Below are 72,089 nucleotides of genomic sequence, written 5' to 3'. Positions count from 1 at the left end.
GAACTTGCTTTTTTTTTTAATTGAAGTATAATTGATGTACAATGTAGCAGTTTCAGGTGTACAACACAGTGATTGGATAACTCTACATTATGCTTTGTACTTCCTGCTTTGTTAATATCACCCTGTCCTCTAGTTTTCCAAGCTAGGAACCTCAGAGTCATCTGCAGTATTTTCCCTATTGTCCTGTACATTTTTAAGGGCTCTCTAAGGCATGCCACCAACTCCAAAATGCCTCTCGAATGTATCTTCCTGTTGTATTGCTTTTCCTTTGGCTCAGGCTTTATCAGTCTCACTTGGGTTACTTAGTACCCCCTAACTAGTCTCTGTGGTTTCAGGTTTGCCCCCTCAAATCCATTTTCCTTTCTTTCTTTTTTTAAGTTTATTTTTATTTATTTTGAAAGAGAGAGAGCAAGCAGGGGAAGGGCAGAGACAGGACACAGAATCCCAAGCAGGCTCTGCTGTTGGAGCAGAGCCCAAGCGGGGCTTGAACTCACAAACTGTGAGATCATGACATGAACTGAAACCAAGAGTCAGACGCTCAACCAACTGAGCCACCAAGGTGCCCCAAATCCATTTTTCACGCTTAGTTCCAGACAACTTTCTAAAACACAGATCTGATAGCAGTCTTCCTCTGAAGTGATGGTGGCACCAAACCTAAAGGCTCAAGGCTAACCTGCTTTGCATGTGAGAAGGTCCTTCTAGTCCCATAGCAGCCCATCTGTGCCCTTTCCTAATGGCCAGTTCTGTGGGTCTGACCAGGCGTTGTTCCAGGGAGATGGACAGGGCTCAGGTTTCTCATCTCAGCTGCAAAGCATGCAGCTGAGGGGCAATTGTTAGAACATCCCCAACAGACTGGGTCAGAGCCACATGGACCAAAGTTGGGTCCTCAGTTTAAACAGACAAGGAGAACAGCCAACATGTAGAGCCAGAGGAAACAGAAAAGATGAGAACTGATAAGCAAGGAGGCTGGGGTGGTGGGGGATTGAGTCTGATGGTTCCTCAGGTGGGAAGCTAGGAGTTCTATTTTTATTTCTGTTTTGTGGGGGATTTTTAAAAAAACCTCGGAGGAGCCACTTCCTTTCACATGCCTTCCGCCTTGGTGGCTGTTCCTCTCTGTGCATTGGCTCTTGCTGTTCTCTGCTGAGAGCTTCTGTCTGTCCTTCAACTTCTTGGTTCCCTATCTCCTTGGCTTCACTAACCAGTCTTCTGTATATTTATTAGCCACTGGTATTCTGAGAAACTGAGATTCTGTTTGATTCTGCCAGATTTCATACAGCCAAGACCTAATTAGAATCACTAGTCTTAGTCTGTTGGGAAATGTTGATACAAAATGAATAAAGCTTTTAGAAATTTTTGAAGAAAATGAAAAAGGGTTTTATTTGAGTCCAAGTTAGGACAGCTGCCCAGGATACACAACCTTCACAAAGAAGAGACTGCTCCAGGGAAGGAAGATTTGGTGCAGGATTATATGCTTTTTTTTTTTTTTTTAATATAAAGGGTTACACATTGTCATAGCAAAGGACATTCCAGAAAGTTATAGACTTTATCTTATGTTTATTATAGTATGTGCAAGGCTGTATCATTTAAATCTTATGGGAGCCAGGGAGGTTTTCTTCTTTTTCTTTTTTTATGTTTGGAATTCTCCTATTTGGTTATTATTATTATTTTTTAATGAAGCAAATGTACAGTGTAGGCTCAGGGCAGAAATAGAGCCCATGCTTTGAGTTTTTGGCAAGTCATTTTGACCTTGGTAAATGGTAAAGTATAACTTCCCTGAGAGCCCAGAAATAGGGCCCACAGACATGAAAAGTTGAAAATTTCCTTTACTTTATCACCTCTGCAGTCACTTTTCCCACGTTTCTTTCTCACATTCCTTTTATGTGTAACTATCTTTTACCTTGAATAATAATCACCTAACCAAGGAGTAATTAAATGTAGCAAACGTTTTCTTTAAATAAAAAATTTTTAAAAATGAGTTATGTTCAGTATCTTTGAAATACCTCTTGGCATTTTAGTGGCCGTGTCTATACACAGAGCTAAATATATATGTGAGCCGTGTACAGTTAGCATCTTTGAGCTACTGCTGGCCTCTTATTCTGGGACATTCTTCCACCTTTTGACTGGTTACCTGCTGCTCACTTTTCCTGTCTCAATTTAAATGTCCTTTTCTGAGAGACACTTGATGAGAATCTCTGCTGTTCTTTTTCAGAGAACCTATATTATTCATTATTGTGCTTCCACAATTGGAAATGCACACTTATTTGAGTGATTGTTTATTAAACATGTCTTTTACTCAAGACTGTAAACTATGAAGCTATTGTTTTCCAGGATCTCACACAGTGCTTGGCACATAGCAAGTACTCTAAACATTTATTATGTGAAGGCATTAATGAATCTTGCTCCTTTATTTTTTCTTTTAATTTTTAAAATACTTTTTTTAAGTAATCTCTACACCAGCGTGAAGCTTGAATTCACAACCCCAGGATCAAGAGTTTCATGCTCTACCAACTGAGCCTGCCAGGTGCCCCAGAATCTTACTCCTTTAAAGAAATTGTTCTGCTAGCTAACAGCTGTGGTTATATTAAAAAAGAATGGTTATTTGGCACCAGGGGAATATTTGAAAATATTTATTTGGCTCCACTGAAACCCACATAGCTCAGGGAAAATTTCCTTATTGGCCAAGAGAATGACTTTCTGAGTTTTTTTTTCCCATTTTTTCCCATTGAAAAAAATTTTTTAATTTAATTTTTTATTTTTTAAAATTTACATCCAAATTAGTTAGCATATAGTGCAACAATGATTTCAGGAGTAGATTCCTTAATGCCCCTTACCCATTTAGCCCATCCCCCATCCCACAACCCCTCCAGCAACCCTCAGTTTGTTCTCCAAACTTTTCTGTTTTGCCCCCCTCCCTGTTTTTATATTATTTTTGTTTCCCTTCCCTTATGTTCATCTGTTTTCTCTCTTAAAGTCGTCATATGAGTGAAGTCATATGGTTTTTGTCTCTCTGACTGACTAATTTCACTTAGCACAATACTCTTCAGTTCCATCCATGTAGTTTCAAATGGCAAGATTTCATTCTTTTTGATTGCCGAGTAATACTCAATTGTGTGTGTGTGTTTGTGTATATATATATATATATATATATATATATATATATACACCACATCTTATTTATCCATTCATCCATCAATGGACTCTTTCCATACTTTGGGCTCTTTCCATACTTTGGGCTCTTTCCATACTTTGGCTATTATTGACAGTGCTGCTATAAACATGGGGGTGATATATCCCTTCGAAACAGCACACCTATATCCTGTGGATAAATGCCTAGTAGTGCACTTGCTGGGTCGTAGGGTACTTCTATTTTTAGTATTTTGAGGAACTTCCATACTATTTTCCAGAGTGGCTGCAAAGCTTGCATTGCCACCAACAATGCAAAAGAGATCCTCTTTCTTCACATCCTCGCCAACATCTGTTGTTGCCTGAGTTGGTAATGTTAGCCATTCTGACAGGTGTAAGGTGGTATCTCATTGTAGTTTTGATTTGTATTTCCCTGATGGTGAGTGATGTTGAGCATTTTTTCATGTGTTGGTTGGCCATCTGGATGTCTTCCTTGGAGAAGTGTCTATTCATATCTTTTGCCCATTTCTTCACAGGATTATTTGTTTTTGGGGTGTTGAGTTTGATAAGCTCTTTATAGATTTTGGATACTAACCCTTTATCTGATATGTCATTTGCAAATAGCTTCTCCCATTCTGTCGGTTGCCTTTTAGTTTTGCTAATTGTTTCCTTCGCTGTGCAGAAGCTTTTTATTTTGATGAGGTCCCAGTAGTTCATTTTTGCTTTTGTTTCTCTTGCCTCCAGAGACGGGTTGAGTAAGAAATTGCTGTGGCCAAGATCAAAGAGGTTTTTGCCTGCTTTCTCCTCAAGGATTTTGATGGCTTCCTGTCTTACATTGAGGTCTTTCATCCAATTTGAGTTTATTTTTGTGTATGGTGTAAGAAAGTGGTCCAGGTTCATTCTTCTGCATGTCACTGTCCAGTTTTCCCAGCACCACTTGCTGAAGAGACTGTCTTTATTCCATTGGATATTCTTTCCTGCTTTGTCAAAGATTAGTTGGCCATATGTTTGTGGGTCCATTTCTGGGTTTTCTATTCTGTTCCATTGATCTGAGTGTCTGTTCTTGTGCCAGTACCATACTGTCTTGATGATTACAGCTTTGTAGTATAGCTTGAAGTCTGGGATTGTGATGCCTCCTGCTTTGGTTTTCTTTTTCAAGATTGTTTTGGCTATTTGGGGTCTTTTCTTGTTCCATACAAATTTTAGGATTATTTGCTCTAGCTCTGTGAAGAATGTTGTGGTTATTTGGATAGGTATTGCATTGAATATGTAGATTGCTTTGGGTAGTATCGACATTTTAACAATATTTGTTCTTCCTATCCAGGAGCATGGAATCTTTTTCCATTTTTTTGTGTCTTCTTCAATTTCTTTCATAAGCTTTCTATAGTTTTCAGCATATAGAATTTCCACCTCTTTGGTTAGATTTATTCCTACGTATTTTATGGTTTTTGGTGCAACTGTAAATGGGATCAATTCTTTGATTTCTCTTTCTGTCGCTTCATTGTTGGTGTATAGGAATACAACCGATTTCTGTGCATTGATTTTATATCCTGCAACTTTGCTGAATTCACGAATCAATTCTAGCAGTTTTTTGGTGGAATCTTTAGGGTTTTCCATATTGAGTATCATGTCATCTGCGAAGAGTGAAAGTTTGACCTCCTTGTGGCTGATTTGGATTCCTTTTATTTCTTTGTGTTGTCTGATTGCAGAGGCTAAGACTTCCAATACTATGTTGAATAACAGTGGCGAGAATAGACATCCCTGTCTCATTCCTGACCTTAGGGGGAAAGCTCTCAGTGTTTCCCCATTGAGGATTATGTTAGTGTTGGGTCGTTCATATATGGCTTTTATGATCTCGAGGTATGCTCCTTCTATCCCTACTTTCTTGAAGGTTTTTTATCACGACAGATGTTGTATTTTGTCAAATGCTTTCTCTGCATCTATTGAGAGGATCATATGGTTCTTGTCCTTTCTTTTATTGATGTGATGAATCACGTTAATTGTTTTGCAGATATTGAACCAGCCCTGCATCCCAGGTATAAATCCCGCTTGGTTGTGGTGAATAATTTTTTTAATGTATTGTTGGATCCGGTTGGCTAATATCTTGTTGAGGATTTTTGCATCCATGTGCATCAGGGAATTTGGTCTATAGTTCTCCTTCTTAGTGGGGTCTCTGTCTGGTTTTGGAATCAAGGTAATGCTGACCTCATAGAAAGAGTTTGAAAGTTTTCCTTCCGTTTCTCTTTTTTGGAACAGCTTCAAGAGAATAGGTGTTAACTCTTCCTTAAATGTTTGGTAGAATTCCTCCGGAAAGCCATCTGGCCCTGGACTCTTGTTTTTTGGGAGATTTTTGATTACTAATTTGATTTTCTTACTAGTTATGGGTCTGTTCAAATTTTCTATTTCTTCCTGTTTCAGTTTGGTAGTGTGTATGTTTCTAGGAATTTGTCCGTTTCTTCCAGATTACCCATTTTATTGGCATATAATTGCTCATATAATTCTCTTATTATTGTTTTTATTTCTGTTGTGTTGGTTGTGATCTTTCCACTTTCATTCTTGATTTTATTTATTTGGGTCCTTTCCTTTTTCTTTTTGATCAAACTGGCTAGTGGTTTAGCAATTTTTTTAATTCTTTCAAAGAACCAGCTTCTGGTTTCCTTGATCTGCTCTACTGTTTTTTCGGTTTCGATAGTGTTAATTTCTGCTCTAATCTTTATTATTTCCTGTCTTTTTCTCGTTTTGGGGTTAATTTGCTGTTCTTTTTCCAGCTCTTTAAGGCGTAAGGTTAGGTTGTGTATCTGAGGTCTTTCTTCCTTCTTTAGGAAGGCCTGGATTGCTGTATACTTTCCTCTTATGATTGCCTTTGCTGCATCCCAGAGGTTTTGGGTTGTGGTGTTATCATTTTCATTGACTTCCATATACTTTTTAATTTCCTCTTTAACTGCTTGGTTAGCCCATTCATTCTTTAGTAGGATATTCATTAGTCTCCAAGTATTTGTTACCTTTCCAAATTTTTTCTTGTGGTTGATTTCGAGTTTCATAGTGTTGTGGTCTGAAGATATGCACGGCATGATCTTGATCTTTTTGTACTTACTTAGGGCTGATTTGTGTCCCAGTATATGGTCTATTCTGGAGAACGTTCCAGGTGCACTGGAGAAGAATGTATACTCTGCTGCTTTAGGATGAAATGTTCTGAATATATCTGTTAAGTCCATCTGGTCCAGTGTGTCAATCAAAATCATTATTTCCTTGTTGATTTTTTGATTAGATAATCTGTTCATTGCTATGAGTGGGGTGTTGAAGTCTCCTACTATTATGGTATTACTACCGATGAGTTTCTTTATGTTTGTGATTAACTGATCTATATATTTGGGTGCTCTCACATTTGGCACATAAATGTTTACAGTTGTTAGGTGTTCTTGGTCTATAGACCCCTTGATTATGATATAATGCCCTTCTGCATCCCTTGACACAGTCTTTATTTTAAAGTGTAGATTGTCTGATATAAGTATGGCTACTCCTCTTTCTTTTGTTGACCATTAGCATAATTGATGGTTCTCCATCCCATTATTTTCAATCTTTAAGTGTCTTTAGGTCTAAAGTGGGTCTCTTGTAAACAGCGTATAGATGGATCTTGTTTCCTTATCCATTCTGTTGCCCTATGTCATTTGATTGGAGCATTGAGTTCATTGACATTTAGAGTGAGTAGTGAAAGGTATGAATTTATTGCCATTATGATGCTTGTAGAGTTGGAGTTTCTGGTGATGTTCTCTGGTCTTTTCTAATCTTTTGCTGCTTTTGGTATATATATATATATATTTCATCTTTTCTCCCCTCAAAGTCCCCCTTAAATTTCTTGCAGGGCTGATTTAGTGGTCACAAACTCCTTTAATTTTTGTTTGTCTGGGAAATTTTATATCTCTCCTTCTATTTTGAATGACAGCCTTCCTGGCTAAAAAATTTTTGGCTGCATATTTTTCTGATTCAGCACACTGAATATATCCCACCACTCCCTTCTGGCCTGCCAAGTTTCTGTGGATAGGTGTGCTGCAAACTTGGTCTGTCTTCCCTTGTATGTTAGGGACTTTTTTTCCCTGGCTGCTTTCATGGTTCTCTCCTTGCCTGAGTATTTTGTGAATTTGACTGTGATATGCCTTGTTGATGGTTGGTTTTTGTTGAATTTAATGGGGGTCCTCTGTGTTTCCTGGATTTTGACGTGCATGTCTTTCCCCAGGTTAGGAAAGTTTTCTGCTATGATTTGCTCACATGACCCTTCTACCCCTATTTCTCTCTCTTCCTCTTCTGGGACCCCTATGATTCTGATGCTGTTCCTTTTTAATGAGTCACTGATTTCTCTAATTCTTAAATTGTGCTCTTTTGCCTTAATCTCCCTCTTTTTTTCTGATTCATTATTCTCTATAAGTTTGTCCTCTAAATGGCTGATTCTCTGTTCTGCCTCGTCCATCCTTGCCGCTGCTGCATCCATCTGTGATTGCAGCTCAGTTATAGCATTTTTAATTTCATTCTGGCTATTTTTTACTTCTTTTATCTCTGCATAAATCTCTAACCTATCTCTAATCTATTTTGGACTCCAGCTAGTATTCTTATTATCGTGATTCTAAATTCTGGTTCAGACATCTTGCTTGTATCTGTGTTGGTTAAATCCCTGGCTGTCGTTTCTTCGTGCTCTTTCTTTTGGGGTGAATTCCTTCATTTTGTCATTTTGAAGGAGGAAAGTATTTAATGAGCTAGAAAAATTGAAATTAAAAAAATTAAAATTAAAAACACACACACACAAATCGAATAGATGATGCTAGATCCTAGGTGTGTTTTGGTCTGGGTGTTGAAAGTGGTTTGACAGATTAGAGAAAAAAAAAGTGGGGGGAGAGAAAAAAAAAAGGAAATCGTTTGAGAATTTGAAAAAATGAATACCCTGAAGTAGACTAAAATGAGATGATAGGGGTAAAACAGAATTTTAGAAAATATACACAAAAGTAAAGAATATAGTAGAGAAAAATTAAAGAAAAATATTTTAATAGAAATTAAAAATAAGTATGAATTTTTTTATTTTCTGTATTTAAGAAAAAGGAAAAGAAACAAAAAAGAGAAAAAAAGATGAAAAAAGAAAAGAAAGAAAGAAATCATTTGAAAATTTGAAAAAATGAATACACTGTAGTAGACTGAAATAAAATGATGGAAATAAAATAGAATTTGAAAAAATTTACATAAAAGCCAAAAATATAGTAAAAAAATTAAAGAAAAATATTATTAATAGAAATTGAAAGTAAAAATGAATTTTTCTCTTTCTTCATTCAAGAAAAAGAAAAGAAATGAAAAAGAAAAAAGAAGAAAAAGAAAGAAAAGAAAAGGAAATTGTTTGAAAATTTGAAAAGGTGAATCCACTGAAGCAGACTAAAATAAAATGATGGAAGCAAAGTAGAATTTGAAAAAATTTACACAAAAGTAAAAAATTTAGTAATAAAAATTAAAGAAAGATATTTTTAATGAATATTGAAAATAAAATGAATTTTTTCTCTTTCTGTATTCAAGAAAAAGAAAAGAATTGTAAAAGAGAAAAAGGAAAAAGAAAAAAAGAAAGAAAATTGAATAGATGAACATGCTAACAGATTGATGGAAGACTGAAATCACTTCGTTTTCCCCTAGAAGTCAGTCTATGTAGCTCTTTATAGTCCATAAATGAAGCGGACAGTGAGACTTGTGTTCTTGAAGAGCGAAGTTGGCCCAGTTGGGCAGGGCTCAGTGTAATAGCTCTGCTCTCCAGTAGATGGCGCTGCTAGCCTACTGGGGTGGATTGTTGCGGGGCTCATAGGTGCGTATGCGCATGCGCGGGATTGGTGAAAATGGCGCCAGCCAGCTACCCAGTCTGTTCTCCCGTCCTCCGTCTTCAGCTCTCATCCGCTCCCTGCTTCTTCACTCTCCGTGACCAGACCCCAGGCAGTACCTGTCTCCCAAGTTTTGTCTCGGATGTGGCTATTTTCCTCGGCCCCTTACTTCCGAAGGACTGCAGCTTTGACCGGTTCCGTGCCTCTGCAGGAGGGTCTAACCCAGGAATTGCCGAATATCGGCAGCACCCAGGTACGCCCGCTGAACTCTATTGTTGCCGGTGCCCTGAGACTGTGGCCTGGTGCCAGCCCACACCAGAAAAACTTCGTGAGAGAGTGTAGCAGCAGCATTTCAGGGATTATGGAAAATCACAACACACATCTGGCACCAGGCTTTACCCTTAACGACCTTGACCCAGTACCAGCGAATGTGGCCATTTTCTGGGGTCTGCTGGGACCAGGTGACTTCAACAGTCTCTACCAAATATCCTTCCAGAAGTGGAACCGCTTTTCCCCGTGTGGCCCGAGAACCTCCTGGATCCCACTCTGTTCCTGGGGATTCACCCTTCCCACCAGAGCACCACCAGGTATCGAGCTGTGGAGTTGCAGACTGCGCTCCCCTTGTTTACAGTCTTAATGGAATTTAAACCCTCTCCTTTCTCCTTTCTCCCTTTTTAGTTTAGTCCCTGCGGCTGTTTACAATTTTCCCGCTTTCTCTCCAGCTGCTTTTGGGAGGGGTGCTTTTCCCGTATTCTCCCCCCTCTCCCCAGTCTCTGTCCTCTCTCCGCCCTCAAAAGCGGTTCTCTACCTTTCTCGGCTTCTTGCTCCCCACGTTTGGTTCTCTGTGCTGCATACATGCTGAATCCTGTGGTTCAGGTTGTGCAGATTGTCGTGTTAATCCTCCAATCAGTTTTCTAGGTGTGTAAGATGGTTTAGTGTTGGTCTGGCTGTATTTCATGGACGCGAGACACACAGAAAGCTTCCATGCTGTTCTGCCATCTTGGCTCCTCCCTCAAGGTGTATTTAAAAATTTGACTTTCTGAGTTCTAATTATTAAGCTGTAAGTGAACGTGTCCAGACATAGGAGATTGGTGAGGAACTTGAATGTGAAAAATAAATTGATCTTATAAGGTAATAAACTGGTTGAAACTGGGATAGGAAAAAAAGGCATCTGTTATCTTGTGGATATAAGACTAATGTTTTACAAGCATAAAAAAACTGAAAGGCACATGTTGGCAAGAGGGAAATTGAAATGCAGCGCCTAATAATTGCAAACATGGTTTGCTGTTGTGGGGCTTACAGTACTCTCATTTTGGGACAATAGATAACTGAAATAATAGTTATAATAAAACAAAGAGCAATGATTGTGATATTCATAGAAATGTATGATAGTAAAAAGAGTGATTAATTCTGTACTGGAGAGTCAAGGAAGGTTGTACAGAGGAGGTGATAAAATTTCAGGTCCTGAATGATGAATAGGGCACTTGCACGCTTGCAAAAAAAGGAAGGGAATTCCAGGAAGGAGAAAGGTACACATAATGGCATGAAGGTGTTAGGGATCGCAACTTGCCTGAACATTAAAGAGACAAGGCATGTGGATGGAGTATGAGAGGTGAGTCGGGAGGTAACGCTGTGGTTGCATTGTGAAGAATTCTGTATGCAATAGTAAGTAATGTGTGAGCTATCTTTAATGAATGGCAATGGGGAAAAAAAGTTTACTTTGTGCATTTAGCATGGCAAGGGGCACCTGGGTGGCTCAGTTGGTTAAGCATCTGACTTCAGTTCAGGTCACGATCTCATGGAGTGGGTGCGAGCCCCACGGGCTCTGTGCTAACACCTCAGAGCCTGGAGCCTGCTACAGAATCTGTGTGTCCCTCTCTCTCTGCCCTTTTCCCGCTGATGCTCTGTCTCTCTCTCTCCCTCAAAAATAAAACTAGCATGGCAATTAATGACTTCCTGGAAGATACATTTCTTGGTTGGCATATCTCTGGTGGAATTTTCCCTTCTGAGGTTCTCACACTAGAAAATACAGTAAAAAAAACCATTCAGTGTAAATGTGAGTGCATTTGCTACTTTGGCAATTAAAAGTGTCTTAAAAGCAGGGCCCTCAGTGGAGTTCTTCTAGGAAGAGGCAGGTAGCAGTAGAGGATAGTGGCTCAGAGCAAAAAGTTTGGCTTCAAATTGTCTGGGTTTGAGTCCTGGCTCCACCTTGAGTAAGCTGCTAACTCCTAAAAACCTCAGTTTTTTCATCTGTGAAATGGATATAAAAATAATATTACCTACCCCATGGAGCTGCATAAGGATTAAGATAATGCTTGTGAAGCAGGGAAATAAATATTTCCTAACAAAATATCCAGCTATTCAAAATATATTCAGTACACATCAGAATCCAGTCCTTTATCCATGGAGGCTGAATTAGTCATTGTTCAGCTCCAGAGTTACCTCATTAGAAATTTACTAAAGTTAGGAATAAGTCCTGGGAAGGACTTATTAAATAGTCCTTCCCAGGGTCTACGTGAAATCCAAACGGCTGATGAACAACAGCGATTCTGCACATCTGTCACCCTGAGACCTCGAATTCATTAAGACCATGAATCTGAATACACATAGTTTTGTCTTACTTATTTTGGGGGACAATTAAGAGCTTTGAAAATAGCATTTCTGGTCACTGTGAAGCAGAAAAATTGGAGTCACTTTGGAGCCGTCATTAGTCTTGTCATCATAATACTGAAAGAATAAAATGAGCTAAGACCTACAAGTTGAGAATCATATGCAAATCCTTTTACAACGTGTCTTAGAAAATTCAAGGAAATGTTGTAGTTAGGCAAGGAAAAGGCCATGGAGAAGACAGTCCACAATAGAAGAGCTTTAAAAGAAATGGTTCGTAAGAACAGATTTTAATCTGTCTCCTCCTCCCTTGCAAGTTGTGGAGGGTGAGACAAAGTGGGGAGAAACTGGTTAAGAGGCTGGTTTAGCAGAGCCAAAGACAATGATAACTCTAGGAAAATGTTCCTAGACATTCTGAATGCTTAACAAAGGAGAGAAAACAAAACAAAATCTGCAGAAAAGATTTTTGGCAAAAAGAGTGAGAGCATTTCCTTACATTTTATCGTGAAGGAAAGAAGCTTTGTCACATAGCGCATCTCTATTCACTGCCAGAGTGAACACAGAAAATGGGAGGGAGGCAATTACGTGCGGAGTCTGCAAAGAATTGAGGAATTTCAAGAAAAAGGATGGATGCTAATTTAGAAAATCACCTGAAGCCAGAACTCTGGGGATTTTGAAAACCAGTTCTTCCCATATGTGACGATTACATGAGGAATCTGATAGGCTTGTATTTGTATTTCTTAGGTCTGTTGAGGATTGCACTGCCCCTCTACATGTTCTCCCTCTCTTTTTCTCTCTCTCAATCCTCTGTTGAATTATTTGAGTTAATATTTCAAGGGGAAAAACAAAGCCAATGAATGACGAAGCTAGCATGCATATATTTTAGCTTTTACCTAGTAGATTTTAAAGTTGATAAGGGCAAGAAATATCCTGGTGTCCTCATAACATCCTATATTTACTGGTAATGTGACCTTGGCTGTAAGCTGCCCGCGCATGATTTCATTAGCTGTGGAATATGGATAATAGTAGTTCCTACCTCATTTGGTTGTTGTGATAATATAATGAAATGATACAAATAAAGTGTATATCACAGTGTCCAACATTTGTGCTATATTTGCTAATATATTGCTCACTGTTTCTAAATGTACCACTAAACTCTTCATGCAGAGTGCTAAATCTCTCCAAATTACCATTCTACTTAAAATTTTTTTAAATGTTTGTTTGTTCATTTATTTATTCATTTATTTGAGAGAGAGAGAGAGAGAGACAGAGAGAGAGAGAGAGACAGAGAGAGAGAGAGAAAACGCAAGCTGGGGTGGGGCAGAGAGAGAGGGAGACACAGAATCCAAAGCAGGCTCCAGGCTCTGGGCTGTCAGTGCAGAGTCTGACATGGGGCTCGAACCCATGAATCTCGAGATCATGACCTGAGCTGAAGTTAGACACTCAACAGACTGAGCCACGCAGGCACCCATTTATCATTCTCCTTCTAAAGCTTGTGCAACAAAACACCACAAATTGGTGGCTTAAAACCGAGATTTATTGTGTCACAGTTCTAGAGGCTGGAAGTTCAACATCAAGGTGTTGGCAGGGTCACAATTCCTGTGAAACTCACAGAACAGAATTCTCTCTTGCCTTTTCTTAGCTTCCGGTGGTTTTCCATCAATCCTTGGCCTGTAGCTGCAGCCCCTCAATCTCTGCCTCCATCATCACCTGGTGTTCTCCTTGTGTGTCTGTCTGTCATCCTGTGACAAGGATACCAGCCTTATTGCATTAAGGGTCCACCCTATACCAGCATGAAGTCGACTCAACTAATTATATATACAGTGATCCTATTTTAAAGTAAGGTCACATTCTCAGGGGTTAGGATTTGAACATATTTTGTGGGGACACAATTCAACTCATCATACTCCTTCATTTTATGTTTATGACAACTATGACTATATAAGATCATTAGTTAGTTCACAATCAAATGAACTGTGTGAAAAGGGAGTTTGCTTAAATTGACCAAGATTATAACAAACTGGAAATCAAACTCTCTGGTTCATAGTATTCTTACTGTAATACAAACTTATCTGCAGTCACATGGCTTTAGATTAATGAATAGCAAATGAAATATCAGCTTTTTTTGTAAATGATTGCATAACTTACACGTATTTACACATACTGTGATGATTTTAATCTTGAACCAATGATGACTGCTTTCATTCCTGGTTCTGTTGTAACATTACAGAATGCAATCACAAAGCAAACAGTCTAGAAATAGGGTAAATAGTATTGTGGACACAGCCTGGTACAGATGAGGGAGATGAACATGAACTTGAAGGCTTTTGCTCTTTTGTTTGAGATTTTTTTGGTTCATTTGTTTGTTCAATCAAAAGGAAAGATAGTTTTCTAAGAAAAATACTACAGAGGGAATCCAACAGAAGAATACTTTTTGGGATTTAAAAAACTATAGATATAAATTTATTTTGAGAAGTCGGTTCATGCAATTGTGGAGGCTGGCAAATCCTAAGTCTTCAGGGCAGGCCATGGCTGGAAGCTGAGGCAAAAGTTGATGCAGTTTTGAATTGGAAGTGTGTGAGGCTGGCTGGCAGGCTGGAAGATCAGGTGGGATCTCTCTGTTACAGTCTTGAGGGAGAATTTCTTCCTTTCTGGGAAATCTCAGATTTTGCTCAAAAGGCCTTCAACTGATTGGATGAGTCCCACCCACATTGCTCCCTTTCTCTCTCTCTCTCTCTCTCTCTCTCTCTCTCTCTCATTTTTACTTTTTGGGATCTCAGTGAAGTTAGAACCAAGTTGCAATGTTGTCCAAAGTTGAAGGAGCGTGTGTATAGGAGAGTAATATAAATGTTTGAGCATAAATGAGTAAAGCAGTTCAAACATCTTACTAAGGATTAAGGAGGAGGCAGAAGTGCATGAAGTAATTTCTGAAGTTACGGGACAGGGCACACCTTGAAAGCTGGGCTCCGGACCCCTTGCCCAATTCATTGTCTGGTGCAGGTCCGGTCTCAACTACTCCAACAGCCTCTTGCTGGGCTCCCTGCCTCTACCTCCAACCACATGAAGTAGAACCTGCTTGTTCTTGGGCCTCTCAACACTCTCCCCTCAGAAAAAACATCATTGATCAACAATTTTCCCCATCACATCACCCTTGTTATATGTTTTCATCATATTTATTAAAGGATATCTAATTTTGATTGCTTATATTTTCTAAGCATGAGTTTGACTATTTGAAATTCAGTTTAAAACCTGCATAACAACAAGAAGAACTGCAGGACATCAGTTGAGCGATGTCATACATCACCGACCTCAGTCCCTTCCCCCTTCCCTTTGATCCTCAGCATTCCCAGAGGTTAGAAAACAGGGTCAGCGAGGTTGGTGCCCTGCTCACGGCCTCTCAGAGGGAACCAATTCAGTCTGAAGTGGTCTTAGGATATCCTCATTCTTAAATGTCTCTCTTCTCTTCCGGCAGCTGGCTAGGCTGAAAGCTCATGCTGATTATGCTTTCTGTATGTTTAAGCCCACAACATGGCTGTCACTCTGGAGTGTGTCTTAGATAAAATGATTTAAAACATATCTCAGGTGCAATTAGAGGGCTGATCACTTTCAGAGTCCCATACCATAGTTCTGCAAGGATGTTCCCTTGCAGGTTATAACAAACTAGAAATCAAACTCTCTGGTTCATAGTATTTTTACCCTAATACAAACTTATCTGTAGTCACATGGCTTTAGATTAATGAACAGCAAATGAAATATCAACTTTCTTGGTAAGTGAGGGTCACATTTGTAGCCAGTCAGCTCTAGAGTGCACCATGCTGGCTGTTCTAAATCTCTGCATCTTCTAGCTGCTTAATGCAGAAATGTGCCAAGGAAATGCACAAAGTGTTTTAGAAAAGCACACATGTTGCAGAAATGATGCTTTTCAGGTTTTGTGTGTGTGTGTGTGTGTGTGTGTGTGTGTGTGTGTGTGTTCCTGGCTGCAGTGCTTTGGAAGGTAATCTTTATGCTGACTGACGGTTAGCACAGAACAGCAAGGCTCTCACGGTCTCATCTCCTCCTCGAGTCAGTGTTTCTATTGAATTATAAATATGGCATACACATTCCCAAATGATTTTTGTCTTTCTGGCATTTGCCTGAAAGAGTAAGCTCCATTGCTCATTTTAATCATCTGTCTTTCTCTTTGACATACGATTATTCAGATTTTCCATTGTATGTAAAGATGAGCAGTTCTCCCGTGATGAGGTGGTCACAGCCATTTCTGAGATTGAAGGAAAATAACAGTATGTAGGAATTAAGTGTGTGAACTTGGGTCAGACAAAAGGTCAGAATCCCACTTCTGTTTCCTTATGGAAAATTTCTTCTTCTAGTCTTACTTTACTCATCAGTAAAATAAGAATGATAGTTATTATACTTAATTTTTAGGGGGTTTAGTGGCTATTAAAGGAGAACGTGCACTCAAACTGCTTAGCACAGTGCCTGGCACATAGTAAATCTAGAATAAATGTTACCTAATATTATTTTCCCAGTCATTTATTATTTACTGAGAACTTGCACACATATGGATATATCGAGAAATCATAAAATGGCTTTGTAAATTTGTCTCTAATGTGAATCAGTGCACTGATTGGTGCACTGATTGGTGGCTGTTTCTAGAACACCAGGTGCTCCACTTGGTGCTGGGAGTACAAAGGTGACTGGAATCATGAACCCTGTTCTCAGGAAGCTCACAGCTCATCGGGAGGCAGTTATAGGAACAAGTGATTGCATGGTACCTGTGCAACAGTGCAAGGACGCAGCAAGTGCAGAGAGAGCACAGAGAAGGCACCGGGAGCTCTGAGCATCCTCCCAGGAAGAGATCACACACATAGTGAGGGCGACCAGGCAAGATGCAGACTCTTCCTTCTCTCTAGAAGCATCTTGCGTTTAGATTGTCTAGAGCACGACCAGTTTCCAGTCAGTTCACCTTGTAAACATTTCTTGCCACTTCAAATCACTTCAGTGTGCTAGTTCAGTTGCTCCAACTCTGGTCTGGACTGTTGCAATGGTCCCTTGTGGTCTCCAGGCTTGTTCCTGTCCAGTCCATTGAGAAATAAAACACAAATCTGGACTCAGTAAGGAGAGACTTTATTTAAAACAATTATTACAAGGTGGGGGGTTATGAAGTGGATTATTGCAATAGGGAGAATGTTCTGATCATGAGATCTGCAAACATCACAAAGGTTTTTCTTTTAGGGGAGGAGTAAATAAGGCAAGAGAGAACTGGATATGGGCAAGTGGGACGAAAGGGAGAGGCATGATTGGACAGGATACAAGAAATCCCTCTGAGGCCCCTCGGTTCTCAGGATGGCTTGTCAAGGAGGGGCTGCAGCCTGGCTCAGGTTGCTGAGGGCCAAAGTTCACCTTTTCAAAACTTGATTGACAAGCATTTTGTTCTCATTCATCAGAGGGGACAAAATCCTTTAGCTAATAATTTACGAAGCAAAGAATGGGAATTTGGAGTGTCTGTTTCTGGACTTGTCATAGATAAGCAAGAGGAGCCTCCATGAATCTTACCTAAGGCTTTGGGGACTTCTTTGTCAGTATTTTCAGAACACAAAAGAACTTCTAAAGCTTCACCATTTTCCAGCAGTGCGGGGCTCAGGCAACATTGTCACCATTTTCTCCTCAGCTACAAGGATTTACTTTCTGAATGACAGATATGGCCAAATGGCTTCTTGCTTAACATAGTTCAATGGCTCTCATCTTGATGGCCCTGGCATACCTCTTCTGCCATATCTTCAGCTTTGGACTCCAGGAACACCAGACAGCAGTGGTTTCCAGTATGCCACATGGTTTTATTTATTTATTTATTTATTTATTTATTTATTTATTTAAGTAGGCTCTAATGCCACCATGGAGCTTGAACTCACGACCTTGAGATCAAGAGTCACATGCTCTATTGACTGAGGACTGAACCAACCAGGTGCCCCTACCACGGGGTTTCTAATCTCTATGTCTTTGTTCATACTGTTCCTGATGCCTGAAATGCCATCTCCCCACTTGATGACACCTAAACTCTTAATTATCCTCAAAGTCTCAGATGAGGGGACATCTTCAGGAGAACCTCAGCCCTGTACCATGCTGAGGTCGGGTATTTCTTTGTGTTTCTGTAACATTGTGAACTTACAGCTCTCATTGTACTTAGCACATCATGGTCACAGTTCTTTGTGTCTTTAGCATCAGGGACTGTATTTTAAACCCTATCAGTCAATGTTTGTTTAGTGTTGTCCACTTTGCTGGCAAATACTATGAGTCCACTTATTTGTGAGTCTCCATTTTTCAGATGAGAACATTGAGACTAGGAAACCAAACAGCTTACCACTTATCATGCAGAGGCTTTGAACTGAATAGAATGGACATGCTGATGTTAAGAGTATTTTAGAATTGTATCTTTAGAGTTCTCTTATCATTTGCCCTGGTAGAGACAGAATGTTTGAGCTTAGTGGAATCATGGTGTTCATCCAGCTCATTGCCACCAAATGTACAAGTTTTTAACCTTTGGGAGGTAAAAGACACACAGCTCCTGGTGCCTGAACAATATTGGCTCCTCTTAGATCCCGCTGAGGTTTGGAACGGTGAGCATATTTTCTTCAGTAGTGTAACATTGCAGTTAACTAGTGCATAGTCAACACAGCCTAGAAAGCTGATGTCTTTATTCAGAGTTCTGAGTAAATTGTTCAGAAGCTGCTTGGCTTTCAGTCCCTGAGAAAGTTTTCTGATGTGTCAGGGACTCCTCCCTCGTCGCATTCTCTGGTATCTTAACAGTAGCAAAACGTGGGCTCTGGGACCTTATTTATGATGGATAAAGACCTACCGAGAAATCCAGTGCTTGTTCATTCGTTCATTCATGCAATTCACCGTTTACTCATTCATTAGATAACTTGACCAGTATTTCTTAAACGCTTAATTTGTGTCAGGTACTATTCTATGCTTGGGATAAAGAGAAAAACAGGATGTGGTTCCTATCTTCAAGGAATTCATAGGCTTCAGATAAGCCAATAAGCAATCAGATAAGATAAGAATCAGTCAGATAAGCCAATAAGCAATACACAGATATCAATGCTGAGTCATAAATACTGCTGGGAAGAGAAAGGAAAAATGCAGCTGTGATTCCTTACAGTATTATTTATGGCAATTGTGGTCTCTCTATTTCAAGTCTTACATCACTCGAGTAATTACAAGTATTGAAGCCAAATCACCAACCAGATTCCGTCCAGAGGCAAATTGATTCCATCAAAACACTATTATGATTTTGGAGACTTGAGTCTGTGTGTATAGCTTGCACATACGGCAAAAACTTATGAGTACGCTTTGAATCAGTAACAAAATATGAGACTCTGGGTTGGACAGAGGACATGGGTGCTGACCGCTGAGCCTGAAAAATAGTAAATGTCGGAGTATCAGCAATAAAATTGCTGGTCACACTCTCTGGGTAAAAATACCGTCCATAGAAATCGAAGGGCTTTTGTTTATTTATTTGTTTGTTTTTTCCCCTGTCTCCTGTAGGTGGCTGACAGGATAAACTCTGAAAGACATTCTGAGGAGATTTTTGTTTCTCATCTTTGTTTTCTGTTCCTATCCCTACACAGTCTTGTCAGAGTGGACCAGGTGCCATCTGCCTCAGATCCGAGAGCTCACAGGAAGACTGGTCTTTTTGCTAGAAGGCCACTGGGGTATATCGACTTACAAAGGTTGTGAAACAAAAGTGCATACAAGTCCAGGAAATATCTCTTTTTCCTCATGTAATTCTTATTCAACTGAGAACAAAATATGGTAACTTATTCTGACTTCCAGTGTTGTTTGCAAGATGGCCTCATCTTCTTTGCTGAGCTGGTGAATCTCTGCAAGACTCCTTCTGAGACCCGGCTGGGGTCCCAATATCACTTAGTGGAGCCTCTTTCTTTTCTCATAAAATGAAGACAGTAGTTTTCTTCCCTTGGGGAGACAGTTAATATTTACAGAATACAGCAGAACTACAAAAGGACCAATTTTGGGAAAATGAAAAAAAAAAGATAATGTAATACACAATACAATACAATACAATGCCAACACTGTGAGTTGAAGTTTTACTTTTCTTTTTGGAAGGGCACCACAGTGGAAAATGGATGGTGTTGCGTCTACATTAAAAGAACATCTTTAACAGTTATAGGGTTAAATGTAGGTTGAGTCCAAGGACATTGCTAAACATCACTAGATGCCAATAGCATATCCCTCCCACACCCAGCTGTGACAATCAAAAATGTCTCCAGACATTGCCTGGGTGTCCATATCATCTCTGGCTGAGAACCACAGCTATAGAAAAAAGTGTTTGGATTCAAAGAAAGAAGAGTGGCTGTACTACTAATTTTAAATTTCACTTTTCTTACCTTTAGAAAGTAGGGGTTAGCAAGATGAAGGTGACTTCTACCTCTAACAAGCTATGATATGAAAGGAAGAAATAAAGATAATGAAGATTTAGGAAAACATGGAAGTGAAGGCTAGGGAAATTGGCTAAGATATGGAGTGGTCCTGTAAGTTCTGTATTTCCAACCAAAGTTGAGAGTCCATATCACCAATTAGAAAGAGTTGCTAATCTAAGCTAATTAACTAGAGAACAAAGGATCAGAAATCCAGACAAGGGATTGGGACTTCTACAGATGATTTTGAAGACGATGATGAAGAAAAGGAAGAAGAAGATGAAGAACAGAAGGAGAAGGAGAAGAAGATGGCAGTGGCAGTGGTGGTGGTGGTAATGACAGAGCAGCTAACATTAATTAAGCACTAACGATGGACAGGCTGTCAAGTGTGTGGGTGACAAAAGCTCAGCATTTAGGCTCAGGTTGGAGGTAATGGCAGGAGTCACAAAGAAAAGCTGCAAAAGCCAGACCGCTCTCAGATTTGGAGAAAAATCATAGCCAGAGGAAATTAAGCAACTTGGGAATTTAGCACACATTTTGTAGATGGAAACAATGCAACAAGATTAGCTGAGAATATATACTTGCTGATAAAAGTATTAATACTTCATTATTAAAATCCAAGTGAAGATCATTTCCAATGGAAATAGAGGAAAGGGAATAGTAAGAAGAAGGGAAATGTAAAGGTGTTAAGATACAATGAGAGTGGCCGAACAGCAAATGAGTCTCATGAATGAAAATATTTTTCTTAACTCATTCTTTTTCTCTTAGGTACTTTTTTTTTTTGTTTATTGCATTTTACTTATTTATGTTATATTAGAAGTAAATAGGTCAGGGCAGTCTCTTCCTTCCTTCCTTCCTTCCTTCCTTCCTTCTTTCCTTCCTTCCTTCCTTCCTTCCTTCCTTCTTTCCTTCCTTCTTTCCTTCCTTCCTTCCTTCCTTCCTTCCTTCCTTCCTTCCTTCCTTCCTTTGACTATTGGATTAGTCTATGGTTATTTGTCAGAGATTTAATATGCTCTTGGGGATGTGTGCACCTTTGTAAAACCACTCCAATTTCTCTTGGATGTTTGGTGTTGAGCAAATTAATTCCATTCTTAACTTTTTCCTTCATCAGATCTTCTGTTTGGCTTTTTTTTTTTTTAAAGTTTATTTATTTATTTTGAGAGAGAGAGAGAGAGCAGAAGCAGGGGAAGGCAGAGAGAGGGAGAGAGGGAGAATCTCAAGCAGGTTCCACGGGGTCAGTGTGCAGAGCCCAATGTGGGGCTCAAACTCCTGAAACCATAAGATCATGACCTGAGCCGAAATCAAGAGTTGGATACTAACCAACTAAATCACCCAGGCACCTCATCTTTGTTTGTCTTTTAAGAGGATTAGTGTGTTAAACTAGATTTGTAGTCATTTACCAAGGAGGAACATTGGGATGCCAAATTCTCAGTGCACCACAACTTGTGCTTTGGATAATGGTTCATTCTGTGCATCCTTAGCCCAATAAGTACAATAGAAGCCTAATCTAAGTAAGTAAAGGGAGGGGGAATAAAAATTCACCAGAATGAGGTAAGAGTGATTTTGGAATCAGTGATTTGGAGAGAGATTGGAATATTTCCAAGGGTAATGGCGAGGGTATGAGACAGTAACATTGTGTGGATAGGTGGGGCATTAGAAATTAGAGGTTTTAGAAAATAATTAAAGCTAAAGTGAGTTAAGGACAATAATGGTGAATATAGTTCATGGTCTTTTCCCTGAGAAGGATATTGGTGATTTTTAGTATCATGATTCTCTTATATTCTTTTATTCGATATTATCAGAATCATAGACAGGATGCCCAATGTTGAGGGGTGAGTATGACAGGGGTAATGGAGGAGATTCTCTGTTTTCTGGCTATACTGAGCCTATTATAACTCAGAAAAAATCTATCTTTCATCTATCTATCTATCTATCTATCTATCTATCTATCATCTCTCTCTCTCTCTCTCTCTCTCTCTCTATCTATCTATCTCTCCCCCCCCCCAAATCTATAGATTTTATTTCCACTTCTTAATTATGGTAACTTATTAAGCTATGTCATTTGTACCTTAAAATACAAACTAAAGGTTTTGAAATAAATTTTCTTGTCAGAAATAAGAATAGTCTTTGGATAAAATTTTGCAGCAAGGCCTCATTTCTCCATAATCCTATTAAAATAATCAGTTGACGCTCACCTGATGCATTTATAGTTCTTCCAATCATTGCACAGTAACTCGGGCAGAAAAAGGAATCTTATTATGAATTTTACACTAGGTGTGTTTGTAATGCTAATCCATCAGTACTACTTTCATGGAGAAGTAATAACAAGTTAGTTTTGGAAGTGGTAGTGAAAAGAAACCCATCACCATTGATGATTGTATAATTCAAACACAAACTAATAGGTAATTTGTACATATCTCCTATTTACATTTTAAAAGATGCAATCTAAAAAACCAAGTATGCTAGTTAAAAGTATGTAGGCATGCATTTTGATGTGACAGTGTGACCAATCAAAGAAAAACACACACTAAATGCATAGATAAAAGCAGATAGTTCTAAATACATTTCAATCAGCTTCACAATTCACTGATCAGACTACAAAACAGATATGGAAAAAGTTGGCTTTCTCATAAGAATACTAAGTCACTGAAAATAATATTAGTGCTTCACTATCAATACTTACAAAGTGCCTTGTATCTTCAAGGCAATTCACTAAATGAATGCTTTCACTTGTCACCTGCCAGCAGCAGAGGTCATTTCAAATAAAAAGAGGAAAAGAATTTTTGCCTAGGCCTGGTTGGGTTATGAGACTTGCAGAGGGTTTCAATGTCTTCCCGTTGTGTAATGATAAAGGCTGTCATTTAGGGCTCACCATACTTTGTCCCAGACCTCTTTCGGCTACTTTCCCAAAAATGAGGTCTAACTATATATTTTTTTTATTTTATCTTCTACTTTCTCTTCCTTCCCATCATGCTCTAGCCAAATTGAGGAATTTTCTTGCCTCTGTCTCTTTGCTAGTGCATTCCCTCTTGCTTAGAATTTCCATTCGTTTATCTCCACCTATGAAATCCAGCATTACATTCTTTTTGAGGTTTCTCGTGATACCTCCTGTTGGGTATGTTTTCCTCTCTTTTCTGAGCAAGCAAGTCTGGTATCCATTCTTGCACAACGCGTAGCCCAGAGTCCTGTACAAGACATGCACACATTAAACATTGATTGAATGAGCTATACGTGGAATGACGGTCACAGAGGCCAGCAGAGATGTTTTCCTTTCCACATCCACAAGGTTTGTTTGTATCCCCTGTGGGACAATGTGGGAGGAGAGGGAGCAAATCTGTCTTGGCTCAGAGGAACAGTGAGAGTAAAGGCTAAGTTGCTAAACAAAATGACCCAAATATACAATACACAGTGGCTTGCAATTGATTGGCGCTTCTTTCTGCTCACACAATAGTCTACTTGGTGGAGGCTGTGGGATAGCTCTGCTCTATGTGGTCATTCAGGGACACATTGTTTCCATTATTTTTCTTCTTTTCTCAGGGTCCTGGCTTGTCTGGAAGGCTGAAGCTGCATCTTGGGCATATTTGTGTCTAGTTAGCAAAAAGAAGTAACAGTAAGTCAAAGGAGAGTAATTTCCTACTAACCAAATGAAGCAGAATTTGCATATATCACTTCTGCTTGTATTCCATTAGTGAAAAATTTAGTCCCATGGCCACCCTTAGCTGCAAGGGTGAGTGGCTATAACCTTTAGTTTCCAGATAGTGCTTGGAAGAAGAGGAGGGTGCATTAATGAGGACAGCTGCAAGGCTGCTTCAGTCAGTAACTAGGTGTCCAGCTCAGTGAAGATCTGATTGGACTTATGTGGGCCCATGCTTTCTTAGGGCCTGGATTCAATCTGAACCAGAAGTCCTCAAGAGGAATCCGGAATCCCCAAGAGGAGAGAGAAAATGCCATGATGTACTATTTGCATTTACTTTCAAAAGGAGCAAAACAGATTAAAAAATAATATCAAGATATATACTGACATAACGATAACATTATGAAACATCTTTCATCACTTGGAGGTGAGAGTGGGGAAAGGCAGAGAAGGAGAAGGCACAGAAAAACAAATTCATTTCTTTCCCTAGTGTAATATGGAGCCACTCGGTAAAAGCAGAGGATCGATTCAAATAAATGAAAATTATTGAATCCCCATGGGATTGATTGAAGCCTAACACCGACCCATGAGAGCTGCTGATATGGAGAGAATAGAAGTCTAGTTCATATTTTTCTGGAGAGCCACACAGAATTTAAAAGCATTAAACTTCTGAAGGTTTAAACAGATAGTTGAAGGAGTAGGGAGAAGGGAAAAATTTAAAGCATTGTGAAGGAGCAAGAGAATTCAAATTAACCAGGGAAAACCCATTTGGAAGTGTCATTTCCACTGAGTGAGTAAGGATCTGCCATGAAACCAACAGCAATTTCCCCCATGGACATTTACTGCCTATGGTGGAAGCTGAGAGCATTTTCAGAGTGCTGTTTCACTAACCTTTTTATAAATTGCAAAAGCAATGCCAGAGAATGTTAAAAGCCTTATTTTTTTCTACTGAGTGTAATCAAATCTGTAATAGCTTTGTCCATGTCGTGGCAGCTCAGAGAACATAAAGTGCTTCTATTATTGTGGCTGCTGGAAACCAAGTGAAGAACAGGTGACCATAGATGAAATTTGGAAAAAGAAGCCATATTTTCAGAATAGAAAAGAAGAGTTTTCATTCATCCCCCAAAGAGACTACATAACAAATAAAATACTTTTAAATTGTAAATAATTTCCTTATCTTAAAAATGACTGCAGACATGGAACAGAAATTCTGAGAGACTAGAAGGATCAGTAATGTGCACACTTAAAAACAATAAAAACTGGGGCTCAAGGAATTGAGACTTTGTTTTCGATATAAAAGGGAAATTACGCTAATGGGAGATTGGAGGGCCTGAGTTTAAGACCATGGGAAAACATCAGTTTTGTTTTGTTTTGTTTTTTAATTTTTATTTATTTTTGAAAGAAAGAGAGAGAGCATGAGTGGGGGAGGAGCAGAGAGAAAGGGAGACACAGAATCCGAAACAGGCTCCAGGCTCTGAGCTGTCAGCACAGAGCCCGACGCAGGGCTCAAACTCACAAACCATAAGATCATGACATGAGCCGAAGCCAGACACTCAACCAACTGAGCCACCCAAGCGCCCTGGGAAAACATCAGTTTTTTTAGGAAATCAATGTACTCATCTCATTGACAAATTAGTGGTCATTTTCTTTTCTTTTCTTTTTCCTTTTCTCTTTTAGAGTCGGGGGGAGGGGAGTGAGGGGTTATGGGGAAAGAGAGAGAGAGAGAGAGAGAGAGAGAGAGAGAGAGAGAGAATCCCAAGCAGGCTCCATACTCAGCACAGAGTCCTTCACAGGGCCTGATCTCACAACCCTGAGATCTGGCCTGAGCTAAAATCAAGAGTCAGATGCTTAGCTGACTGAGCCACACAGGCACCTTCGTGTACGTTTTCCGACCTGAACTAACAATACAAGAGGTAGCAGCTCCATGGAGCAGAAAGCTTGCAAGACTCACTAGGTTTTGGAATCTCTAAGTTTCCAGCTTCTGAATGTTCTCTACCATTGTTTCTGTATTCTGAAACAGCCCCTCCACGTTCTTTCCATTTCTCATTCTATTCTTTCATCCTTTGTAAATGTATTACAACCTTGCCCACAGAGATTTCAATTTCCTCTGAACTCAGAGCATTTACTATCTGTGACATCTGCTTGGCAGTTAGGCTTTTCTTCATTGCATTTTTATTTAGTTTTAGAGCTGTTTGTCCAGTGTCCTCTTATTTAGGGTCCCTTGCCCCTCTCCACCATGAAGTCAGTAGCCACACAGGAGCTGTTTCAGTGATGCACGTGAGAAATCATGAGAGTTAAGTAAGATGGTGAGTGTGGGGAAGGAGAAACATGATGGGTTTGAGACATTGTCTGCCCACCAAGTATAGATATCCATTTATCTTATTTAACAAACACTGACATAGAGCTCACTGTGTGCCAGGCCCTGTTCTAAGCAGTTTACAAATAGTAACTCAATGACCCAAGGGGATGGACACTGTATTTCTGGGTAGTCACTATCTTCTTTAAACCTCATTTGTGGAAACCATTTAGTGTTATTATTTCCCAGTTAACATTTGAACTTTGGGGTGTCTTTGCTCTCATATTCAACCTCCTAACATTGTTGAGATTGAATTGTATATATTCAGAGGTGGTCAGGAAATTTGTGCCTCTTTCTGGTCCTGGGTGCCTGAGCCAACATCTGGCTTCTAGAGAGAAAAGAACCAGAACTATTATTTTCTCTGCCAAATCTCTCCCTGATGTGCATATGCAGGCCCCCCTCCCCATTCTCTCCAATGCTGTCAGAATAGGTGGGGTGGGGGGACTTGATTCTTCTCATGATCACGTTCTCTTGTGCTGAGCAAAGAATCCTTTTCTGACCCATTAGATCTTCTTTTTCCAGATTCATCCAAAGCCTCCTGCCCATAGTGGATAGGACTATGGACTTTGGAGTCAGACTGCTTGGGTTCAAATCCTAACTTGGTCACTTAATAACTGTTTGACATTCATCTGTAAAGTGGGAATAATTACTACCACCCAGTTGGCTGTTATAAGTATTAAGTAAATCATCACATTTAAAGAGTTTAGAAGAGAGCCTGACATAAAGCATCCAGAAGCTTTTAGCTATTATAATTCTTTATTGTAATTTCATTACATTCGTCTTGCTATCAAAACAGAGTTTAACATTTCTTCAAGAGACTGATATTTCTTTACACTTCTTTTAAATCCTCCACAGACCCTAGCACATTGATGAGCCTAGAACAAGCAGAGTGGGAAGCACTGAAGAAAAATGAGGAAGTGTAGATTTGGAAACTCACCTAATCAGATCTTGGTCTCAGATCTGCCATTTACTGACTAAGTCTTAGTTTCCTCATCTGACAATTGGAATAACAGTTGAATTGGAATAACAGTATTCCTACACAATATTGTTGTTGATAAAATTAAGTTTTATATATATAAATACACACACATATATATATACACATATATATGTATATATATACATATACATATATTTGTGTGTATCTATATGTCTGTACACATCCATATTTGTGCACATATATATATATGATATTACATAAATAGCAGTTACTTCATGATACAGTGAGGTTATGTTTATTTCTCCATAGCCTGAGGTCAAGAGAGAGTGAATATAAAAAAAAATGGCTAGGGGAGCCTGGGTGGCTCAGTCGGTTAAGCGTCCGACTTCAGCTCAGGTCATGATCTCACTGTTTGTGAGTTTGAGCCCCACATCAGACTCTGTGCTAACAGCTCAGAGTGTAGAGCCTGCTTTGAATTCTGTGTCTCCCTCTATCTCTGCCCCTTCCCCACTCAGTCTCTGTCTCTCTGTTTCTCAAAAATAAATACATGTAAAAGCAAATTTCAACAATGGTGATACATTTAGCTCTATGAATATGACTTTTAGCTAAAGAAGACATCAGTTAGTTTTCCTGGAGATCTCCAATAAGCACTTTGGACTGTGGGAAAGTTTTGATTACAGAATCATGGAAGCAGATACCCCTGTTTTGAGCTTCATATTGGCAGTGTAACAAAGCTCACATACCAATTATTGATACATTTTTTGACGAAGAGCTTATAAAATATACTTTCTTAACTATCGGAAGCCTATTTGGTGTACGTGATTCAGTTTTCTGTTTTTAGAGCGTCATTAAATTATGTTATTTAACAAGAAGTTAGCTGTTAACTGGATTTATTGTTGGGACAAATCTCAGGAAGTGAAATTTACTTTTTGTGAGTATTCCCAACGGTAATGTTGTGTTCTTTTTTGTAAAATTTGTTTGGCAATAATCACTTTTTTAAATCATTAGAAAAATGGAATTTAAATTAGGCAAATCATAGTTGTGTTTATTGATGAGAATGTATTAGCTTATACTAATTGACCACTATATAAAATATTTAAAATTAAATTTCTGATGACTCTAGGAAATAAAATGCCTTGAAATGAAAATAGAAAAGTGTACTTATCTACTTATTGATCAATTCTGCCATGAGGGATAGAAGTCCTGAAGTTACAGGCAGAGATTGTTATATTTGGCTGTGGGTTTGCTCATTGACTGGAAGTTTAGATACCAGTAATGTACCCACAGTTTCTCCCTTACTGGATCTTTTTTTGCCTGACTTTAATTTCTTTGATTTAATAGAAGTAAATGCAGGAGAGGGGGCATGTTCTTAGGCTGATAAGAGTTTATTTGTGTTCTTTGTGTTAAGAAATGATACCCTTGAGATGGTTGCTGTTTGCTAATAACACTATCATGTCCTAGTCTGTCATCATCCCTACCTCCTAACATTTAGATGTTAAATAAGTGCATTGCCATGGAAAGCTTAGTAAGAGTCAGAAGAATACAACACTGGATTTGAGGGACAGTGAAGACATAAGGAAGGTTCTATGGACCGTATTGTCCCCACAATTCCTGTGTTAAAGCCCAACTCCCAATGTGACTATACTTAGAAATAGAGCCTCTAAGAGGTAACTGAGGTTAAATGAGGTCATAAGGATGGGGCTCTAGTCTGATAGGATTGGTAGCCTTATAAGAACAGAGTATTTTCAGACCAGTGGTTACATGGGGTGATCACAGCTAACCCTCAAGGAAAGATCTCCTTATCCTTGATATGTGCAATCTGAAAGACTAGGACTAAGCGGTGGCAAAGCCTCCATCATCATAGAAGTAATGAGGAAGCTGGTGGGGTCATTCTTTATGAGGCAACAAGAGAGCCAACCAGCCCTCCTGATCCACAGGACTCCAAAGACATGTGTGGCACAAAGAGTAGCTGTTGAACAGCTGCTCTAACCCTCCTGATCTGGCCCAGACTCCAAAGACATATTGGCCCCTAAAGTAACAGTCATCTACAGTTGATAAAGATTCCTAGTCCTTACAGCTATAAGGACCACAGCAGACATTGGCCAAACCACTGGTGAGAGCTACCAAAACTGACTGAAAAGACCTCTTGGCATCATGGAAGAGGAGATCCTGGGGAGAGGAGAATAGTCCAGGGATAAATGAGAAAGCAATTTGAGACTATTTTAATTTGAATAATAAAGGGTACCTGACCTTATTTTGTAAATAATATAGGTTACACACTCTTGATAATTAATTTTATGTGCTGACTTGGCTAGGCTATGGTGCCTAATTGTTTGGTCAAACACTAGCCTCCATGTCATTGTGAAGGTATTTTATAGGTGTAATTAACATTTACAATCATTTGGCTTTAAGTAAAGGAGATTGCCCTCAAAAATGTGGATGGGACTTACTTAAATAGTTGAAGGCCTTAAGACCAAAAACTGAAGCTCTCCAGAGAAAGGATTCTGAAGACTAACATAGAAATCCTGCCTGCATTTCCAGGCTTCCTGCCTGCCCCCAGGTTTTGGACTTCCAAGCCTCCACAGTCACATGAGCAAAATCCCTTAAAATCTCTCTCTCTCTCTCTCTCTCTCTCTCTCTCTCTCTCTCTCTATATATATATATATATATATATATACATACATATATATATGTAGTGTATCATATCTGATACACCTATCACTAAGTAAAATATGTAGATTTATGAGTACATTAGAAACATCATAAAGAATTCATTTAAATACATTTAAAAAATAGTTACCAAATCCTGTGATTTTGATATGATACACCATGTTAATTTAGTGGGAAAAAAGATTTCACATACAAAATTATTGGCTAACCAACATGTCTGTTCGAACTCCAACACAAAATGATGTAAAACACATTACTATAACATCACAGGGATCATGATAATAGATAGAAAAGTGGAAGACCTGTTTTCTTTTCTCCAAGGTTTCACCAGCTAAGCCATATGTAGAATTCTGCAGTCTCGTGAGCAGGGGATCCACGGGCATTGCAAGAGATTAAACGGTACTGGGGCGCCTGGGTGGCGCAGTCGGTTGAGCGTCCGACTTCAGCCAGGTCACGATCTCGCGGTCTGTGAGTTCGAGCCCCGCGTCAGGCTCTGGGCTGATGGCTCGGAGCCTGGAGCCTGTTTCCGATTCTGTGTCTCCCTCTCTCTCTGCCCCTCCCCCGTTCATGCTCTGTCTCTCTCTGTCCCAAAAATAAAGAAACGTTGAAAAAAAAATTAAAAAAAAAGAGATTAAACGGTACTAAAGTGAGGATGTGCGGATGAAGGTGCTGAGAAAATGAAAAGTGGGTGAGATATTTAAAAAGTTGTCAACAACTTAACAATTGCACTTGATATTTTAATTTTATCAAGAAAAACTATGCTCATAGCTGTATGTTAATTATTCTCATCCCCAGATCTGGAAATCTTCTGAATAGTTACATCATTTATTTGTACATGCCAACCCTGATTTGGGGTAAATATTTATCAAAGGGAAAATCAGTACCATTTATCCCTAATTTAAATGTGCCAACATATTGCCAAACTGAGTGATTTATGAAAGTAATTTCTTCAGGTATAATGGTAACATCAAGATATCTGTTATCTTGCAGTTCTCACTACAAATCATGCACACTGATGGTCACATGGTAACAAAAGTTTCCTAGTGAAGATTGTGATTGAGACATGGGCATTTCTTCTCCAAGGAGATTTCTGCAAAGGGTATAATTAGGATATTCAAACATCTTTAAACATAAATCCATTAAAAAAAAATCTCTCTTTAGAAGACTAAAATGTCAAGCTGTTGTGTTATCCATAGAAGCATCAGTGAAATAATTTCATATGACCAATGTCTATCCTTTGTGGTAGCGTTTTGTTTTCTCCACTCTATGGCAGATTCATTTTGGGGAATCGTCTGCACAACTTTCTAATAACATGTGATCAGGTCCTCATTTCTAGGCAAAATTACACATTAAGGTTTTCTGTGGTCATCTGCCCAGACTGAAGGACTATGTGCTTATTTGCCAGGACACTTCAGTGTTTGGGGGGAGTAAGAACTAAGTCTTGGGAGGTGACACTGCCAGATTCTCTGACCAGAGGAGACCCAGGACAAATGACCCCAGTAACAAATGAGATGGGAATGAGAGTGGCAGAGTGCATCCAAGCAACTCTTTCTTCCCCTATGCTCTGCTGCTTCCTCCTCTGCCCTCTGGTTCTAACCTGCCTTCTTTTTAGAGTGAGTGCATTTGGGCGGGGGCGGGGAGGCATCTTATCTGGAAGAGCTGCAGTCTCATGCCCAGGGGACCCACAGGTTGTTGTGGGCTCAGATCCATGCGGGTGTTAAGTTCAGAGCTCAAAGGGAGGTGACTGGGAATTTCCCGGATTTTACATCCTCCTCCTTGGGATGACCAGAAGCTAAAATGACCCCTGCAGGGTGGGATGCTGAGAGAAAATGAACGTCATTCTTCTCAGACTGGATCTACACACATGGAACATGAGTAGATAGCAGAGGCAAACTCATCTTCTGGAGAAGTTTCTTGTCTGTGGTGAGAGTCTGGCCAACTGATTTAGTTTTTTAGTCTATTGACGCAAATTTCTGCATTCATCTCTAAATCAACAAATATTTCTTGCATGACTACTATGCTCCAGGAAATGTGGTGTCGCCCCATTTCAAAGGCTTTAGTGAAGTTGCTCTGTATTTAGTTTCCTGGCTAGATAGGATGCTTTGAAAATAATGTTACTTGTCTTTTTATTCATGCGACTCTGCTTCTGGGCTCTATGAAAAACCACTTCTTTTAATGAATAAAAAGCTGAAGAAGCTGGTAAAATCCCAACTTCAGGTTTATATTTAATAATTTTTTTCTTGTTCTCTGCTGAATATTGAAGTGTATCGAAGATGGCAACACTGCCTGCCTGTGTTTTGGGAAGAGGTATAAGTTATGGATCTAAAAAGCAAGGCAGCATTCAGTATATTTGAGGAAAGGTGGACTAGGACATCTTTTAAAAAACTGACCAGCAAGTCCATTTGCTTTTTTTTTTTTAATTTTTAAATTTATGTGTATTTATTTTTGAGAGAGAGAGAGAGAGAGAGTTAGCAGGGGAGGGGCAGAGAGAGAGAGGGAGACACAGAATCCAAAGCAGGTTCCAGGCTCCAAGCTGTCAGCACAGAGCCCTATGCGGGGCCTGAACTCACACACCGCGAGATCATGACCTGAGTCGAAGTTGGATGCCCAATTGACTGAGCCACCCAGGCGCCCCAAGCCCATTTGTTTCTTACCTGATATTCCTAGGATTGTGAAACTGGAATTTTGTTGCCGAAGGAGTAGATCATGTGTATAATAAGGGAAAACTTAGGCCCCCGAAGAGAAAGATGATGGAAACCTCAAACACTTCCCTTTGGGAGTAAAATTTTATTAGATTATCTGGGTGCATTATAAAGTCCCCAATTGTACTCAGGTTGCAGAAAAGAATACCAAATCTTCTGGATTTATGAACCCCACATTTTGTCCTTTCTTGTGAGATGGACTGAATTCACTCAGTGGGATGGAGAATTACATTTGTCAGATCCCTGCTAATCCATTAGCTCCTAAGTGTCCATTCCATGTAATACATAGTTGCCATATATTGAAGTGAGAGAAAAGTGAAAGAGAGTGGATGAGGGCACTAAGAATGAAGGCAAGTGACCCATTTAAAAATTTTCAAAGTGTTAGCAATCCCACATGATATTTGAATATTTGTTAAGAACAGCCCTACTCAAAATCATATGTTACTTATCTCTGTCCCCAGATCTAGAGATATCCTATATAACTATCCCAATTGTTCATACAATTCTGATTTTGTATGAACATTTTTACTAAAAGGAATTTGTATCCTCTATGCCTAATTTAAATGTACTGATACACCATCAAACTTGTGTGATTCATGAAGGCCTATTTATTTGGAATATAATGATGACATCAAGTTACATATTTGGCAGGCATTGTCAGACGCAATGCCTATTGGGAACCATGGATACAGATGGTCACATAGTAACAGAAATCTCCTATTGCAGATGTGTGAGGCTTGGGCATTTCATTGATTGCTTTTCTCCAAAGAGAAGTCTGAAGAGGGTATTAGTCATTTAAATGTTTTTTTAGAAATAACCCTCTGTAGGGTGAATGACATGATGCAAAATATTGTGGCTACTCACACCAACATCTGTGAAATAGTGTCATACAACCAAAACCTACTCTCCTTGTAGCATTTTCCTTCTCTCAATTCCACCACAGTAACTTCATTGGAACCATCTACACAACTCTAATGATATGTGGACAACTCCTCGTTTCTAGGTAAGATTACACATTAAAATTTTCTGTGGTCATCTGTTTAGATCGAAAGGCATGGGGCTATGTACCTTCTTTTCAGAATGCCTCAGTGCTTCTGGGGAGTAAGAGTGAAGTTTGGGGAGAGGGCGCCCTCCAGTTCACTGAATAGAACATGAGACCCCAACTGGACCTAAGACGGGAATGTGAGTGTTATAGTAAGAGCAAGAAACCCTTTCTGCCTTTATTTTCTTTTTCTTTCCTTTTTTTTTTTTTTTTTTTCAGTGTGTTGCTTGGGAGGTTGACCAGGCATCCACTGCTACTTCACACTCAGTCAGGGTCGCTGTGTGCCCTCTTTTAAGCCAGTAGCCTTACCGTGTCTAACAAAATAGTTTGCAAAGGATCCTGTCACGTTACCACTTTCTGCACTGGAGGAATTTAAAGCTGACATGACCACTGAAAAGGGGTTGCCAAGGGAAAAATGGAGAACAGTGCCATCTTCCCAACAGTTAGATTTTGTGCAGCCTGTTAGAAGGTGCGTTTGGTTCTTCATAACATGCGAGAACTTGAGCCCACTGATTCAGCTCTGCAGTGATTCATTCTTTCAATCGACAAATGTTTTTGATTGCCTACTCTCTATAAGGAAATACTGTGCTTGTCCATTTTAAAAAAGCTTTCATTATAGCCTGTCTACCTTCAGTTTCTTGCCTAGACAGCACCATAGTTTTGAAATATAATGTACCTTTTAACGTACATAATTTTTGTTCTAGATTCCATGAAATTATCCCTTCTTCCCTTACTCCAAATATTTAATTGCATTTCAATAAGCAAACTGGCAAAATCTCAATATCCTGTTTATATCCAAGGATGTTTTCAAGTACGTCTGAGTGATAATAGACTTCAGAGTCACATGCAAATGTAGCTACTGACCCAATCAGCAGGACATTTTTAAAAGACTTACTTGCCAGTAAAGGAGAAGAGTTCATGTGAGTCACTTATATTCTCAGACCCAATTTCCAGTTCACACATTTTGCTAGAAACCTGGGCAATCAGCCAGGGTAGGGAGAAAGAAAAGAGATTCCTTATGAGGGAAGCCAAGTGATCCGAAATGGAGCTAAACTCTGACGTCCAGAACTCCAGGTTCTAACCAATGCAGAGAGCTATACTGGCCCTTGGATGATCAAATTGGCCTATGTGGAATGAGTTTGTTCAGCCACTGTTGCATGAAAAGGTTTATCAGCCACAATGGACCATTTTCTAGGTCATGAGGTGATCCCCTCCTGTTCAAGATAAATTATATTTTCGTGTGTTCCTATAATTGTCCATTTCCCCCCATTTATAATATTCAGCAGTCCCCTGATTACCTATTTAAAGTGTTTCCTTATGGATAAAGAAGATGTGGTGTGTATATACACACGCACATACATACATACAATGGAGTATCACTCAGCAATCAAAAAGAATGAAATCTTGCCTTTTGCAACTGTGTGGATGGAACTAAAGGGTATTATGCTAAGCGAAATTAGTCAGAGAAAGACAAATATCATGTGACTTCACTCATATGAGGACTTTAAGATACAAAACATATGAACATAAGGAAAAGGAAGCAAAAATAATATAAAAACAGGGAGGGGGACAAAATATCAGAGACTCTTAAATATGGAGACCAAACAGAGGGTTACTGGAAGGGTTGTGGGAGGGGGGGATGGGCTAAATGGGTAAGGGGCATTAAGGAATCTACTCCTGAAATCATTGTTGCATTATATGCTAACTAACTTGGATGTAAATTTTAAAAAATGGTAAAAAAAAAAATAAATAGTTTTCCTTGATTGATTATGAACTCCAAGAAGACACAGACTCCCACACTTCTCTCACCATAATCCCAGTATCTAGCACAAGCACTCAAAATTACACAGAATTTAATTAAAATAATTCTTTTTATTTTCTTTATAGAAATAGATGGGTCAAATGTATTTAATAATAATAATAATTTAAGCACTCTGAATTTATTCTACTATTTATATATTTATAAAAATTGGTTTGGTTCATCAGGATTGTAATTACTACACAGAAAATTAAGAAAAGGATGTCCAGGGCATCTGGGTGGCTCAGTCTGTTGAGCCTCCGATTTTGGCTCAGGTCATGATCTCATGGCTCATGGGGTTGAGCCACATTGCTGAGATGCCAGCATGGAGCCTGGAGCCTGCTTTGAATCCTGTGTCTCCCTCTCTCTCTGCCTCTCCCCAGCTTGCTGTCCATCTTTCTCTCAAAAAATAAAAAACAATAAAACAATTAAAAAAAAAGAAAAAGATTGTCCATGGAGTGTTCTCAGAAATGACCTTTTATGTAAATTCTTAATATACAAGGCAAATTATCTTTCAGGTAGACATGTATTATTTTACAAAAAGAAACTTGTTTCATTTTCAGAGGTAATTCAAGGACATATTTGCCCATAGTCTCCTGCCTTCTATTAGCATTAGCTACAGAACATGAGCTGTCTAGTGACATTTGTGATATTGTACATGCCCTACAAGGCAAAAAAATCAAAGGTTTATGAGTCTTTAATGATTGCCTTATTATTTTATATAAAGATAAGGCAGTAAGTGATAATTAGGTTTTTAGATTTAGATTTTCAGTGTCACACAGAAGGAAGTACATAATTCTCATTAATGATTGTATAATTTCTGGGTTGAATTACCTATACACCAGCCTGCGTATTTACCCATTAATACCTGGTCTGTAAAACATGAGAGTATATGCAATATATTGCTCTGGCTGCTTAATAGCAGTATTTCTAGAATAGAAATGACTTAGCAACAATAGAGATTGTGTGTTCTGAGGCATAACAGCAACTGTAAGATTGTTCCAGAGAATTTTTCCTGAGGCTATCAACATTGCATCAACTTTTTACTGATGCCTATTACATCAGCAATGATTAAAATGAATTAAAAATGTTCTAAAAGAGTTTCAATGTAACTATATTAATGTAATTGTCTGCAAGTTAATTAAAATTCTGAATGTTATGGTTATAGCTGCTACTGATGATCCTGGATTCTGTAATGAATACAGCATTAGTTATATTCTTTGTCCATGGGGCTTAAAATCCAAGTGGGACACAGGCAAGGTACAGAGAAAGGATGGGAATCACTGAAAGGCAAGGGGCTGTTACCAGACCAGAAGACAGAAATGTATTATCAGTGGACCCTGGAAATCTTAAGGTGACCAAAGCTGGCTTAAAAGAAAGGTGAGGTCTGAGAAGGAATTAGTATGAGAAAAAGAAAGGAAACAAACTTGGGAGCTCATTTATTTCATCCATACGTACATAGAGAGGAAAGGAATGTAAGATGATAAGAAAAAACAAAGGCCCTAATAGGAAGTTACATTTAACGAGGTTGAATAAAGTGAATGCAGTTAAAGCAAACAAAAAACAAACAAAATGTGTGGGCCAGGGAAAAGGTATGAATTACCTTGCAGAAGAAGAGCTGCTCATATTTGATCTAAAAGTCAGGGGAGGCTGGGCTAAAAAAAATAATCACAGTAATATGGTCACGGAATGTGAAATTATAGACTCACATTCTAGATATAAATAAATTTCTATTTAATAATGATAAAACACAGTAACCATAGTGGTTTACAAAATGGCATTATGAAGATGTCAGGCTCTAGATGTTTGAAAACTGGATGAAGAACTTGACAGTGACCAGATAACAGCATAAATTGATCTTAAGGGATCTGTACACATTGGAAATTCTTTTTGCTGTCATACTATTTTTGGAAAAGTTATTATTATTTACTTCAGAATAAAAGGTGATATTAATGGCTTTCAGTTTCAGATCCAAGAAATGCACAGAAGTGAAAAAATTCAGTGCAAAAAAACCAGTAGAAGAAACTCAGTAACATGGTGGGAAATCATGCCTGTTTTCCGATTTTCTGAGTCTTTCCCATATATTTCTCTCTATTTAATTGTGTAAGCTCATATTGAAATAGTTTTTTATTTATTATCCATGGCAGGTAATCAGTTAGGACTATATTCCCTCACAGCCAGAGAATATAATCTCAGTTCAAAAATTTACTGAGATACCAACAAGTCTTGAAGCTTGGTTAAATATCTTCTAATCTGACATCATGCCATCCAATACCAAAGAATATGTGCTGAAATTGTAGGAGGTTTGTTTTTACACATTGATAGTTTTGTAAACAACCTGTATTCTCAAACTGATGAATCTTGAATGATATACTATGAGGAACTATGTCAGATTGAGTTTAGAGTAGCATGGAGTATTTGGCAAGTTCTGATTTACTCAGGTCCAGGAGAGACGTAAAGCAGGCTCAGGGACTCAATTGTGCAGGGACTGTCCCCACTCCCTTTTTGTATTCTGAATCAATGGCTTGCTTGTAGTCAAGGCTACAGTGACGCATTCTGAGGCCAGGGAGAAATACAATCTGAGCCCTGAAGTTGGTGGAAAGAATACAGATTTGTAGAACACAAATTAGTGTCTCGGATATTTTAGTGATGTTTTGGGTCATTTGTTTTCACAAATAGCTTTTCAGTTTCTGTAATTATTAACTCAAACCAAAATTACCCTATGTTTTCCAGCCAAACGGTTTTGTATCTTAACAGGTCAGGTACTCACAAACAATCAAGTGTCTAAATATTCACATAGAGTTTAAGTAGTTTTCAGGGAAAAGTGCAAGGAAAAACTATGGTTTAAAGAATATAAAAAGCTACTGACACATTTCTACCATTATAAATCTCACTGTGAAATTATTTCTTTAATGGGCTGCTAAATGAGTTGAGACAAGACCAGAAGGAGTCATAGCTGGGAGACCTTTAAATATTTTGCTTCTATTGACTAAACAGAAGAACTGTAAGGAATATTCCTATAGGAATATCTGGTTTAGAACTCACAATTGCTCCTTTTAATTGGTTGAGAGATATCGCCCTAAATTGACCTTAGTTAACATTTGTCTCCACATACTAACTGGAAACTTTATTAAAAAAAAAAGGTACTGTTTCTTCTGTTAGAGAGATCTTTACAAAAGTATTTCAGATTACTTCATTCCTCATTTTTTTTTTTTTATTAAACACACACAGACTCAAGAAATCTTTAGGAAATTAATTGACCATCTTGTTTGGGGTTTGGGGGAGGTGGAAGACACTCAAATGGGAAGAGAATCCAGCAGCATGAATCTGAGGAAAGAGGAAGAACAAATGAGAACTGTTCACAAAGCAGAGAAACAAATTACCTAATTAACTAGCAAATTTGCAGTTTCTACCCAAGGGAAAAAAGGTCTTTGGCTACTAAACACATGAGCAGGCTGGAGCTTCTGGAGACACAGATGTGAATAAGAACTACAAAGATGGTTGAGTTTCATCGTAAACAGTCTTGTTTGTGAACATGATTAGCTTCCAATGATGGAGTAGGTGTATGACTTTCTGGTAAACACCAAGTGTTAAAGGTTGAAAAAAAATGTACACATATCCTTTTACTTAACTTTTTAGCTGAGAAGGATCGAGTCAGACAGAGAAAGGTAGAAATGGTTTTGTGGGGGTTAGGAATTATGTTTAAGGTGTCCTATTAAAATTGAACAAGGCTGCCATTGTACTTAACTTTGCTATTCTTTATGTGCCATAATATCTATATTACTCATTTTTAAGAAGGTGATCAAGAATTATTTTAATAATAATAATACAGAAACAAGTGATTTTCCTAGGACTTATGAGAAAGACAGATCAAACCTATTTCAACTGTTCCAACTATCTCATAATTTCAACTATTTTTTCCAAATTCCATCTCTTATAGAAAACAATTTGATAGAAATCAGTGCACTTTCTTTTTAAATTTATTTACAGAAAAACTTCATGTTTGGATTGTGCAGCTTTATGAGTTTTGACAAACCCATAGAGCCCTGTGACTACCACCACAATCAACATACAGAACAGCTCCATTTCCCCCAATTCCATCCTGCTGCTGATTTATAGTCACCTCTCCCCCATACTTAATGGCAACCATGAAAATTTTCTGTTCCTATGGTTTTGCCTTTTCCAGAATGTCATATAAATGCAGATGGCTGAGACAGGGACAGCTCAGAGGTGGCCAGGTGGCAGACCCTAGGACCTAGCCTTCCCTGCGGGCCATGCGGGTTTGAAGAAGTGAGCTCATAGCCCAATCCAACAAATGTGTTTTGGCTTTTCTCACCCTGGCCGTGAGGATGCCCTAATAAAGCCTCTGCCCTGATAGGCAATTCCAGCATTTTGCAGCCCAGATCTGGAGCCTCTCAGAAGGCTTCAGTGTAAGTGTTCCAACAGGGGTATGAGGCCTCAAGCAGATCCCTCTGTCCTGACAGGGGAGACACCCAGCACTCCATGCCTCCCCCAGGGCACCCACCTCTGCTGGTTGCTCCGTTCTTTTACCTTAAAGCTCTGCGAGCACCTCAAATTTGCCTTGTTGACTGCTGGAAGAGTTTGTGGTGTTCTAATTTCCAGTCTAAAATCACCCCTGGTGGTTCCACAGCGTATGTGGAGAAAATCACATGCAGCTCCTTTAAGAGGCGGCAGCTCACCTGTGATGGAACAACACTTATTCCGGAAATCTGAAGGGGTCACGGTGGGGGGTGACCTTGGTCTTTGCTTGCCTTGTCATCATTCATCAGTGACAGCTGGACAGAAAAGCTCTGGAAAAGGTCCGGAAGCAAATTGAGTACATACAGCTACCTTCTACCCTTTGATAGGGGACTTAGGGATTGTACCTCAGACAGAGACAGTAGAATGAATGGATTTGTGCCCCTCGTTCTTCGGAACTTGTGGTGGCACCCCCCTTCTCTCTCTTGTCTAGATCATTAACAAGCAAAATAAAGAGTAGAATGGTTCCCTTCTGTATTGTAATTTGGTTTGGGACAGGAAGTCATGGTGGCCGACATGGAAATGGGATAACAACCTCAGACCCCAGTTTACCAACCACCTATCTTCCCCTCTTTTGCTACTTACTTAAAACTTTCAGGATACAATTTCAGCAAAAGCTTGTTTCTCAGTCAAAATCTCTGTTTCCCCTCAACCCTAACCCCAAAGAAGAAATAAAATTGCAGATGTATAACAACAACAAAAAATGCAACCAATAATATACCATTTACTTTTTTTTTGTCAGTACCTTCAAAATCTCGAGATCTGTGTGCTTTTTTAAAAAATAAAAGAATAAATTGAAAATATCATAGCTTCCAAATATAGTAGACTTACTATACTAGCATATAATTATTTCATAAAAATATATATGAGAGAAGTATTAGTTACAATTCACAGACTATGAATCTCCTGTTAGCTTCTGAAAGATTAAGTGAGTTCATGTAGATTGAATGAAAATAACAGAAGCTTTGACTGAAAAGAGAATTGAGCTGGGGCTACTTCTGAAATAAGAAGGGACAGTTACTATGAAGGGGAGATCCATTTCCTTTTGGCTTCTGGTTGAGCTTATTGTAGAGATAGCACTTGGTGAATGAATGACCTTTGAAACATTCAAATGTGTGTGTGATGGTAAAGTTTGTAAATGAAATAGGTCACTCTGTTAAACCCTTGAGCTGAATCCACTGATCGGGCTTTCTTAATAGGTTTCCAGGACATGCAAACCTTTGCCAGTGTGGTCTCAGGGAAACAGGATCTCCCAGGTAGAGAAGAACTCTTCACTAGTCAGGGGCACAAGGGAAGCTGCATTCCTTTTGGAAAACCTTGACACACATTTGGTTAAAAGCCTTACGGTAGAGGCACCTGGCTATCTCAGTCAGTAGCGTCTGTGACTCATGTTCTCAGGGTTAAGTTCAAGCCCCCTGTTGGGTGTAGAGATTACTTAAAAATACAAATCTTGGGGAAAAAAAATCAAGTCTCATAGTAAACTATTTCTTTACACCAAATGGCTCTTTCCTGTTCTCTGTCAAACCTGATTTGCTGAGGGATCAAAAATGGTCCCTTCAAGGAAAACTAATGGTATTGAAGTGGCCTCATGCAGGTTCAGCCCAAGTTGACTGCCCTTGCTCAAAATAGCTCAGTACTACATTTATTTGGTACTTGGTTTTGGATAATAAAGATATCTTTTGTCTTTAATTTTAAGTTTTTGTTCTTCTAAAAGGCTGCAAAATAATCTTTTCATTGAACCTAAGTAGGCTTCCCGAGGTCAAAAGGCATATCTTGATGGGTAAATCTTACTATTATATTGTAAGCATTTCTTAGAGTTTGAAATATTTTACTAAATTCCATTTAAAAATGTCTCTGAATCCATTAATATTAAGGGGTCACAGGTGCATATAAATCATTTAAATACATGTAGTAAGATAATATCTTGAAATAGTAGTGTTTGTGTTTTACTGACACCCACCTTTCTTCCACAATGATTCAAAAAATGAAATTGTTTACTGGGAACAAAAGATGAATAAATAGTTTGTCCATCCTTATTTTCTTATTATTTTTTAAGTTATCTAAGTCACACTCTTGATGATCATCAGGAAGAAAGACCTGAGGCAAACAAACCCCAGATGTTAAGAATTAGCAATAGATTTGGAATGAAAGAAATACAAGAATCAGTTGTTGTATCCACACTGTCTTCTCACCCCTGTCAATCAGAAACAGGTTTTCTAGGAAAAAGAGAGGTTATGGAGTGGCAGCAGGAGTTAGGAACTTCCCTGGCTGGAGACTGGGGGGATAGGACATGAGAGCATGGGGCCTGACTGGACCCCTGTCAGGACCTGGGTGCAGTGGGGAGGCTGCTGAGGACCACAGGCACCAACAAGGCTGGCAAACCCTGAGAACCACAGCTTGTAGCTCTGGGAAGGGTGCCATTTGTCTCTTCACTGTAGTGGGCTTTGATGATCCCAGTTGATCTCAGGGACTGGGGATTGTCTCAGCAATCCAGGACATATTTAAGCCTCTCTGCAACAGAAGGTGGGCATCCTCATTACTCAAAAGGGAATGGGAATGTGTAAGGTAAATCTCCGACCTTGGCTAGCTCATGAAAGCAACAGAGACTGGAAGATAATTATTCAGCTACTGAAAAGAAGTCTAATTAGAGTATCCAAATGAGACAGGGCGAGTGTAGTCATCACAAAAAAACAAAAATTCAAAATTTGTTATCTGGTGCTTCCTGCTGCCCCAGTGTTTATATTCTTCCCTTGGAGCATGCCTGCTATGTGTATCTGATTCATAGTGAGCTATCACATACTGCCCTAACAAAGATGTTAGCTGACACCAAAATGGGGAGAGATTCGCATTTTTAAGAGTGGCAAGTTAAAGATCCAAAAGTTTTCTTGACCAAAAGGATGTTGCATGATGAAATTAAAAGTTTTAGGAGGTTGGATGGGAAAAGTTGATGAAGAAATAAAAAGGAATGAGCTATTGAAACTTGTAACAACACGGATGATCAAAATAAATTATGCTCGGTGAAAGGAGTCAGACAAAAGAGTATATGTTATATAATACTATTTACATAAAACTTTAGAAAATGCAAACTGCCCTATAGTAATAGTTGCTAGGAAATTTGGGGAGTGGGAAGGGATGGGAGGGAGAGACTACAGAGGAGCACAAGGAGACTTTAGGGATGATGGATATGCTTGGTATCTTGATGGTGATGATGGCTTCACGGTTGTACATATGTCAAAACACATCAAAATGCACTCTTTCATTATGTGCAGTTTGTTGTATATAAATTATACTTCAATAAAGCTATTAAATAAACAAACAAAGCTTGATGCAGTAAGGAGCTGGGTCTGCATTCCTTGAAGCAGAGCAGACAGTTGGCTGCTCCACAGACTCAGAAAGTCACCCTTGAGAACAGTTACTACTTTTCTTTGGAGTAGAGAGAGCTACGGGTAGGACCTAGAGGAAGTCACTTATAAAAGACCAGATGGTTTGAGTTGCCTCTACTGTGTTACCCACAGAGCCACATGCTGAGACCTACCTGGATTTGAAGTCTCAGAGAAAACAGGTTTACTGAGCTGTCCTACCTATCTCCATAGAGGTATTCCCCTAGCTTTAATTAAGCAGCCAATAGATGTCTCTGACTGCTAGTGTTATGGGAAAACATACATTTTCATCTAAATTAGGACATTAGACTTGACCCTGTAGCTAAATTAGTAAGTCCTTGTGATTTGTCATTCACTTTCCTTCTCTTTGTACTATTTCTCTGAGTTGCTTAAATAAGCAGCCCTAATTTAGCCTTGAAGAGAGGAGTTTCTTAACTACCCTTTTATGTGTATTTGGGATCTTGTTTAAAGTTGCTAAGTTCCTTCACAGAGGGAACTTTCTTTTTATTTTATTTTTAATTAAAAAAAATTTTAGTGTTTATATTTGAGAGAAAGAGAGAGAGAGAGTGCACAAGCAGGGGAGGGGCAGAGAGAGAGAGAGAGAGAGAGACAAGACAGAATCTGAAGCAGGTTCCAGGCTCTGAGCACAGAACCTGACGCAGAGCTTGAACCCATGAGCCGTGAGATCATGAGCTGAACCGAAGTTGAACACTTAATAGACTGAGACATCCAGGAGCCATGAAGGAACTTTCCTTAAAGGTGTTTGAGGTTGTGGTAATACCACTTACCTTTAACATGGTTGGATATCAGAGCCCTTTACCCACACTGACCCCTCTGACTTCTCAGACTCCCTCCCTCTTCCCCCTGCACCTCTAGAAATGGAGTCATTTCCTGTGATGAAGGTCACAGGCTGTTCTGAGACCAGCAGAGGAGATGACTTAAGGCTTTCAGGTCCCCCACCCAGTGCTCTTTGTGCTCCGAACTTCCCGGGGACTTATGTTAGGTGTCTGGGAGGAGGAAGCCCCTTCACCATCACCCCCACCTTTTCCCAAGCACCTCACAGGTATTGGAGTTCACTTTGTTTATAAGCAAATATTCATTTCAATTATTCAATATTTTAATATTTCCCCCTAATTGGATATTCTCTCATTCCATGTGTAAATTGTAAAATAGGCTGCTTGGAATATTTTTTATTAGTGATGACTTAAATAAACATTTAGTGGTTAAACATTCTATTATCTTTAAAGAATTAATTATTGAGATCCTGAACTGAAATCATCCCAAATACCAGGTTCTTTTCTAACAATGAGTTTAAAAGGTATAGTCTGTGCCAAAAGTATTATGTGGAAACAGGATTTAAATAAGCCCCTGAAGTTTTTCCTTTCCAAAAGAGATAATGAGTCGTTTTTCTGCTCATCTTTATATATCTGTAAAAAAAAAAAAAAGTCAAACTTCAGCATCTGACATGCCCCATGGTTTTAAACCCCTGAACAATCCCCTCCTCTCTCCCAGAAAATTAAATTAATCCATGCCTGAAAGCATAGCCCTGTTTCCTTTGCTTATTTTTGTCCCAGAGCACGTCTAATCTCTCCCTGCCTGTCTCTACTCTAATCCTGTTTGTGGACCTTAATTCCCTGAGGTCAGGAAAGGATGCAGTGCAGAAATGAATTTAAAGTGTCCTGAGATAATACAACTACCTAAGTTTCTTAATGTATTTTTAATATATTTTGAGGTATCTCCTCACCTTTGTTGATTGTTTTTTTGTTTGTTTGTTTTCATTTTTATTTTTTTTTTTAACTCTCCTGGGAAGAGGGCAAAGAAAACCATCTAGAAATCAATGAATAACCTCCCAGGTTGGGGACAGGGTCTCCAAGTAGAGGGCATAGTAGCTGGCCTACACCATGGGAGGAAGGGTGCTCATGAGGGATTATGAAATCATTCTCCTGAAATGGGAGAAGGGTACTATCTTGGTTTTGGTTTAAGGCAGCTATCTGAGGCATTTTTGCTACAGCCCTGGGAGAGGTGCAGAGGAGGACTGAATCTGTGAGTGGGGGGAGAAGGAGTGGTGCAATAGGAGATTTAGCTGATAGTCTATGATCCTGGTCACCATGAATCCTATCAAATCTTTTTTTTTTTTTCCCTTTTTATTGAGATCCATAAGGTCGTTGGTTTGATGTTCTCAGAGTAAATAGATCATTTTTCATCTACTCAGGGACGTAAAGTTATGCTTACTGTTTTACTAAATATATATTTCATGGGTAAAGCAAATATCCCTTTTATGTTGTCTGCCAAAGGAAACAATCTCCTGGCTAAGCAGTCAGCTGAGCATATTGCCTTCATAGTGTTGACGACTAGCCAGTTTAATATTTCAAAAGCGTTATGAACCCCACATCCCACCACCAATATCCAAAAGCAATTTCCAAACCAGCAAAATTCTACATTGGTAACAAGGGCTATAGGTCCTTAGAAAATTGCTTTATGAGCATCCTAAAAAGTAATAATGAAAAAGGAAAATAAAATCATTTGAGAGAAAGAGTAACACAGAAGGCATTTCTTAAAGAATTTATTTTAAAAAGTGTTTCTTAAACAATTTACTATTTTAAAAATTGAACCAAAAGAGAAGGAAAAACAGTTTCTTATTGTTCATGAGAGTTACCTAACAGCTTTATTTTGGATTTCAGTAGACTTTACGACTAAAATCTTGCTGTATGGAAAAGTTTCTAGTGATATTAACTCCAAACACAGGCAATGTGTTAAATGTATGAAGTTGGTTTATAGAGCTTTCTTAATTCCACTTTTAATAATGAACTTTAAAACTTTTCTGACATGTTTGATTTCTATAACTTTCTCTTAGCCTCTGTGAATGGACATCCCCTAATCTATATGACAAAATAATTCTCCCAGCAGGATTGGTGGTATTGGACTTAGAAAAACAGAAAAATATTTAAGATCCAGAGGATTAAATGTTGACATTTCAGGCCTGGTGACAGAATGTGGGGAAGCTAATTTAGGGCCAAGGGTCATCCCAAAGGCAGTTACATGGGCATGGAATAAGTGGTTAGGTTTATCCCAATTTGATTGGCTTTTGATATATTGTACAAGAAACAAACCAGAAGGCAGTAAGATTATCCAGGCACTCTCCAGGGAATGGAACAGCCAGGAATTGTGTATAAACATGAAAAGGAAGGGCACCTGGGTGGCTTAGTGGGTTAAGCATCTGATTCTTAATTTCGGCTCAGGTCATGATCTCACTCACGGTGAGATAGAACCCCAAGTTGGGCTCACACTGTGCAGAGCCTGCTTGAGATTCTCTCTCTCTCTCTCTCTCTCTCTTTCTCTCTGCCCCTTTCCTTCCCCCCCCCCCCCACACCTCTTTCTCTCTCTCTCTCTCTCAGAAAAAATACATACATTTTTTTTAAAAAAAAGGAAAGAAAAGAAAAGGAGACTTGAAATTTGGACATCTCCCCAACTAAGAAAACAGAGACCACCTTCGGGGCTAGACTGCCCTTTGAATGGGAATTTGACCAATTAGCTTAGAATTCAGCTTGTTGCGTATCTAGGCTCCACAGTTAGCTCTCAATTTCTAGTGTGATCTTGAGTTTGTGAGTAGCCTACATGGCGGTTTAATTTTTCATATTTTCCATTGTGACTGTTGGACAGGTTGAACCTCTCAATCCCTTTTCAGATCCCACCTATCCATGATGAACACATGATCCTAACTATACCTCTCCCACACGTGTACTTGAGATGTCAGAACTGAAGGTCTGCTCTGCTGCCTTGTGTGACTCCCCAGAGCTGAGTGTTCTCATCTTTCCAGCTCTGTCTTCAGTGACCACACAAACTCCACTCTTTCCCTACCCAGAGAAGGCTGTTCAACATTTATAAGCATACTGGGGTGCCTGGGTGGCTCAGTCAGTTAAGTGTTCGACTTTGGCTCAGGTCATGATCTCACGCTCCGTAATTTTGAGCCCCACATCAGGCTCTGTGCTGACAGCTCAGAGCCGGGAGCCTGCTACGGATTCGGTGTCTCCCTCTCTCTCTGCCCTTCCCCCACGCACACTCTGTCTCTCTCTCTCTCTCTCAAAATAAAATAAAATAAACATTAAAAAATAAAAATAAACCATTTACCAGCCAGCATACATTGAAAGAGTTAATATATATGTAAAAGTACAGGGCTGGTCCATTGCAACTTCTATCTAAACGTTAACTATTTTTGAAATACAGTTTTCTTAGGATGTTATTAAAAATTGTTTAAGTTTATTTATTTATTTTGAGAGAGACAGAGACAGTGTGAGCGAGGGAGGGGAAGAGAGAGTGGGAGAGAGAGAGAGAGAGAGAGAGAGAGAGAGAGAGAGAGAGAGAGAAAATCCCAAGCAGGTTACACACTGTCAGCACAGAGACCAATGTGGGGCTCAAACCCACGAAACATGACATATGACCTGAGCCTAAGTCAAACTCTTAACCGACTGAGTGACCCAGGCACCCCTAGGACATTATTACTTTTAAGAATTAAAATTAAAAAAAATCTACTCTTTCTGTTCATGTATTCTCTCACTAGAGGATAAAACTGAATGTAAGTTCTATTGGTGTGTGTGTGTGTGTGTGTGTGTGTGTGTGTGTGTGTGTGTGTGTTTTGAACAGACAATTAGGCCAGTTTATTCTTCATAAATCTAATTCAGGCTACAGACATTCATAATACCAAATGCTAATACCAAATGCAATTTACATTTTCTAAATGTAAATCAGAGGACTTAATTTTTGGTCTATATAATGCCAAGAAACAAACAAACTGGTTCTTTTCATTGAAACAGCAAAATGTAAAGGTTGTTCTGAACTCATTGATGCCCCAGCTTCTCTTTAATGTCTGCTCTTATCCTGTCCCTTCTTTCTTGTTTGAAGTCCTATAGACTTCCTTATAGTCCTTATAGTCCTATAAGTTAGCATAACCAAGTCTAACACTGAGCTATGTCCTCTTTTATATTAATTTCTCATTTTTTAATGTATGACATGCACCTCTCCAACTAGATAGGACTCTTCTCCGAGTGCGGCAGCCACAATTTCTCCTTTTCTGTCTCCATTATCTAGCCTCTGTGGACACTTGACAGTCAATGCTGTCCTTGGATTAATTGAACAAAGCCGAGGAGTGAGGATGATGAAAGGGTCTACCCCAACCTCCTGACTCCCAAGTTCACTCAGATTCTCACCTTATGTGTCCATCCCACATTTGCTCATTTTCTTTCTCCTGCTTGCACTCTCACTCACATTCTCTCTTTCTTCAACTAAGTTTGTTTACTCATGGATGACAAGGACAGTGCTGCACACCTGCTTGTAATTCCAGGACCTTATGGCACATGTAGTTACAGCTCTTCGGTGCCACCCACAGAAATTAACTGTGTCTAATTTCATCTAAAATGATATTTATTGAAAATATATGTAAGAGCTGAAATGCTTGATGGGAGAGCTGCAGATCCAGACCTGGGATAAACAGGCAGGTCTGGGAGAGCTGCAGGAAGGGTTGGAGGATCTTCCATAGGCACAGCCCCCGCAGTCTGTCAGCTCCACCTACTTTTTCTACACTTGTGTCACTCTGCCTACAATTAAAAATGCCTGGAGAGAGAGAGTAATCGAACAAGTTAGGCTACATGCCCATTCTCTACTGTGTCTGGACCCTGAGAAAGGTCTGATAGCCCATGCAATCCTTTAAGGCTACACATATATCTTAAGAATGCTGGGAAGGGGTGCCTGGGTGGCTCAGTTGGTTAAGCATCTGACTTCAGTTCAGGTCATGTTTTTGAGGTTTGGGAGTTTGAGTCCCACATTGGGTAAGCTCAAGACCCTCTTTAAGCTAGGCACTGACAGTGTGGAGCCTGAGTGGGATTCTCTCTCTCTGCCCCTCACTCACTCACACACTCTCTCTCAAAAATAAATAAATAAACTAAAAAAATTGCTTTCCTTTAAAAAAAAAAAGAATGCTGGGAAGCTTCCAACTACAACTTACCTTTAAAGGATTACTATTTGATGCTTTGTTGATAATTAATAAACAAATATAGGGGCGCCTGGGTGGCTCAGTCGGTTAAGCGTCCGACTTCAGCCAGGTCACGATCTCACGGTCCGTGAGTTCGAGCCCCGCGTTGGGTTCTGGGCTGATGGCTCAGAGCCTGGAGCCTGTTTCCGATTCTGTGTCTCCCTCTCTCTCTGCCCCTCCCCCGTTCATGCTCTGTCTCTCTCTGTCCCAAAAATAAATAAACGTTGAAAAAAAAATTTAAAAAATAAACAAATATAAGGGTTAAGATTTATTTTTTTTAATTATTTAGTAGGAAAGCATCTTTAAAAAAAAATTTGATGCTGATTTTTTATACCTTCTACACTCTTCTAAAAAACCATAAAAAGATACCTATCCAAAATAACAGAATGGGAAGACAAAAAATAATTTAAATACAATTTGATTTTAACATAAGATAACCATTAAAAAAGGCTTCTTATAAGTCAGTCATTTCTGTATCCAAATTAGGTGTAACTGTATAGAAAGCACTGAGACAATCAGCCTTTGTTCTGGAACCACAATCCTCATTGCACAGGGAGCTTTGATGTGCTTTCCATGTGTATTACTGAGGTTACGTTCTCAATAATACCCATGGTTGTAGGAACGACCACAAAGCCCTGGGCTAGCTGAATCCATTGCCAATAGTTCCAGGGCAATCTAGGTCACGTGGCTTCAGTAACAACTGCAGCCCTTCTCTGCACTGTGCAAGGACCATTGAGTTCAAAGGAGATGCTAAGAGTGACAGTAGGACAATCCTGGAAGAACTGGGTTTTGGTGACATGGTCTGCTTGTAGCATTTAGCACTTACTCTTTCTTTATCTGTACATTCACCAAACATTTACTTAGCAGCCAGCATTTTCGCAGGCACTATGCTAGGCACTGAGAACAGAATAGGTCTAATATTTAACCAGCACACAGCTATGGCCACATTGGTAGTTTAAAGTCAGCATCTGTTCCGATTGGTCAGAGCCTCTCCTATACTGGTTGTTAATTAAATATTTTGAGTATCATCCCTGGATATAAAGATAAATGGCTTACAGTTCCTCATCTCAAGAAGCTTGCTGTTTGGTAGAAAGGACAGACACATAAACAAATGAAAGCAAAATGTTAAAATAAATGCTACCCTTCCCCTGATAACTTATTTTTTAGTTTGGCCTATTTCAGGCCTCTGGATTTTCTTGATAGCTTTCATTTTCATTGTAAAAATTAAATCCACCCAGAAATAAAGTAAAAGTAAATTGTATTAACATCTGAGACATTGTTGGCACTCTCTGACCTCTTTCAAAGCAAAGTCTTTCACTCTAGTAAGTTCTTGGAAATGATTTATTTTCTCAGGGCTTGTACATTCATACAAGCATATCTAATTGTGTAATGAGAGACAGAGGCAGAAAAAAGCAAATGAGCAGCTATGTTCCTTTTTTCCCCAATTATTTACTGTGGTAGATTTTCCTGAACCGCTAAAAACAAATATCCACCAAGAACCTACTACGAGTCAGGCAATACATGTGGGGGCTGGAAATATAAATATTTAACAAACGTGGCTCCTTTGAGAAGCTGCAAATAATTTGTAGCTAAATGCAGAGTATGTGTGTTAAGAAATAAGAGTCCCAGAGAAGTTAAATAATTTGCCCAGGTTTGCTGATTCTCTACCTCTTCAAATACTCATTGAGCAATTAATTTTTAGAGTATTATAAGTAAAACATAGTCAAGGCAAACCATATCTTTATTTTTGTTTTCTGCATTTTATTTTATCGGTACATCTGCCACTCTAGATTTCTTTGGAGGAGTAGGTGACGGCTGAATGAAGCGCTATCTCATGCAAGCTAGTATGTTTAAGAGTGACCCACAAATGAATGAAGAAAAAAGTCTTCAGCATCTCTTTAGGGGACTTTGTTAGAATGACATGATCATTAAGATTTTGGCTTCTCATCTTTCATTTTTTTTTACCAGCACACATGCCTTTTTGTATCCTGTTGTTCATTTACGTCAATGTTTATTTTACAGGCAGCTAGAGCCTATGGAGTCAGCTAGGGGATACTTCATGTATATGTGATGGACATTTTTAAGGAGCTTCTGTTACAGAGAGAACATACATCATGAGCAGGTAGTATCTACTCAGCAGTCCCTGAAGCAATATGAGCATGTGAAATTCTAAGTGGTGGTGTCCACAAAAGAGTTCAGAAAGTGCAGACCGTGCATCTCATACAGGCATATGAAGAGCCACTTGGAGGGCACTAGATTTCCAGCTGTTTAAAGCAGAATCAGCCTCTACCGTCAGCAGGTCATTGGTCAGAAGTAATGAAATAGTTGCAAATAAATTCTGGGTTAATATGTTAAATGTCAAACCCCAGTGAAAACTAATTACTGCAGGATGCTTTCTCCTATTTCATTACTCAGCCTCCAAAATGTGTATCTTCTTCACTCCTGCAAATGAAGATTATTGGTGAGTTTCATCTAGAGATTTCTTTGCTTGCTGTCAAAAAATAATGAAGATTATTGAAAGCACTCATTGTAAGTTAATATTTTATAGTTTATTCAAGTTCCACTTTCTCTTATAATACAGAAAACTGATATTCAGTTAAGTAAACAGGACCTATTATTGTTTTAAGTAAAAATTCATATTTTAAGTAAGGATGATTAAAAATCCTTTAAAGTCTTTCACAATTATCTCCATGTGTGTTACTAGAAACTCTGGTCCTGTTTCTTTTCTGTACAAACATAATTTAACAAGCATTTCTTTTTTTTTAATTTTTTAAATTTTTATTTATTTTTGAGAAAGAGAAGGAGAGAAACCACGCATGAAAGTGGGGGAGGTTCAGAGTGGGGGGGGACAGATGATCCTAAGTGGGTTCTGTGCCCACGGCAAGGAGCCTGATGTGGGGCTCGACCTCTCAAACCATGAGCCCATGACGTGAGCTGAAGTTGGACCCTCAACCCACTGAGCCACCTAGGTGCCCCTAACAACTATTTCTTTAATTCTTATCATTTGCTAGGAACTATTAGAGAAGAGCAGAGAGGGGGGAAGGGAAAGAGGAAGCGTGGGGGCAGGCAGAGAGAGGGCTCATGGCACCCATTCTGGAGCCAGGCTTTTGTTGTCCAAATTCCAGCTTTGCCACCCTCAAGCTGTGTGCTCCTGTAAGAGTTCCTAAACTTCTCTGTGTCCTCAAATATAAAATTAATACAACAATAATAATGATAATAATAACTTCACCATGTTTTATGAGCAATCAGTAAATTCATATTTGCCAAGCATAAGAGCAGTGCCTGGCATACAATAAATGCTATGTATTTATTAAGTAAAGTTGTAGTGATTACAATAATAATAGCTAACATTGGCTGAACCCACATTTTACACCAGGCACTGTGCTAAACATTTTTGTTTATAAGCTCCTTTACCTTCACCACAACCTGATGAAGCTGATATTATTATCCCCATTTCATAGATGTGGGAACTGAGGATCGAGGTCATCAGGTAGTTTGTTTAAGGTCACAGAGATATAAGTGAGGTAGCAACCGTATGAAATCTATGCCAACTGAGTCTAAAGAGCCTGTACTCTCACTTGGCTTACCGTATAGTTTAAAGTAAGTAAAATAAAGGTAAACCAACAGTAAACAGTTTCATGAGTACATGATGCATAACTGGGAAACATAACTGGGATGCATAACTGGGAAAAAAATACCCCTAATGGTTCAAATATTCCAACCAAGAATCCAGTTAATACACGTATAATTTATATAACCAGTCTCGGCTCTGTTTCCTATGTTCTCCTTTTTAGTGAAGAAAATTAGGTTGTGGTGCACCCTTTAACACACTTAAAAGAGGAAAGAGTAGCATTATTTTTTTAAATTTTTTATTTTATTTTTTTTAACGTTTATTTTTGAGACAGAGAGAGACAGAACATGAATGGGGGAGGGGCAGAGAGAGAGGGAGACACAGAATCGGAAGCAGGCTCCAGGCTCTGAGCCATCAGCCCAGAGCCCGACTTGGGGCTCGAACTCACGGACCGCGAGATGGTGACCTGAGCTGAAGTCAGACGCTTAACCGACTGAGCCACCCAGGCGCCCCGGCATTATTTTTTAAAAATGCTTATTTTTGATAGAGCACAAGCAGGGGAGGGGCAGAGACAGGGGGACAGAGGATCTGAAGGGAAGCCGACTCTGCACTGACAGCAGTGAGCTTGATGCAGGGCTTGAACCCATAAACCATGAGATCATGACCTGAGCTGAAGTTGGCTGCTCAACCAAATGAGTCACCTAGGTGCCTCAAGTGGCATTATTTTTTAAAACGGGGGTGCTTTGTGAGTAATTAAGATGGCATTTTTTATGAAAGATTTGTATCTTCACATTTTCTTGGTGTATGTAGAAAATAAATAATTAAATAAAAACCTAAAGCATCACTATATGAGTTAAAAATGTGCTTGTCACTTCAACTTTATCATCAAAGACCCAGGTGACATTTTTCTTTCTGATTCCACTATTCTTAGCCTGTGAGCATGACTCAGTGGTCTCAAGACGTCCACTCCTGTGGAGGCGGGAAAAGAGGAGAGTGAAAAGCTTATCAGAAGCTCCCAGCAAACGTCCTCTTACTATCATTATGATTTCATTAGTCAGAAATGAGTCACATGACTATTCTAACTGTAAAGAATTCTGCTAAAGTGGGCTCTTTCTATAGGGAAGAGCCAAAGAAAAGAGGATTGTGTTAGTCAACTGGATCCATCACAGTCATTCAAAATGCAGTCACTTTCTAGTATAGATGGGAAAATTTTCAGGTAATTAGATATTTAGACTGACATGAATTGTGTGTGTACTGTGTGTGTGTGTGTGTGTGAGAGAGAGAGAGAGAGAGAGAGAGAGAGAGAGAGAGAGAGTTCAGAATAAAAAATAAAGAAAAATGAAGAGTTCTTTATGACCCTAAAACCCATAATGTTTTCAAATAATAATATTTTAAAATTAAAGCTTGTTTTTATTGGAGTAAAGTGTGCGTATAATTTAAGAGACAAAAAATACCAAGGCTTACAAATAACAAAATGGCAGTTTCCTGTTCACCCCCCTTCATACCCTAGATGTACTTCCCATTGGCTAATACTTTCAACCTTTATTAGTCTTTAAAATTTTTTTTGAATGGTTATTTATTTTTGAGACAGAGAGAGAGAGACAGACAGACAGATATCACATGAGTGGGAGAGGGGCAGAGAGAGAGGGGAACAGAGGATCCAAAGCAGGCTCTGCCCTGACAGCAGAGAGCCTGATGTGGGGCTTGAACTCATGAAACGTGAGATCATGACTTGAGCAGAAGTCTGATGCTTAACTGACTGAGCCACCCAGGCTCCCCTGATTGTATTTATATTATTGTACAACTTTCTGACTTCCACCTGAGTAATTATTATTCCTTGTTTTTTTATTTCCTTAGTTTTCTATGTACTTTGTTCTATATCCTTGTCCTACTCAAGTCCTCCAGCTGTTTCTTAATGAATTTTTCCTCACAAATATATCAGAAAATCTATCACCTCCATTCTTTTTTTATTGTTTTTTTCTTCTGGACAATTCTTCCAGTAATTCTGTTCTAGCCTATACTGGTTGCTTTCTTGGCCTACTCTAAAGCTATTACCCTAAAACTTTTTTCTGTCATCAAGAGAATTCCCATATATGTGAGTCTCCTTCTCTTTCTTTGGGATGTTATGTATTCCTCTTTTTTGGTTTATTCCCTTAGTTTGGTGGGGGAAATGCTCCAGAAATTCCCAAGGAAGCTTACAGAACTGGAGTTCCAAATATCTTGGTGAAGTTTGAAAGCTCTTGGATGTATAAAAAAGTATTTATTCTATGACTGCTCTTGATTAGTAGCTGGACTGGATATGGGGTACAAGACTGAAAATGCCTTGATGTTGCTCATTTTCCCCTCTAGTTTTTAGTGTTGTTTTAGGAGTACAATGTTGTTCTTATACCTGATCCTTAATAGATGATTTTTTATTTTCTCCTAAAGATTTGGGATCTTCTCTTCATTCCTGGTGTTGTGAAATTTCATGCCAATGATCCCTATGTTCATCATTTTGGGGCGGGGGGGGGGTTGATCATTATGTTGGGTACTCAGACTTTTAATCTGGATTTCAAGTTTTTTGGTTCTGGGAGGTATTCTTGACATATACCTTTTATAATTTCTTCTCATCTGCCTTCTTTTTTTTTTTATTATTATTTATTTATTTATTTATTTTTGGGACAGAGAGAGACAGAGCATGAACGGGGGAGGGGCAGAGAGAGAGGGAGACACAGAATCGGAAACAGGCTCCAGGCTCTGAGCCATCAGCTCAGAGCCTGACGCGGGGCTCGAACTCACGGACCGCGAGATCGTGACCTGGCTGAAGTCGGACGCTCAACCGGCTGCGCCACCCAGGCGCCCCTGCCTTCTTTCTTCTTTCAGGAACTTCAATTGTCAGATATGTGACCTCTCTATCAGAGTTTTTCAACTTTATCTTTTTTTTTTAACATTTATTTGTTTTTGAGAGAAAGTACGCACATGCCTTGCATGAGGGGTGGGGGAGGGGCAGAGAGCAGGATCCAGAGGATCTGAAGTAGGCTCCACACTGTGAGTGCAGAGCCGGATGTGGGGGCTCAAACACATGAACCTTGAGACCATGACCTGAGCCGAAATCAAGAGTCACTGCTAAACCGACTGAGCTACCCAGGTTCCACTTCAACTTTAAGTCCTTTCATTGGATTTTCTTCTGCTATAATTTTTTTCTAAGAACGTTTCCTTGCAGTGTTCCTTTTAAAAAAATTGAAACCTCTTGCTCTTTAATTCAATGTCCAATATTTCCTGAAGATGCATAGATATATACATTTGAATATTTTATCATTTACATGGCTTCTGTATATAACCATGTGATACATGTCTGATGAATAGAGTATAAACAAAACTATTTAAGTGTTATTGATACTTAAATAAATAATATTATCAAGCATTTCTGATTTGGTGAAAGAGAAATCTTCCAAAGCTAACAAAATTGGTAGCTTATACAGGAAAAAATTTGCTATCTATGGAAGAAGCTTTGTGGTTTCCGTAAGTTGTGGTTCAAAAGAGGAATTATTAAAATGGCAATGCCATGTCCCATGATAATTTCTCCTTTGAAGAAGATGTGGTTGATGCATATGATAGGGCAGTGACCCATGGATCCCCTGCTTGATTACACAGATATGGTGAAGCCCTGCAGTGAATCAGTATGTATTGTTACTGACAGGCTTTAATCTGGAGATTTATGATACAATACAGTCTTCCAGCTCTCGAAATGTATCAAGGGGTTCACATCAAAGAGAAGGTTATGGTTATGAGAATTTAAAATTTTATATCAGTTTATATTTAACAAATAACAGAATAAACCATTTGCCCTTGTATGATTTTTTTCTTTTCGTTTTCTTTTTTTTTTAATGTTTATTTTTGAGAGAGAGACAGAGACAGAGACAGAGTGCAAGCAGAGGAGGGGCAGAGAGAGAGAGAGAGAGGGACAGAATCCGAAGCAGGCTTCAGGCTCTGACCTGTCAGCCCAGAGCCTGACATGGGGCTCAAACCCACAAACTGTGAGATCTTGACCTGAGCTGAAGTTGGATACTTAACTGAATGAGACACCCAGGTGCCCCTGATTTTATTTTTTTTAATTTCTCTTATTGTAGTCTCCTAGGATGTTTATTTTATTTTTAAGTTTTTATTTAAATTCTAGTTAGTTAACATAGAGTGTAATATTGTTTTCAGAAGTAGAATTTAGTGATTCACCACTTACATATAACACCCAGTGCTCATCACAAGTACCCTCCTTAATGCCCATCACCCATTTAGCCCATTCCCCACCCACCTCCCCTCCAGCAACCCTCAGTTTGTTCTCTAGAGTTAAGAGTCTTTATGGTTTGTCTCCCTATCTTTTTTTTCCTTTCCCCTATGTTCATCTGTTTTGTTTCTTAAATTCCACATATCCTAAGAAGTTAGATGCTTCCTTTACTCAAAGAACTACTCTCATGTCCACAATATACTTGATATTCTATATCTAGTTGCCTACAAAATGGAAGATTAGTTTGAAAATTTTCAACAAAATTTAGCAAATGAAGCATTCTATATTGATAAAATAAAGGTCTCCATTAATGGGCATAGTTCAATGTCTTGTACTCTGGGTTTTCTCAGCTTCTTCTTCCAACATGTAAATCCTCATCCTCAGACAATTCCTTTTGTTATTAAAAATTTTTAATGTTTATTTATTTGGGGGAGAGAAAGAGAGACAGAGCATGAGTGAGGGAGGGGCAGAGAGAGGGGGACACAGAATCTGAAGCAGGCTCCAGGCTCTGAGCTGTCAGCACAGAGCCCAACATGGGGCTTGAACTCACGAACAGCGAGATTATGACCTGAGTTGAAGTCGTCTGCTTAACCAACTGAGCCACCCAGGTGCCCCCTCAGACAATTCCTTACCTGAACAAAGACAGCTCCTTATACTTAATTTATTCTGCATTTATATGACAAACTTATTGAGAGATTATATTTGACTTTTAAAAAACAACAGAATTACTATTTCCTACTAAATACCAAATCTAAGTGATAATTTTCTTTGCTTATTTTTTACATCCTAAAATATTTTCATCTTTTTTTCATATATTTTCCTTAACTTCTGGGCCTCTAATTTTCTAGATAAAAACAATTGCTCTCTATATAGCAATGCTAAGTGTTCCTTGCCATCATGTTGGAATATCACTTATCAAAAATAAGGAGAGGGGCGCCTGGGTGGCTCAGTCGGTTGAGTGTCCGACTTCGGCTCAGGTCATGATCTCACAGCTTGTGAGTTCAAGCCCCGCGTCCGGCTCTGTGCGGACAGCTCAGAGCCTGGAGCCTGCTTCTGATTCTGTGTCTCCCTCTCTCTCTGCCCCTCCCCCACTCATGCTCTGTCTCTCTCTGTCTCAGAAATAAACATAAAAAATTTTAAAAAAATAAGGAGAGTTTAGGCAGCTGGAGTTCTCTCTCTCTCTCTCTCTCTCTCTCTCTCTCTCTCTCTGTGTGTGTGTGTGTGTGTGTGTGTGTGTGTGTGTGTACTGGTCATGTGTATACAGCTGGAGATCTCCACTGATCTCTCACCTGTATCATACCCAGAGAGAGGACCCATGGCTCCCCTGCTTCTATATATTTTAAAGAGTCCCCAGAGAAATCTGAATTTGAGCCTCACCTTTGCCATTTAATAGCTGTGTGTCCTAGTTTACTCATCTATAAAATAGAGAAAATATTTCTTTCCTTATCATGAGAATGATGTAAGGACCAAACAAAGTCATGCATATAAAGTATTTAGCATAGCAATGGGAAATTACTAAACCTCCAACAGTTGATTAAAGAAACTGTATGCCTTTTCTAGGCTATCTTTCTGGGTATAGAGCAATATTGAGGAAGGACCTACTTCAACTCTTTTTTAGTGGCATTTTCAGAATAAGGCAGGAATTTACCCAAGTTGCCAGAGACCACTAGCTGCAAATAATCTCTTCTCATGGAGAACAAGTAGAGAAACCAGAAACAGAAGCAGAGAAAATTTTCAACTGGGGAAAGTTGTCTCTTGAGCATGCCCAGCTTGTTTCTATCTTTTTCACTGGCCCTTCCTTCTGCGGGAAACGTGTTTATATGACTGATGTTTATGTGACCGGCCTCTGTCATTCTTATTTTAGATTAAATTTAAATCTCTCAGAAACAGTTAGTTCCTGACCACTCAACTCAAAGTAGCCCTAATTGCAGTTTTTTGTTCTTATTTATTTATTTTACATGTCAATGTATCTGTCTCCCTGCAGAATGTAAGCTTCTCAAGAGCTGGGCACTTTGCCCATCTCTGTCACTGAATCCAAGTCATACACACATGTATTTGCTACATAGCAGATATTCAAAAAAATGTTTGCTGAATACGTGTTTAAATGGGAAGACCATGTTTTAACACCAAGAAAAGCCAAGTACAGAAAGTCAGTCATTGACTTATTAATAGTAACTCACTACTCTGTGTATGAAGAAACCACTTAATGATGATTGTAAAGCAGATGTTCAATACATGTTTGTCAAATAAATCAAAGGGCAAGTTGCCAGTTTAGTCTGCAGTTGATGGTAGAGCCAGAGACACTGAGAATGCATTTTAGAAGCAGTTTATCAATGTCCAGCTCCAGGCTGAGGCACAATATAGTGAAAGAGGATGGCAAGGTCTTTCACACTCAAGGAATCAGTATTCAATGTGGCCGTGTGTTTACCCAGGTACCTTCCCCTGGGACACCTGTCGTGGGCTCAATGCTTTCAGCAGCACCTGCATTCTGTTCCTCTTTCCTTCTATCAATCAAAACTCATCTACCATATGTTTCTTTCCCATAGAGCCTTGTTCAACATACAGTGCTTTCAACGGTGATGGATATTTCCTCCTTTCTGACTTCCCATTCAACCAGAATAATAAAATAAGTCGGAATGTATTTTAATATCACTCCCTTGTTTATTGTCCAGTAATGAACAGTGGACTGGCTCAAGAACAGCCAGCAGAAAGCAGAAAAATATTTTAGGGAATAATTCAAGAATGGGCCATTGAAACAGGAGCCTGTTTTGAGCCCATCTCCACTGAGAAATTCCATGGTGCCAGCATCCTCTCCTGTTGTCTCAAGGATGCACTGCTGTTGAGTTACTAAGTGGGCTCGAGTGAGTGTTGGGCCTTTGAAATTCACAAATTTCACACACACAATCGCAGCTAACAATACACCTATGGTATTAGGTGGGGGTGGGGGGAAGCTCTAACATTCTATATTGGCTTGATTGAAAGACTGGGTAAATATGAAAGTGTTACACATTTTTCTTATTTGCTTGATAATAATAATAATACCGAACATTTACTGGGTAGTTAACATACATTGAGTATTTTTGTAAGTGCTTAGCGCGCACATATATGTGTGTGCGTGTGTTTTAATTTTATCTCTGTTTTATAGGAAAGGTTTACAGAAAGTCAGAAAAATTAAGTAATTTTGCCAAAAGTCATTCGGATAATAAAAAGCAGAGCTAGAAATCTGATCCCAGCTCCTTTGGCCAGTAGTCTGAGCACTTAATCCCTGAACTACTCCTTCTCTGGCAAGGATGTGAATGAGAAGTGATTGCTAGCAGACCGAACACACACTAATTCCTGTCTCCAAAGAATTTCTCTAGAAACACTCATTCCCCTCGCCATAGATAACCCACTTGATAACTTCAAAAGTTATCAAAAATAATTGTCAAAAAAGAATTGTTTGATTCTTTATAAGAAATGGCATATCTTATTAAGTATAATTTCAAAGAGGAAGTACTGTACTTTGTCAGTTGTTCACTTTCTGAAGGGCTTATTTTTCCGGGTGGATTTTTCCATCTGTCACCACTAGATGGAGTGTGGATTATGCAAACACCTCAACTCTCTTGAGAGGAATTAGCCCAAAGCAAAAAGAAAAAAAAATTCAGCAGAGAAAGATAAAACTGGACTCAGTTGAAGATAGTAACCCCTACACTGGCTTTCTAATTGTGGGAGCCTAGTTTCTAATTCCATCCTTTTTTCCTTTCAGAATAAACATTAATAGTTGCTCAATCTGAGTTAAAGAAGATTTGAATAATAGTTAAAAGCTGTCTGAGAGTTTGTTTTCTCAGAAAATTATATGCCTCTAATTACAGCCAGGGTTGGCATTTTGAAAAAGATATTGAGGAATAAATTCTAATACAGCAGACAACTGCTTCCTCTAATGTAACACGTGGAACCTACTATAATCGGCAGTTATTTCTTCCTAATTTTCTTCAATTAGTCTGTAACAAAAATGGTCACGAATAGCCAGTTAACCACTTTCTAGTAACCATCTGATCAACCAAAATTATGGCATTGTAAAATTCAGGGTTGTTCAATGAATAGGACCAGAAAATTCTTGGAAATTTCATAAGAACAAATTTTAAAATGACAGTAAAGGGAAGTCACTTACTCTGAATTTTCATTTCTACAAAATGAAAAAGTAGATCACCAAAGCTCTTTGCAGGAAGTTCTACGACATCTCAAGAAAAAAAGAGCAGTGTGGGAACTTGTGCCCACAAACACACATACATACAGGTGTACCCTGTTGTTTAGTTCTAAAATAGAGTTATATTCTGTTTCCACATTAAGGGTACGTGGCAGCATTATATTTGCTGAAGGAGTAAGGAGAATAAAACTTCATTTATGCAGGTGTGGTGGTGGTTGGAATTAGGTAGTGTACAAATGAGTACTATTTATATGGCCTACTTTTCACAAATCATTGCAGATCCTGTTTCTGAGGCAAATGATGCTGATGAGATTGTAGGTATTAATGTATATTTCTAGGTTAATTGATTACATCTCACCATGTGAAGAGTTCTTTTTTCTATTTTTTTTTCCTCCAGTAAATATATTTGATCAACTTTTAGCTATTAAACCTTAAAACTACCCAGTTGTCATTTTTATTTCGGACTAGGTCCAGGTTTTTGTATTAAAAACAAAATTGAAAATGACCCAATATCAAACACGGAAGAAATAAATAACAACCAAACAGCAGTCTTGTTTACTGCTGATTTCCAAACTTAGGTGAAGGCAGAGGCCTTGGTTTGCTCACTTCTTCACCTGGGCTGCCATTCTCAGCCCTAAGCTGGAAGGGGGTGCCAACACTGCCTGGAGAAAACAGCGTGGTCACTGTGGGAAGGGGGCTTCTCTTCCTCTTCTAGTGGTATTGAAGTGTAAGATCCTCTGTGAAGACATACCATTGTTTTTTGGGTAACCTGCAAAACCAAATTTAGCTTCCTGTTCCTGCATTCGCTCTGCTGAATTTTAGAGGCAACTGTTCATTCAGTATTTTATTGTAACATTGGTCCTTTAGCTTTAAGATTACCAATGAATTGCCAAAGTATGCAGGTATTCAATGGGTATCTGGGTACCTTTTCTTTTCTTTCTTTCTTTCTTTCTTTCTTTCTTTCTTTCTTTCTTTCAGTGGGTTTTTTTTAAATTTTTTTTTAATGTTTATTTATTTTTGAGACAGAGAGAGACAAAGCATGAACGGGGGAGGGTCAGAGAGAGGGAGACACAGAATCTGAAACAGGCTCCAGGCTCTGAGCTGTCAGCACAGAGCCCAATGCGGGGCTCGAACTCACGGACCGCGAGATCATGACCTGAGCCGAAGTCGGCCGCCTAACCGACTGAGCCACCCACGCGCCCCTCTTTCAGTGGGTTTCTAAGCAATGTAGGAAAGGGGAAGGATGTGAAATGTAGCGGATGAGTAGAAAAGAAATGGGAGATCAAAGAGCCACCTGTGTTTCTTCCCTCCGAAGACTTCTGATATTTATAATCAACCCCATTTTGTATTCAGTATCTCTAAGGGTCTGGTGGAGCCAATCTCTACCTACTTAATCATAAATCTCACCTCAATCTATTCATAAATGGGTCAAACATGCTCCAGCTGAACTTGTGCTAGATAAACTGTTAGTACAGAACATGGATAGTATTCAGTAAAATTTTTAGGATGCATTAATGGATGCATAAATGGTTATTCATTTACTTGACAAGAGTTTTACTCCTAGAAAGGAATCAATCCTTAGTCAAAATATAAAGAAGATTTCTTTGTACTGTTATTGGTCATTTTATATCAGAATGTGATGCTTTATTTTTAGCAAAAGTTATCAATAATAAGCTCTGTAGGTCTCTTTCAAACTTGAGGATAATTAATTTTTCAGAAAAAAAGGATTAACATGTGGTTTCAGAGTTGGGGATAGTTTAGCATCAGGTATCTGGGTGTTGTAGATGGAAGATAAAGAAAAAAGAGACTTTTGCCTTTTAGAGCCACTTTGGTATCTCAAATCATTTTTTTAGTGTTTATTTATTTATTTTTAAGAGAGAGAGAGAGAGAGACAGCATGTGTGCACTAGGGAGGGGCAGAGAGAGAGAGAGAGAGAGAGAGAGAGAGGGAGAGAGAGAGAATCTCAAGTAAGCTCCTCACTGCCAGTACTGAACCCCACGAGGGGTTCAAAATCACAAACCGTGAGATAATGACCTCAGCCAAAATCAAGAGTTGGACACTTAATCAACTGAGGCATCCAGGTGCCCCCAGTATCTCAAGTCTTCAAAGGAATAAGTTTAGTTTATAAATGAAAACTAGTGTTCCAAGAACCTATGTATATCACCTAGCATAATCTGGCTATGTTGAAAATGCCCCCTTTTCTGACTAGAAATAAGTGCTGAACTCTGTGACCCGAGTGAAAACAGCAGGACTGTCTTTTACTTACAATCTCTTGGGACCACACACTATAACTTTAGTGGCCTCTCTCCAAGTGTTTCACTCAGGGTTTCCAAAATGCAAAAGACTGATCTCCAGAGTGCTGGGTAATAAACCAGGTGATAGGCATACTATGGCCATTATCAGACTTTTATAATAACATTGGCTAAAGTTAATAAAAACTAGCAGTGACAATTAAAATTATTTGCATAAGGAAAACATTACTAAGAAAACAAATAAGGCAATAAATAAAAAGAGTGGCTAGTCAAGGAAACATCTAGCAGACAATTCCTTAAGAAAACCCTCTAGTTGTCAAGTCTGGGAAGGATCTATCCATAAAGGACTAAGGAAATTCCTGTAAATATTTTGTAAGGTGACCTTTTTTTAAAAAAATAAATTAAATGTTTATTTATTTATTTATTTTTCATAGGCAGAGAGACAGAGAATCCACAGCAGGCTCTAAGCTGTTAGCGCAGAGCCTGACTCAGGGCTCAAGCTCACAAACTGTGAGATCATGACCTGAGCCCAAGTAGGACACTTACCTGACTGAAGCACCCAGGCTCCCTGTAAAGTGGTATTTAGGGCAGGCCAATATAGGATAATTTCTTCCCACCTACCTCACTCCTTTCTGTGGCATGATCTTATTTGCGGGGGAGGAGGGGGGAGCCGGAGGGGGGAGGGCTAGACCCCCCCATCCTCCCCACCTGAGCACTAAATTAGATGAGGTAGCTAGCTTACAGTCGGTTAAATCAAAGACATGAAGCTGTGGAACATTTGGATCCTAAAGGGTATAGATGCTATACATTGGTGGGAATAAATCTACTGCCTGCCTTACCTTCTAAGGTCCAGATGTCGTCTCTTTTAATTTCTACTGCATATTTCATGGACTTGCCACGTAAAGAGTGAGATGAGGCCTATAAAGAAGGTGCTTCACACAATATGATGAGGGGTTTTGGACTTGGTACCTCCAACTTGATCTACGTTCTCTCAAAAGCAATGAATAATTTTTCTCTCAAAAAATAAATGTATTTTTTAAAGTTCATTTATTTATTTTGAGAGAGAGTGCACCCGTGCACAAGCGGGGGAGGGGCAGAGACAGGGAGAGAATTCCACGCAGGCTCCACACTGCCAGCATGGAGCTCAGGGTTCAATGCCACAAACCACAAGATGATGAGCTGAAATCAAGAGTTGGAGGCTTAAACGACTGAGTCATCCAGGTGCCCCATCACTTATCGTTAATAGAGCTTGGGATCCCCCAGGTTTGAAACAAACAAAGAGGAACAAAAAAGTTTCTGAATAAAATGCGTAGAAACAAAAAGAATGTACCGGAGGGACCACAATGTTTACAATTCTTTTTCACTTGACTAATGTGATTTTAAAAACAGGAATTTATTTTCAAGATGGCCATAGCTTTGAATATATTAATTTCAATTTTTTTAAAATTCTTTAAATCTGTTTTTTTCCTCTATTTTTGGCAGTGAATATACACATTTCAACGTTTTTTTTATTTATTTTTTGGGACAGAGAGAGACAGAGCATGAACGGGGGAGGGGCAGAGAGAGAGGGAGACACAGAATCGGAAACAGGCTCCAGGCTCCGAGCCATCAGCCCAGAGCCCGACGCGGGGCTCGAACTCACGGACCGCGAGATCGTGACCTGGCTGAAGTCGGACGCTTAACCGACTGCGCCACCCAGGCGCCCCGAATATACACATTTCTTGACCTTTTCTTTCTAACCGAAATAAAGACATCTTAAATGGACTGATTTTGAGTGTAATGTAGTTTTTTGGTAAACATCGTAGACTTTCTGAGAACTATAATCTCTGGAGATGTTGGTAGCATTGCCATGATCATTATAAAAAGCATGTAAGATCATTGGTACATGTGAGAGCACAATAGAAATTATATAAACAAATTTTTTCCCTGTCAGAAATTTCTTCTGTAAGAGATTTGCCATTTAATACATGGGGGAGGGGGGGTATTTTCACTGATTGCCTGTAATCATCAATAGCAAGATCATAGCATATGAGCATAATGCTTGGTAATATATACGTACTATTAATATACTTTGGATTATATTTGGTAATTTATTTAGGCTTGCAGAGTATTGTTTAAATTTGTCTAACTAATGTTCAAAAGATATTCCCTCTTTTATACATGAGCAAACTGCAGTTTGGAGAAGTGAAGGAAGTTTACTTAAGATACACAGATGGCAAGCAGTAGAGCCAAATGCAGAATTATTTTGTCCACATTTCATGTGCAGCATATTGGGGTTTGCAGAATAAATATAAGACATGGTTTCTGCCCTTATGAAACTTGTAGTTTAGTTGGGAAAACGACTGATGCCATGAAAACAGCTTGTACAGACAGTAGATAAAGCGTAGTCCTCAGACCAAATAGCCCTTAATGCTCGTAGAAACCTGTTTCTTTGAATTGAATGAAGTTATATGTGAAATGTAAAACTGCAAACCTTTTGCCTAATGAAAGGTGCTGTCACAGACATCTGTTGTTTAAGGATCTCAGAGACCATTTGAGATAGTCTGTTAACCTAGATTTTTCTCCACCCAAACATATATCATCCAGGTTATCATGTGTCTTCCCAGCACAATGTACACAATGTAACTATGCAGGGGAAGCCAAGGTGTGTCCTTGAGAAGTGCATCCAGTTTTACATACTAACCAGGTGTGTGGAAAGACCCATAGCATGATGCATGTCAGGTACATGCACTGCACACGCCACTCCAAGTGACCTCAGGCTTCCGTCCTCTCTAAAACCACCAGCCGGTGGTTAATATTCAGCTGAGCTGTTAAGTAGAGTACAAAAGTAGGGACAAGATTTGCAATCTGTTAATGTTTTCTTAAGATCTTGTTAAGTAAGAGCGAAATCTATCGTTAATGGAAGCAGTAATAAATCAGGTGCTGTAATTAGCAGTCCAAATGCATACCTTTGTAAAAGGTTATCTTTAATGTCTTTTTTTTTTTCCATTAATGTAATTATGTGGTTTGGATAATCATAGCCAAGGGGGAAAACTGGGAACTGCAAAAGTACTATTGCTTAGTCAAACAAAAATGAATGTACTCCGAACAAGCCACCATGTAATTAATTAGAATATTGTTGGAGTAGTTAAGATCTTTGGATGGAAAAGAGATAATTTAAAAGTAATTTTTAGTATCTCGCCCTTTGAGGAGACTGGGTACATAAAGCACATCTATGGAATTTGGCATAGAGTAGGTCTTCAAAAAACTTGCTAGCTCTTATGAAGTTAGTGTTTGTGATAATCAGAGAATGTAAATCCTCTATCGTTGGCCTACTAAAGCTTCTCTGTTCCCAGAGAGTTTCATGCTTCCGTGGGGCTCTTATCTCATTGTTTGTTATGGTTGACGTGATTTGTCTCACATCTCAGACTTGGAGCTTTCTTAAGAAGAAGACCATGGGGCGCCTGGGTGGCACAGTCGGTTAAGCGTCCGATTTCAGCCAGGTCACGATCTCGCGGTCCGTGGGTTCGAGCCCCGCGTCGGGCTCTGGGCTGATGGCTCGGAGCCTGGAGCCTGTTTCCGATTCTGTGTCTCCCTCTCTCTCTCTGCCCCTCCCCCGTTCATGCTCTGTCTCTCTCTGTCCCCAAAATAAATAAAAACATTGAAAAAAAAATTAAAAAAAAAAAAAAGAAGACCATATATTAGCCATTTCTCTCCTCCTGGCAACTATCACATCATTTGGCAGGTAATAAGTACTAAATAAGTGTTTGTTAAAGTAATGCCTTGATTCTAGTGTTTCTCTGTTCATTATTTGATATTGACCATCTAATTTCAGCTAATCAAATGGAGTCAAAATTGAATCTGTTTAGATGAAAACAGCCTCATTTCCTACCTATGTTATCTCCACAGGCTACCTTCCTTATCTCTCTGCCTCCCTTTGGCTTCCTTACACCACTGCCCCATTGTTATAAATTCGATTCTCATGATGCTGTCTTTCCAAAACAAAATCTGATTCCATCATTCTCTTGCTCAGAAGTTTCTCATGCCTTCACATTTCCTCTGGGTTAAATACATCAACTCTTTCATGAAATGCAAGGCCTTTCCGTAAGTAGACTCTGATTTCCTCTCCAGTTTCTTCTGCCACTTCTCACGTTTACTTCATGCTCCAACTATATTGCATCTGTTTTGCATTTCTATCTCTCTTAACTTTCTTGACTGCCTGGAACATCCCCTCAACCCCCGACACACACACCTTTTTGCTTTTCTGCTCAGTTGCTTCTTATTTATTTTTCTGCTGGCAGCTTGATACTTATCTCTCTTATGAATCTTTTCCTGATTCTCCTAGCAGACTTAGCCTCCTTTCCTTTGCTCCCTGCCATGATTCCTCCTCACCCAGGCATACACATATCTTTATTAAATCAAACTTCTTATTGTACTTAAATTGTAGGTTTGCATGTCTATCTTCCCTCAGGGCAACAGGCTTCTTGAGAGTAGGGTAATATTTGGTCTGTACTAGTAACTCAAGACATATTTGTTGAATAAATAAATGCACGAATGAATGAATGCACTTGATAGATAGGACTATGAATTTGTGTTCATAAAGTCAGAAATTCAAAAAAATAAAATAAAACCCCCATAATCTGGGTATCTGTTGAAGTGACTAATAGTCTATGTCATGGTGGTAAAGGCAGCAATGAAAGGAACAAAAAGTATGAAGAATTCAGTCCTTTCCCAGAGACACATATACCAGATGTCCTAATATTTTTTTTCCTCTTACTTTCTGCTTTAAGAAAGGAAAAGACAGGATAACACAACCCACAGGAAATTTTCCATGACATTAAAGAATATCATGAAAGCCGCTCTGCAGCTGGTGAGATCAGTGAAAATGCACTCCATGAGTTAATGTAAACTGTCACTTGCTTCTACAGAAAAGAAACATTGTACAGGTGTTCACTGAAAATGGTGCGGTCTGGTGGGGTCCATATTGATTTCTGAGGGCTGAATCTACATCTGAATCATCTTTGCTTTCCTGACAATGCCTAACACAGGCTGTATATGTAGCAGGTGTTTGTGAAATGAAGAGGAAAGGAATAATCTGACCTATTATCTGAGAGGCTTTGGATAAGTAATCTAAAGAATATTGGATATTATTTTAGTCTCTGGATTATGGTACCTAAGTGAAAAGAATGCTGGTGGGAGATTTTAACTAAAAAAAAATTAAGTGGTAACTAAAAATGTAAAGATAATGTCTACCAATGCTATAAGCATGAGAAGGAAAACAAATCAAAGACAACTATTGTTTCCACTATGGCTGCAGGTATTTTGAAAATAAGGTCTTTTGTGTGGTTAGAAACATCGTGTCCTATCATGTGTCTGCTACTTTGCTCAGTCTTGTTGACTGCTTGGGATTCTTTCTCTGTCTCCCTCTGTCCCTCTCCACCCCCTTCACTCTTTCTCTCAAACTAAAAAAATTCTGTTCTTATTCATTTAATTTATTCAACAAATATTCATTGAACACCTACTCTGTGCCAGCCTGTGTTCTAGGCTTTTTGGGGACACAGTAGGTTTCCTGCTATTTCTGATCCTAAGGAGTAATGAGATTAAGTCCTGCAGGAGCAATGATAAACAATTAGTATACTGTGTGCAAGTGTGTTTGTGTGCATGCCTGTGTGTGTGCGTGCGTGTGTGTGTGTGTGTGTGTGTGTGTGTGTGTGTGTAAGAATTATAAGGGGCAGGAGGCAGGAGCTGTGGGGCTGGAAAAACAAAGAATCTTTTAGAATGGATTGTCAGGAGAGGTTTTCTAAGGAAGTAAGATGTTCCCTCGTTTTATCCCATTTTTCACCTCCATCCATGTGATTGACAGAGATCAGCTTAGATAAATCTGATACTGATAGCTATTCTGTTGGGCTTGGTCCTGCTGTATAATTTGCTACTTTCCTTATCGTCGCATGGCTGCTGTCCATTTCTATAGAAAAAGCAATTCTCTTCCCATGCCTTCAGTATTTCATGAAGCTGTAAAAACAATCAAAGAGCAATAACCAAGAGTCTGAAGGCCCCAGTATATGCACACACACACACACACACGCGTGCACACACACACACACACACACACACACACTCCAGAGCTGTTCTCTATGCCAGTTAAGTGAATATTATAAAGATTAAATGAGGTAACACTTCACAATATTTTGTGCAGTGCTCGATACATAGTCAATACTCAATAAATATTAAATGTTATCATTATTATTATGATAATCAAGGCCTTTATTATTATTATCTCATAGACATTTGTGAGGATCTTGCTGGATATCTAATTCTTTGAAATACTCCCATTTAGGAATACTCCCTGCACATTCTCTGGGTGTAGGGCCCTGGTCAGTGTTGTGGGGAGCAGCAGGGTACAAGAGAAGACAGAGCTCCTCTTCTTCCTTGCTTATGAGACAAAGTGCACACCACAATTATAAGGCAGATGTGGAAGAACACTTCTATTTACAAAGCAGCCTAATTGGCACCAATGAATACATCCAAATTAGAAACCCAACTCTTCAGTGTAGGATGATTAAATGGTTGCCTCCTGAACCATTTCATCTTTTAATCATGAGTCTCCTTCCCATGGAGAAGCATAAAATCCTGGAAGCATGGTAGGAGGTCATTCTGTTATTTACCACTTTGAAAATGGGGAGAGAACTTGCCTCAGAGATAAGGGAAAAACACTCAAGGAAAATTTTGGTTGATTCCAAGTAATTCTAACCTATTTGTCATATAACCACTCTCTTTCTGGGTTTGACTCGTTTGCAATGTCATTTGGGCCAGTTTGTTACAGACAGAAGAAAACAAAAAACATTTGTGATTCAAATGTTTCAATCTCTATGCTAACTGGGATCCAGAGTTTTCAACATACAAATGAGAAATGGTGGAACTTACCAAACAGATGGTTACGTTCAAATAGACTGGCACCAGAAATTCTGCCAATGAATTTCTGAAGCTGACATACTGCTTTGATTTGTAATTTACTTTCTTCTTGATACCTATGTCTTAGTTATGATTTCTCTGTAACCAATCACTCCAAAACTTAGTAGATTAAGACACACAAATATTTCCCATCTCTACCATTTCTGTGAGCCAACTGCTTGGGAAGGAGAGTTTCGCTGAGTGGTTCTGACTCAGGTGCTCATGCAATTGCAGAGAACAGGACAGGCAGGGACTGGAGCCACCCGCTGTCTTCGTGTCATCCTAGGACTTGCTAGGTAGTCTTTCCATGTGGGTTAGATTAGGCTTCCTCCTAGCATGACAGCCCTGTGGAAGCTCGGCCGCTTGCAGGGCGGCTCAGGGCTCCGGCATGAATATTCCAGTTCACAAGGGGAAGTTGACCGAGCCTGGGAAGTCACACTGCATCCTTCTGCTTCCTTTTAGTGCTGACAAGTATGTCACAAGCCTACCCCTGTTCAGGATTGAAGAGGGAGTTGCAAGGTACTAGAGGAGCATTTCAGGGAGGAGATAATGTTGGGGTTCTCCTTGGAAGATCCAGTCTGCCACCGCTTACTAATAGCAGGTTGCAAGAGCAGGCTTATCCTAGGGCACTGCCAACTTCCTAATGGAGTGAAAATGTGGCTTGATGCTGGATTTGTAGTTGGAAACCAAAAATAAGAAGTCAAGAAGGCCTAGCTATCAGGTCAGTAAACACTAAAGGGGAAAAACAAACTTTCTTTTGCTTTTCTTTCTTCACATTGGGTTAAAAATATCAGTTATTTAAAAATATGTTTTTTAATGTTTATATTTGAGAGGGAGAGGGACACAGGGTGCAAGCAGGGAAGGGGCATAGAGAGAGGGAGACACAGAATCTGAAGCAGGCTCCAGGCTCTGAGCTGTCGGCACAGAGCCTGATGCGGAGCTTGAACCCACAAACCGCGAGATCATGACCATGAGCTGAAGTTGGACGCTTAATCGACTGACCTATCCAGGTGCCCCACAGTTATTTTTAATAAATGAAATGTGATTTTTTTCCTTTAGAACTGCCATCTATTATTCTACAATGAAAAATAACGATCTCAGATCTTTATAATAACTTCCCATTTCAAATACTGACAATAGATCTAAAAAAAGTTGATTCTGATTAAGTTTTATTCTGCCGCCTGAAAGAAGAAGCAAAAAACAAAACAAAACAAAACAAAAAACCAAAAACATCTCATAGTCACAAGAGGAAGGTGAGAAAACTGTGCATACCTTACAGGGTACCATATAGTGCTGAAATTGGGGCTTGAGTCCCTGGTTTATACTTCATATTTTGCTGTTTTAAAAATGGTTTGGTTCTGATGGGGCTGATTAGAAATGTAATGAAAACCACATATGCCTGAATTATAAATTAATACAAATCAACTTTTAGCTGTGGGACTCTTTAGGCTGAGAAATCAATTATAATTGAGAATTATTCATTTTTTTGTCCTATGTAAGTATTTTAGCCTCTCCCAGTAATTATATTCAAGATAAGTTACAATATATGATGTCATAGTTCAGCTTTATTAATAGACAACCACTAGTATACTCTTGATCTCGACTTGAGAGGAATCAGTGTTTGTCACCTATTTCATTATGACTTTGAACATGAGCATGCCTTCATATATACTCAGGAGAAGACATACAACGAATGGTCCACTTGGATATGTCTCTGGCCCCAATTTTCTTCCAATGTTAGCATGGTATTTACTTCCGTTTTTCAAACCATGTTTCCAGCATGGCTTTAAAATCT

At 39.1% G+C, this 72,089-nt stretch overlaps 1 long non-coding RNA gene across 1 annotated transcript; it reads right to left on the bottom strand.

The window, feature by feature from the left end:
- Positions 1-14,054: 14,054 nt before the first annotated feature.
- On the bottom strand, positions 14,055-30,046 carry LOC123383121. Its single transcript, XR_006592515.1, has 4 exons — positions 29,911-30,046; positions 22,692-23,595; positions 17,127-19,585; positions 14,055-16,643 (listed from the first exon to the last, which is right to left on the bottom strand). It is a non-coding gene; the product is annotated as an uncharacterized LOC123383121 (long non-coding RNA).
- Between the last annotated feature and the right edge of the window lie 42,043 nt (positions 30,047-72,089).

Source organism: Felis catus, chromosome F2 (genome assembly GCF_018350175.1).
Source record: "Felis catus isolate Fca126 chromosome F2, F.catus_Fca126_mat1.0, whole genome shotgun sequence".
Classification (NCBI taxonomy): domain Eukaryota; kingdom Metazoa; phylum Chordata; class Mammalia; order Carnivora; family Felidae; genus Felis; species Felis catus.
The sequence above is the reverse complement of the archived record's forward strand: the minus strand, read 5'-3'. Positions and strand labels throughout refer to the sequence as shown.